General features: G+C 31.8%; 3 protein-coding genes, 1 long non-coding RNA gene and 1 pseudogene across 7 annotated transcripts; 3 read left to right on the plus strand and 2 right to left on the minus strand.

Annotated features, from left to right (window-relative positions):
- Positions 1-17,886: 17,886 nt before the first annotated feature.
- LOC123894521 lies at positions 17,887-24,261 on the plus strand (annotated as a pseudogene).
- A 4,592-nt stretch (positions 24,262-28,853) lies between these two features.
- LOC123894523 lies at positions 28,854-36,842 on the plus strand. 4 transcript variants are annotated; one of them, XR_006803836.1, is made up of 5 exons: positions 28,865-29,044; positions 30,536-30,860; positions 33,124-33,327; positions 34,033-34,078; positions 34,306-34,684. It is a non-coding gene; the product is annotated as an uncharacterized LOC123894523 (long non-coding RNA). The 4 variants fall into 4 exon arrangements; XR_006803837.1 differs by having other exon boundaries at positions 33,127-33,327; XR_006803834.1 differs by lacking the exon at positions 34,306-34,684 and adding an exon at positions 36,715-36,842 and having other exon boundaries at positions 28,854-29,044; positions 30,536-33,327.
- On the minus strand, positions 34,935-38,793 carry LOC123894522 (putative pectinesterase/pectinesterase inhibitor 24). Its single transcript, XM_045944542.1, has 3 exons — positions 38,198-38,793; positions 36,535-37,041; positions 34,935-35,645 (listed from the first exon to the last, which is right to left on the minus strand). The coding sequence occupies exons 1-3, from the start codon at positions 38,748-38,750 to the stop codon at positions 34,969-34,971; spliced, it is 1,737 nt and encodes a 578-aa protein (XP_045800498.1). The 5' UTR covers positions 38,751-38,793; the 3' UTR covers positions 34,935-34,968.
- Positions 38,794-39,966: 1,173 nt separating this feature from the next.
- On the minus strand, positions 39,967-44,729 carry LOC123894524. Its single transcript, XM_045944543.1, has 8 exons — positions 44,458-44,729; positions 43,565-43,913; positions 43,403-43,473; positions 43,201-43,283; positions 42,795-42,896; positions 41,221-42,648; positions 40,979-41,135; positions 39,967-40,711 (listed from the first exon to the last, which is right to left on the minus strand). The coding sequence occupies exons 1-8, from the start codon at positions 44,669-44,671 to the stop codon at positions 40,086-40,088; spliced, it is 3,030 nt and encodes a 1,009-aa protein (XP_045800499.1). The 5' UTR covers positions 44,672-44,729; the 3' UTR covers positions 39,967-40,085.
- A 2,567-nt stretch (positions 44,730-47,296) lies between these two features.
- On the plus strand, positions 47,297-58,539 carry LOC123894525 (protein ZINC INDUCED FACILITATOR 1-like). The gene is made up of 15 exons (XM_045944544.1): positions 47,297-47,452; positions 47,873-47,913; positions 55,393-55,453; positions 55,543-55,645; positions 55,737-55,839; positions 56,206-56,259; positions 56,344-56,406; positions 56,638-56,687; positions 56,772-56,847; positions 57,277-57,459; positions 57,731-57,818; positions 57,902-57,987; positions 58,093-58,200; positions 58,302-58,346; positions 58,447-58,539. The coding sequence occupies exons 1-15, from the start codon at positions 47,308-47,310 to the stop codon at positions 58,537-58,539; spliced, it is 1,299 nt and encodes a 432-aa protein (XP_045800500.1). The 5' UTR covers positions 47,297-47,307.
- The last annotated feature ends 13,550 nt before the right edge of the window (positions 58,540-72,089 follow it).

The raw sequence follows: 72,089 nt of genomic DNA on the forward strand, positions 1-72,089 counted from the left end.
AAAGATGGCTGTGATGGGAAAAGGAAATCTTAGATTGAACATTGGAGGAAGAATTATTGTCATAACTGATGTGTACTATCTTCCAGGCCTTGGTAACAACTTGCTGAGCATTGGGCAATTACAACAGAAAGGCCTCACCATTGTATTCAAAAACAATGTATGTCAACTCTTTCATGAAGAAAAATGCCTGATTTTAAGCACTGAAATGACTATGAATAGAATGTATATAGTACGAGCAACTGTGATAATACCAAATTGTCTGCAAGTTACAAAGACTGAGGAAACTGAACTATGGCACAAGAGATATGCTCACCTAAGCATCAAAGGCTTAAGGGTTCTGAACAAGAAACATATGGTTAAAGGCTTACCTGAGTTAAAAGACACTGAAGAGAAATGTATTGATTGTTTGTCTGGCAAGCAACATAGGGAAAACATCCCTAAGCAAGCCAACTGGAGAGCATCTGAAGTTCTTGAGCTTATACACTCTGATATCTGTGGCCCTATAACTCCCAAGTCTAATGGAGGGAACAGGTATTTTCTTACATTCACTGATGATTTCTCCAGAATAACATGGACTTACATCATACAAGAAAAATCATGTGCTTTCAGTATGTTTATGAAGTTTAAGTCACTAGTTGAAAATGAATCTAGCTGTCTAATCAAATGTCTTAGAACTGATAGAGGAGGAGAGTTTACATCATTGGAATTCAATAATTTTTGTAGCTAACAAGGAATCAAAAGGCAATTAACAGCTGCCTATACTCCACAGCAGAATGGAGTTGCTGAAAGAAAGAACAGGACCATATTGAACATGGTAAGGAGCATGATATCATGCAGAGGTGTGCCTAAAAGGTTTTGGCCTGAGGCAGTTAAATGGGCCACTTATGTGATGAATAGGTCACCTACATTGGCTGTGAAGGATGTCACACCAGAAGAGGCTTATAGTGGTGTAAAACCATCAGTTCATCATTTCATAATTTTTGGTTGTTTAGCACATGTTCATGTTCCTGATGCTCACAGGAAAAAATTGGATGGTAAAAGCATCAAGTGTATTCATCTGGGTGTTAGTGAGGAATCCAAAGCATATAAATTGTATGATCCCATTGCTAAGAAGATTATCATCAGTAGAGATGTGATATTTGAAGAAAGCAAAGGGTGGAATTGGAATAAGGCTAGCACCAGCAATGGTGGTGAACAAATCAGTGAAAATGAAGCAGATATAGAGGTTGAAAACAATGATACAGATGCTTTGAATGATGAAAACAATGAAGGGATATTGGAAAATGAGAATGAAGCAGGTTCTAGTGATATGGATCTTGAGGATAGTGAAGAAGAACAAGCCATTTCACCTAGGCCTAGAAGGCCACCAGGTTATCTAAGAGACTATTTGACTGGTAATGAGTTACCAGATGATGATGATCAGCTTCAGAATCTTGCTATAGCTATGTTTGGTACTAGTGAGGACCCTGCAACCTATGAGGAAGCAGTGAAATCAAAGATATGGAGAGATGCAATGGAAGCTGAAATCAAGTCTATTGAGGCAAATGGCACTTGGGAGCTGACAAAACTTCCAAAAGAAGCAAAAGCAATTGGTGTGAAATGGATATACAAAACTAAATTGAATGAGAAAGGAAAGATTGAGAAACATAAGGCCAGGTTAGTAGCAAAAGGGTATTCACAGAAACATGGAATTGACTATGGTGAAGTATTTGCACCAGTTGCCAGATGGGACACCATTAGAACAATTCTAAGCCTAGCTGCATTTGAGAAATGGCCTGTATACCAGCTTGATGTAAAGAGTGCTTTTTTGCATGGAGATCTAATGGAAGATGTATATGTGATACAGCCATTAGGGTATGAGCAAGAAGGCAGTGATTTAGTATATAAGCTGAAGAAGGCACTGTATGGTTTGAAGCAAGCCCCTAGAGCTTGGTATAGTAAGATAGAATCTTACTTTGTGTCTGAGCAATTTGAAAAATGCTCACATGAGCACACTTTGTTTGTGAAGTACAGCAGTAACAAAAAGGTTTTGATTGTTAGCATCTATGTAGATGATCTTATCTATACAGGAAATGATAGTCAAATGATGGATGAGTTCAAAGCATCAATGAAAGATAAGTTCTCTATGACTGATCTTGGAAAAATGAAGTATTTTTTGGGAGTTGAAGTAAATCAACGTGAGCAAGGGATTTTCATTCATCAGCAAAAATATGGGACTGAAATTTTGCAGAGGTTTGGTATGCAAGATTGCAATAAGGTTTGCAGTCCAATAGTGCCTGGATGTATGCTTGTAAAGGATGAAACTGCACTAGCTTGTGATGCCACTTTATACAAGCAAATGATTGGCTGTCTTATGTACCTTCTTGCAACAAGGCCTGACATGACTTATGCAGTGTGCTTGGCTGCAAGATACATGGAGAGACCTACTGAAATGCATGTAGCAGTAGTAAAGAGAATTCTGAGGTATCTAAAAGGAACTTTGACACTAGGGGTGCTGTACAAGTGCAGAAATGGCAATGACTTTGTGTTACAAGGATGGAGTGACTCTGACTATGCAGGAGATTATGATGATAGAAAGAGTACTTCAGGCTATGTATTCACATTAGGTGAGAGTGCCATCTGTTGGTCTTCCAAAAAGCAACCCATTGTTACACTTTCAACCACTGAGGCTGAGTTTGTGTCTGCAGCTTCATGTGCTTGTCAGTGCATATGGCTGAAAAACATACTAAGTCATTTACTTGTTGAGCATGCTGGGTGTGTCAGCATAAACTGTGACAATAGTTCCTCCATAAAGTTGTCAAAGAACCCTATTATGCATGGAAGATGCAAACACATTGATGTGAGATACCATTTCCTAAGAGACTTAAGCAGAGATGGAGTTATAGAGCTCAAGTATTGCAAATCTCAGGATCAGCTTGCAGATATCATGACTAAGCCTCTAAAACTTGAAAGCTTTTGTAGATTAAGGGAGGGACTTGGTATGAGTGTTGCTCAAGATGTGAACAAGTAGTTTGTCTCAACTACTTGTGATGTATGAATTGGTGTGAGTTGGCTTGGCTGCCAAGGCAAGATGAGAAATTGGCTTGACTGGCTTGACTGTGTTTGGCTTGACAGTATCTGCAGTGTTGCTTGAAATTGTTGTGACTGGCTTGACTGTGTTTGGCTTGACATTGTCTGCAGTATTGCCTGTATTGTTGTGCCTTGTGCCTGCCTAGTGTAGCTTGTTTTGTGTTGTGCCCGCCTGTATTGTTTTTCTGCAAGGATTGTTTGCTTGTTCTTTGTTTTTGCTTATTAGTTGTTTAAGTTGAACACTCTTAAGTTTGATAGTTCAACTTAAGGGAGGGTTTGTTGAGGGTTTGATTAGAAAGTTTTTGGTTTGTTGGTTTGTTGGGCTTTAGGAATGTTAGGCCCAACTAGCCCAATGTGTGTAAGCCTATATAAGGTCTTGCTTGAGAAGTAAAATGAATGCTGAACCATTTTGATCAACAATCCCTTCATGAACAATCCTAACCTGCAACAAAAAATCACCATTTCACTATCCCTAATTGATCTGGTTTTTTTTTTTTTCTTCCTGAAAATAGAATTCAAAACAAAATAGCAAACCTGATTGAGAATTTGATTCTCAGCTTGTTCAGAATTAAGTTCCAAAATTTCCCAATCATATCTTCAGTGTCTGGCTCTATAGAGACGGAAGAAGCATGAGGAACATTGGAAGCAACTTGAACTTGAACTGGAGAATGAATCGGTAAAGAAACGCATTCAGCAAATTGTTGAGAAATTTGTATGGTTGAAGAGGATGAAGAAGTGGCGCCGGACCAAGCGACGAACCAGGAGTGAAGAGCGAGAATTGGAGGAAGAGAAGATGAAGCTGTTGATTAAAGAGTTTGGATTAGAGGTAAGGGAAGGGATACGAAACAGTTGTCTATGCTTCCCACCGCCTCAACCGAAAACTCCATCTTCTATTTTGATTGTGAATTCGGTTCAGCCGATTGAACATACACACGACTGTGGAAGTGGCAATTGCTATACACATGACACAACACAGCTTCTTCCTCCTTTATGGTCTGTTTGGTAGGGGTGAAGTTGACAAGAGAGAAATTGGAGAGAGGGAATTTGAAGAGAGATGTTGTATTTCTCCTCTTGGTATGGAGAGAAATTGCAAAGAGAGACCAAAAATTCAAGTTTGAGTTTTCTCTCGGTTTATTTTCTATTTGGAGATAGATTAGTTAAACACATTAAAGATCGGTGGGACCCATTAAAAGTGGGTCTCACTAATTTGTGAGCCCACTAATCTTCATGGGTTTGAGTTTCTTTCATTTGTTATCCCTCCATTTATTCTCTATTTGGAGAGAGATAGTCACATTAAAAATTAGTGGACCCAAGGTTTTAAAGTGCGGTGGTCCGCATCCGCAATTGCAGCCGCAATATTGCTGATGCGGTAGTCACCACAACCGCATCGCACCGCAATTGCGGTGTGATATTCATTCACGTGTACGGCCGCATCGTAACCGCATCACAACCGCATTTGAAGCCGCATCAGATGTTTTTGGCGATGTTCGTTCAAATTTTCTTACCAAACAATAAAATTTATGAACTTCAAATCCTAATTTGTGTCAAATCTAATGAAAAATCTTACTTTTAACAATCTCTCAACCGTGTATTTTAAGTACATTCGAATTATTGTTTATGGAATAAACTAAGACTATGCAATGATGGATAAATAGTGTAGTTACATAGTAGTTTCATTTTATACAACTTTGTGAAATTTCAAAATGATTTCACGCCGCAACAACTGCATTGCGCGTTGCAGCAACCGCAATGACCGCATTCGCAACAACCGCGACCGCAACCGCAATTTAAAACCTTGAGTGGACCCATTAAAAGTGGGTTCCACTAATTTGTTGACCCTACTAATCTTCACTTGTATCTATCTTTTTCCAAATCGAAAATAAATTGAGGGATAACAAATGGAGGAAACTCAAACTCATCTTGCGGATCCAGGTACTTTTTCATTTCTTTGTTGGCTTGGGAATAAAGAGCAGATGGATGGACTCAACTTTTCATTTTCCATTTCTTCCCTTTTTGGTTCAACCATTAAACCTTCCTACGTTGCAAATTTGCTTCGGGGATTAATTGGAGGAAGCATACGAAGTGCACCATATTGCAACATTGAAACTATGAAGCAAGATTCATTTCTATAATATCCATCAATTTTTATTTCTTTCTTCTTCTTTTGTGAAGATAATGAAGCTTAATTTAAAATTATTTTTCAATTTTATTCCTTTAGATGGTGGTTGGATAATTTTTAAATTTTTTACTGGTAGTAATTGTTAAAGATTTACGCTCTACCGTGAAAAATAAAAACGATCTGTCATATCTATTATTAATATATTAAAATCGATTACTATCAAAGTTCCTAATTTATCCTTATTACTTTTAACCACGTTGCAAGTTTTATATACTTCATTGTAATTTCATTAAAATAAATATATAAAAAGACGATATGCTTAAAAATAGGAACAAAATAAATCATAAATTGGAACAAAACATAACAATCCATACATAAAAATAGAAAGAAAAAAAAATTAATAATAATATAATAAAGTTAATTAGTATCAAACTTACTAAATTCCCAATATATTCATAATAAAATTTCTAATTTTTGATTAAAAATATACACGGGACTATTATTTGTCACTGAAATATACAAAATTGAATAAATAAGTTTACAAGAAAAAACAGAAGTATTCCCCTTATATTTTAACAATATTATATAACAATTTTTTAAATATTTAATTCTAAATAAATTTTCAACCTTAATATAACGACAAACTTAAATATCGAATAAAAGTCAATGGACCCGTGCGAATGCACGCTTTACTTAAAAAAGAAAACTGTATAGTATAATTAATTTTTCAGTAATTGTATAGTATAATTAATAAACAATATAGAATGCCAAAAAAACCAGAGGTAGCAGAGGCGGAAGCACTGGGTGTTCTGGAAGCACTTCAATGGTTACAATATGCTAATATGTCAAATGTTCAAATTGAAACCGATTGCCTCCAAGTGGTACAAGCTTTAAATAAGAAGTATAGAAATAACACCGAGCTTGGTGTTATTATTGAGTCGTGTCATAGATTATTAAATATGAGTCAAAACTGTAAGGTCAGTTATGTTAGGAGACAAGTCAACCGAATAGCTCATGATTTTGCGCTGGCAACTCGTTTTAATGCTAGTCCCCAAATTTTTTATTATTGTTCACCTTGTATTAAAACTATTATTATAATTAAATGAAATGCACTTGCTTCAAAAAAAAAATATAATTTTGTATTAATATTTTTTTTGGAGGGTGTGTATTAATATTCTTCAAAGAAGTTTTATACAAATAAAATAAATTAATTTTTTACTATAAGAATATTTTTGTCTTTTTATAAATTAAACACATTTTTCTCCCTTCTATTTCTTCAAATCTATCATATTTCTCTCTTCTCAATTTCTTCTCACAACCAAACATACCATAATAATGAGGGAGGAAATAGTTTTTGGAAGGAAATGAAACAAATGGTATCTTCTCTTCCGTCAGATTAATCCATTGGCTTATAAACAAAAAGGTAAAAATAAATAAAAACAAATTATAAATACAAAAGTCGTTTACCTTTTTTTTTTATTAAAGTAGTCAGCTAGAAAATTCACCTTAAAGATATTTACCTATGTATTTTATTCTTAAAAATTAAGTAACTGTTTTTATCAAGAACTTCTAAAAAAACTGTTTGGTCTGAGGAAACAAGTTTGAAATAAGTTAGGTCAAACGACACCTTAATTAATAATGATTAGTTTAGAACGGTGGATTAATGAGACAATGAGAATGAGGCCTAAACACCTTTTATCACTAGTAATAAGTTCTAAAAAATATATTGTGAGCTTAGATCAGTTGACAGGAATATTGTATTATATATGTAGGGGACGGAATTCGAACCTTCAGTCATCACAAGTTGAATTTATAGTCACCAGTTATTGATAAAAAAAATTCTAAAACGATATAAAAGACTCACAACCATACTAACCAAACGTGAAAGAAAAAAAAATTATTTTCTAGTTATACAACCAAAAATTAAATAAATAAATATACTATACGCAAATACTGAAATATATAGTCTAATATCTTTTTTGCTAAATAAACAATAATAGTATTCCTTCCTTATATAAAAAAAGAAAATAAAATGCAAAACTAATAGAGTTGATGAAACATGATTAAGGGATCATTCATAAAACATATTTGATAAGGTAACATAGGGATTATTAGATGTTAGCAAGGTAAGATGGATTTTTTGCGGTGGCGATTTGAGATTTTTGAGACGTATATTAGGTTGAGATAACAAAGCTCTTCACAGATTTCTCTATTTCCATGTTCTCATCATAGATAATTTGTCGTTTACGACATCGCTCTGTGCAGTAACCATTGCTCCTGAAAAAGAAAAAAAAAATTAAAAAATTTCAATAGAAGGGCGTTTTAAATATTTTGGAATTAGATTTTAAGGTTACAAATTTAGTCCTTGAATGTGTGTATTTGTCAATATATATATAAAGAAATAATAGTTGAGCTCTAATTATTTTACATTATATTTTTAGCAATTGAACCTCTAATTATTTGAAAATATTATACTTTTATCAAATGAAGCACAAAAAATTCAAAACTTAGGCATCAAATTTTAACTAAATTATTAGGTCATGTGTTGGTTATTTCTTTTCACATCAAGTCATCAACAACATAATATTCACTCACCTTCGTAAATAAAATAAAGTAAATTGAACTCACACCAGTGTAGAATAAGAATTGAACTTTTACTGTACATTCATTAGATAATGTAATCACTAAATTAAAAAACATCGACTAGAATTGGGTAATAAAGTTCATAATAATTAATTTAACAAAAAAAAAAAAGAGGTCATAATAATTAAATTAAAAGGTGCCTAGATGGAATTGAAGAAAATAAAATTATAGGATGTTGCGAATTCAAATAAGAATAAAGAGAAGGAACAAATAACAATTGCAATCAACAAATAAATCGCTCAAAGAATATAATAGTTCTAACCAAATAGAAATCAATAAGTAGCTCGTACCTGTACATGTATATGGTTTTACCATGTATGTTACTTTTACATGCAAAACAAACACTTAAATCATGTGTACTCTCATTCAAACTATAAGTCAATTTCAATTCACCACTACCAACTCTTTGTTCAACCTTTGAGGTCATATTTGACGAACTTATTATTTCTTTTTCAGAATGACGAGGTCTCTTCCAAAACAAGAATTCTACTTGTGTTGTTTTGTCTTGCCTAGTGCCTACTTAATTGTCTTACCATATTATATATATTTTTGACAAACATCTTGCCATATTCATAAAGAAAATATTGTAAAAAGATTATGTTAAAAAATATTCAAATATATATATATATATATATATATATATATATATATATATATATATATATATATATATATATATATATATATATATATATATATATGGGGTTTTCTAACTTAGACCCTAGTTAGGTCTAAGTTAGCAAGGTGCACCTTTTGAGTTGGACCAAAATACCCATTCTTTTAATTTTTGAAAGAATAGAGCAACAGGGGCATTTCTGTAATTTTACATAAAAAAAAAAATAACACCACGCGCCCCACCTTCTTAAACAATTAATAGACGTGGATCCAGTGTCGCGCGCGTAAGGAAGGACCATGGTTACAGACCGTTGATTTCCATCAGACAGCCAAGATGTGATCTCATTAAGACTGTCTGATCAATCAGACAGCCCAGATCATCCTGATCTATCAGATCATCTTGTCTGCGCCACACTAGATTATATGCTGGAGAGAGAAAATTTTGCTTTTGAAAAAGGCAGCCACGTGTCAGCATATGAATGGGTCTGCGTGATTTTTTTCATTTTATACTTTAAACTCGATTATTTCGTCGTAAATTAATTTTTTATTTTTTATTTTTTATACCAAAATTCATAATTTTTTTTTCTCTACAAATAGAGACTTGGTTCGTTTGATTTGGACACCGAAAAAAAAACGCAATTTTTCACTACTTTAAACTCGATTATTTCGTCGTAAATTAATTTTTTATTTTTTATTTTTTATACCAAAATTCATAATTTTTTTTTCTCTACAAATAGAGACTTGGTTCGTTTGATTTGGACACCGAAAAAAAAACGCAATTTTTCACTACTTTAAACTCGATTATTTCGTCGTAAATTAATTTTTTATTTTTTATTTTTTATACCAAAATTCATAATTTTTTTTTTCCTACAAATAGAGACTTGGTTCGTTTGATTTGGACACCGAAATCCTTCTGAAACCATTTATATGGTAGAATGGTTTCAGAGAGTTGTAATCTGAAACCATTTTGCTGGTAGAATGGTTTCAGTAAGTTGATTACTAGTTATTTGCTTCTGAAACCATTTAGCTTGTAGAATGGTTGCACATAGTTGTATTCTGAAACCATTTTACTGGTAGAATGGTTTCAGTGAGTAATTTATTAATTGTGTTTGCTTCTGAAACCATTTATCTGGTAGAATGGTTTCAGAGAGTTGTAATCTGAAACCATTTTGCTGGTAGAATGGTTTCAGTAAGTTGATTATTAGTTATTTGCTTCTGAAACCATTTAGCTTGTAGAATGGTTGCACATAGTTGTATTCTGAAACCATTTTACTGGTAGAATGGTTTCAGCGAGTAATTTATTAATTGTGTTTGCTTCTGAAACCATTTATCTGGTACAATGGTTTCAGAGAGTTGTAATCTGAAACCATTTTGCTGGTAGAATGGTTTCAGTAAGTTGATTATTAGTTATTTGCTTCTGAAACCATTTAGCTTGTAGAATGGTTGCACATAGTTGTATTCTGAAACCATTTTACTGGTAGAATGGTTTCAGTGAGTAATTTATTAATTGTGTTTGCTTCTGAAACCATTTATCTGGTAGAATGGTTTCAGAGAGTTGTAATCTGAAACCATTTTCCTGGTAAAATGGTTTCAGTAAGTTGATTATTAGTTATTTGCTTCTGAAACCATTTAGCTTGTAGAATGGTTGCACATAGTTGTATTCTGAAACCATTTTACTGGTAGAATGGTTTCAGTGAGTAATTTATTAATTGTGTTTGCTTCTGAAACCATTTATCTGGTAGAATGGTTTCAGAGAGTTGTAATCTGAAACCATTTTCCTGGTAAAATGGTTTCAGTAAGTTGATTATTAGTTATTTGATGAGATTAAGGTAGTGAAAAATTGGGTTTTTTTTTTTCTGTGTCCAAATCAAACGAACCAAGTCTCTATTTGTAGAGAAAAAAAAATTATGAATTTTGGTATAAAAAATAAAAAATAAAAAATTAATTTACGACGAAATAATCGAGTTTAAAGTAGTGAAAAATTGCGTTTTTTTTTCGGTGTCCAAATCAAACAAACCAAGTCTCTATTTGTAGAGAAAAAAAAATTATGAATTTTGGTATAAAAATTAAAAAATAAAAAATTAATTTACGACGAAATAATCGAGTTTAAAGTATAAAATGAAAACAAATTAACGCAGCCAGTCAGATCATGACACGTGGCCTGCCTTTTTCAGAAATTTCTCTCTCCGCGTCATCAAGCAACTACCACGCGCGTCTGTCGGTGCGTGTGATGCACGCGCGCTGCTTTTGGCCACTAACACGCTGCCACGTGTCCTGGGGGGGGAAAAAGAAGTGGGGGGTGCGTGTACTGTTGCGTAAAATTACAGAAATGCCCCTATTGCTCTATTCTTCCAAAAAATTAAAAAATGGGTATTTTTGTCCAACTCAAAAGGTGCACCTTGCTAATTTAGACCCAACTGGGTCTAAATTAGCAGCCCCCTATATATATATATATATATATATATATATATATATATATATATATATATATATATATATATATATATATATATATATATATATATATATATCTAATAATAGAAGTAATATTTTATAGAGAATCTGAGGAATATTTTTCAAATCTCTATTATATACATTATGAAATTTCCACGGAGTTTTCGGGAATTCTCGATAGAATTTCTTAGGTGGCATATTCAATTGAATCTTATCTAACCTATTGAAAAAAAAAAACTTCAATTAGAGAGGTTGTTTATGTGGCATTCAATTGAATCTTCTCTAACCAGTCATTAAAAAAAAAATCTTCAATAAAGATATTTGAATTAATTAAACCAAATTTCATCATAGAATTTTAAACCAAATTTCTTTAAATCAAATTACTCAAATAATACTTAAAACAAAATACATAAATATTATTTTAAAAGAAAATTATTAGTGTTATATTCTTTAATAAAGATATTTAAATCAATTAATTAATTAATTATGTTTTGTGTTAATGGGAACGTATAAAGCCTATTTCGTAATCAATAATGCTAAATGGTACGACTAAAAATTTCGTGCAAATCACGCGAATGGCATATAAGTGCTTGTTGATTGTCCATCATGCCTGTTGCTAGATGAAGCAGGTTTAGATCAAAATAAATCATAAATAGGAACAAAACATAACAATCCATACATAAAAATAGAAAGAAAAAAATATTAATAATAATATAATAAAGTTAATTAGTATCAAACTTACTAAATTCCCAAAATATTCATAATAAATTTTTTAATTTTTGATTAAAAATATACACGGGACATTATTTGTCACTGAAATATACAAAATTGAATAAATAAGTTTACAAGAAAAAACACAAGAATTCCCCTTATATTTTAACAATATTATATAACAATTTTTTAAATATTTAATTCTAAATAAATTTTCAACCTTAATATAACGACAAACTTAAATATCGAATAAAATTTAATGGACCCTTGCGAATGCACGCTTTACTTAAAAAAGAAAACTGTATAGTATAATTAATTTTTCAGTAATTGTATAGTATAATTAATAAACAATATAGAATGCCAAAAAAACCGGAGATAGCAGAGGCGGAAGCACTGGGTGTTCTGGAAGCACTTCAATGGTTACAATATGATAATATGTCAAATGTTCAAATTGAAACCGATTGCCTCCAAGTGGTACAAGCTATAAATAAGAAGTATAGAAATAACACCGAGCTTGGTGTTATTATTGAGTCGTGTCGTAGATTATTAAATATGAGTCAAAACTGTAAGGTCAGTTATGTTAGGAGACAAGTCAACCGAATAGCTCATGATTTTGCGCTGGCAACTCTTTTTAATGCTAGTCCCCAAATTTTTTATTATTGTTCACCTTGTATTAAAACTATTATTATAATTAAATGAAATGCACTTGCTTCCAAAAAAATATAATTTTGTATTAATATTTTTTTTGGAGGGTGTGTATTAATATTCTTCAAAGAAGTTTTATACAAATAAAATAAATTAATTTTCAACTATAAGAATATTTTTGTCTTTTTATAAATTAAACACATTTCTCTCCCTTCTATTTCTCTCGTCTTTCTTTTAAACAAATCAACACTTCAAATCAATCATATTTCTCTCTTACCTCTTTCTCTCTTCTCAATTTCTTCTCACAACCAAACATACCATAATAATGACGGAGGAAATAGTTTTTGGAAGAAAATGAAACAAATGGTATCTTCTCTTCCGTCAGATTAATCCATCGGCTTATAAACAAAAAGGTAAAAATAAATAAAAAAAATATAAATACAAAAGTCATTTACCTTTTTTTTTTAAAGTAGTCAGCTAGAAAATTCTCCTTAAAGATATTTATCTATGTATTTTATTCATAAAAATTAAGTAATTTTTTTTTATCAAGAAGTTCTTAAAAAACTGTTTGGTCTGAGGAAAAAAGTTTGAAATAAGTTAGGTCAAACGGCACCTTAATTAATAATGATTAGTTTAGAACGGTGGATTAATTAGACAATGAGAATGAGGCCATAAACACCTTTTATCACTAGTAATAAGTTCTAAAAAATGTTTCGTCAGCTTAGATCAGTTGACATGAATATTGTATTATATATGTAAGGGACGGAATTCGAACCTTCAGTCATCACAAGTAGAATTTGTAGTCACCAGTTACTGATAAAAAGAAATTCTAAAAAGATATAAAAGACTCACAACCATAGTAACCAAACGTGAAAGAAAAAAATAAATTATTTTCTAGTTATACAACCAAAAATTAAATAAATAAATATACTATACGCAAATACTGAATTAAAGTTCCATTGGAAAATATATAGTCTAATACCTTTTTTGCTAAATAAACAATAATAGTATTCCTTCCTTATATAAAAAAAAAAATAAAATGCAAAACTAATAGATTTGATGAAGCATGATTAAGGGATCATTCATAAAACATATTTGATAAGGTAACATAGGGATTATTAGATGTTAGCAAGGTAAGATGGATTTTTTGCGATGGCGATTTGAGATTTTTGAGACGTATATTAGGTTGAGATAACTAAGCTCTTCATAAATTTCTCTATTTCCATGTTCTTATCATAGATCATTTGTCGTTTACGACATCGCTCTGTGCAGTAACCATTGCTCCTGAAAAAGAAAAAAATTTAAAAAATTCAATAGAAGGGCGTTTTAAATATTTTGGAATTAGATTCTAAGGTTAAAAATTTAGTCCTTGAATGTGTGTATTTGTCAATATATATATATATATATATATATATATATATATATATATATATATATATATATATATATATATATATATATATATATATATATATATATATATATATATAAAGAAATAATACAGGCTATGAAGATTGCTTTTTTGGCCCCTATAGTTTCCTCTAAGGCCCCCCAATGTGATCATTTTGGCCTTTAAATGCGTTTAGATTCTAGAATTCGAAACTTGTTTGTTATGGACCATACAATCCGAAACCAGTTTAAACAAGCAATTAACTGGCTATGGCTGGCTTGTACGTGATGTTTTGCCCAGGAAAACATGGATTTGGACTGTACAATCCAAAATTCCTTGTTTTTAATGTGTTTGGATTCTAGAATCCGAAACCAGTTTAAACAAGAAATTGGCTGGCTATGGCTGGCTTGTACGTGATGTTTTGCCCAGGAAAACATCGGTTTGGATTGTACAATCCGAAATGCCTTGCTTTTTTAATTTTTGCATTGTTTCGGATTGTACCAACCGGAAACGTTGACATTCGGTTTGTAGGATCCGAATACAGTTTATATAGCCTATGTGACAGAAGTTGTACTTTCATAACCACTTGGACACTAGGGCGATTTTTTGGCGTATCAGCGGCTTGAAAACAACGTTTATTCACTCAAAGAGGGTCGCAATGCTCAATCGGAGTCATACAAAAGGTAATATGCCCTTTAAACCGTTAATTTTTTCAATTTTCATGGTTTTATGATCACAGTCGCCTTTGGATCACACAATCTGAAACCATTTCGGATCCTACATGCCAAACTGTGCAGTTTTTTAAAATTTTGTAATTTGTTGTTATAGGTAGGGTTTGGGATGGGCGAACCTCCGTTTGAAATGAAACCGAACATTGATGAACCCGACATTGCACAACCTAATGTAGTTGAACCCGTCATAAGTTGTAATTTTCTTATAGGTTCGCTTGTATTGTTTTTAAGTTTGAAGTTGTAATTTACGTTTTAGGGTTTGAAGTTGTAATTTATTTGATTATGTTTGAAGTTATCGTATGTAAGGACAATATATATTTTTAACTTTTAATTTAGTGCAAAAGAGCAAATTCCGAACCTGCATAATGTTGACCTTTAACCTGTAAAAATTTCCTTCAAAAAACATGATTTTGGACTCTACAATCCAAACTTGTAATTTGCTTGTCCATTTCGGTTCGCAGGATCCAAACCTGTAATTTTCGTGACCATTTCGGTTCGCAGGATCCAAACCTAATTTGTTTCGGATGGTAGGATCCAAACCAACATCCACACACAATTTTTCCTTGCAAAAACCATGTTCCCATCTATATTTGGCTTGTTTTGGATCCCACGATCCACATCTAATGTATTTCGAATTCTAGAATCCATATCATCCTGAACCCCCCAAATTTAAGGTTATTTTGGGATTTTTGGGGGGTTTAAGAGGAACACAGGGGGCGAAAAAAGCAATCTTCGTATATATGTTTCTAAATGGGCTTGGCCCGTGTGTCATTTGGTGGTGAATATAAAAGGTGGTGTTTAGTAATTAAACAAATTAATAAGAGATATAAGTTTTCAAAAGATAAGGAAATTACAGTGGTAAATAATTTATTTTTTTATTTTAATAATTTATATACATGTAAAATTTATAACAAAATATTTTATCTTAAAAAAATATAATTTTCTCGACCCTATATTTGTCTATTAATTCATTCTTGTATTTTTACCACAAATAATCACTTATATTTATTTTTTTAATAAGAATCACTTATATTTTTGAAAACAACTATTACTACTAAAATCTCTACAAAAAAAATAAATCTATTCTGTAATCATTATTTAATTAAATAACATTGACAAAATTTCACCCAAAATATATCTATTTCTTGTGTGTGTATTTTGAAGAGTTCCCTATTAATAATGGAGCATATGGGCTACGCTAGCTCACATGCATATCTTCGTGTTATGTAGTCTAGAACCGTCCACAACAATTTATTTTGGCATTATTTGCATCATTTGATATTTGAGTTGTACATATAATAATTCATTATAACTCCAAGTGTGCAGGAATATTTAAATTTAAATCATTTACATAAAAAATTGTAGTAATCACATTTATATATAGTACTAGCTATGATGTTAGTAATTGTTATAAGGCTTTGACATTGGGAATAGATCTTCAAAACACGGTTACACTTACCATTACATTGACCGGGGAGAATACAGCTAATTAGTTGACTGTAAATTTAAATATGTTGTTTTAGCAAGTTGAGAGTATTATCTTCCATAATCTAGTGGCCATGCAAAAGGGTCTAACCATTGTGAAACGTGCATTGCTGTGCACATATGAAGCTTCCATGCAATTTAAATCTACATATGGAAGAAAATGAGTAGGATAGACTACACAATAGATTTGACTGGTTCTATTGTCCACTCTTCACAGTATGCTTCAAACCTCATTATCATCGTATTGTGACTAACTTTAGACATTGACTAATGTAAAAGTCATGTAATATATTAATTGTAGAGACACTTGCGTTATCCGAATTGGTGAAATGTCAAACTGACTAACAATTATCTTTCACAAGACAAATGCATCCTCTTCGAATCTGAGATATGAATGGTAAGATTGTATTGGATCATTGAATTTGGACCGTTGAATAGTAAACCACGTTGAAAGGGGGTGGTACATATACACATATATATGACGATAAAGTCTGTAAGCATTGAATGTAAGAGCTATTAGGGTTTAAATGTGATATATCTGGCCTAGACTAGAGTTCAACATTTACAGATAGAGAATTACGGTTTCAAGGACCTTGAACCTTCTCTTGGACACATGAATAGGCGGATTATTGCAACGGTGAAATTCGGCAGTTTTCGTGTCACTAATGGATACAATCCGGTGTGCTTCTAAGGTGCGTTCATGATATGGTCAGCAGAGTTTCACTTGGTTGGGGTGGGGTGATTCAGTCCAGTCCGGGAATGAGTTTTAGTCTAGTCCGAAACATAACCTTATTGAATTGTCCTGCAATTTATACATATGTTTATTGCATAACTTCAATTATTTGTCTTGGGAAGGATATAACTCTCTAGATGGTTTATTGGTGATGAAAGCTCTATTAACTTTTACTTTGATAATTGGTTAGAAGTTGTTCTTTCTTTTCTACTGATTCTAGTCTTATCCTGCATGATAAGGTGAGAGATTTCATTCTCGCATACGTATATGTTCTCTTATGGGGCACTTCTCACATGGATTACAAATGCAAATTGACATCCAAACTAGGGGTACACGGGTTGGGTGTTGGGTCGGGTTTGGCCTCATGTGTTACTCAACCCGTTCAATACTTATTGGATTTATCGTCAAACTCGTACTTTCACTATCAAATCCGAACTGAACAAACCCAAATATTTACGGGTTGAGTTGGCCAGGTTGGGCTCGCGAGTTGTTCATAAAATTTAAAATATTTTTTCACTAAAAAAAAACATTTTTTAAGAATTTCTCAAACACATATAATACAATTTAACACAATTGTGACACATTTCTAGCACTTAAATTGAATAAAACACACACATTTAACTTCAAATAAAAATTCATCCAAATCATAAAACTTAATAAACCAAGGGATTGTTTGGCCCTACTTATTTTCTTTCCTTCTCTTTAAAAGTATTAAAGAGGTAAAAAAACCCGTTTGACCAAACTTCTCCTTATTTTCTACTTCTTTACTTTATTTCTCTAATTAATTCTTTTAAGGAGAAATAGAGCCGAATAAAAATTTTTACTTCTCTATTTATTTTAAAGAGAAGTAGAAAAATAGAAAATAAGTAGGGTCAAACAGGACCTAAGTAAGACTAAAAAATTCTCATATTCTCATATATGGGCCAGTTCTCGCATAGATCTACTTACGGACACAAATTGACATCCTAATTCTAATTGTGAGAATTGGTTGTAATTACTAATTACTAATTAATTAGACCTATAAACCTTGAATAAATCTCCCATTAAGTGAGTTTGAATTTTACGGCACGTATGTGTATAGGCAACAATCACTTAGTTAGAATTAGGCCATTAAAAAAAAAAAACTTAGTTAGATTTAGAATTAGTTAATAAGTCACGTTCTTCCACCGTCTACAATGCATTATTTAACGTCATTTTCTGCATGCAAAAACCGACAGCTCCGCTTACTACGTGCTCTTATTCTTTTCCTTAATAATAATTCCACTTTCCCTTACGCTTCCTCTCTTAATCACTTCTTAGCTTCATCTTAATTTGTTCCTATAAATCCCTCTCATTCCAACATCATATTCCAAACCATAATCTAAATCCTCATTTAATCATTTTAATACATTCCCTAATATAATTTACAATGTCAACCTCATCAATATCCTTCATAGTTCCTTTTCTTTCATTTTTCCTTCTTTTACCCTTACTCCTCCTAGCTCAAGCACCTTCTCCATCTCCTTCTCCTTCTACTTCCGCCTCCAAAGCATGCAAATCAACACTATATCCAAAACTCTGCCGTTCGATTCTCTCCTCCATCCGATCGTCACCAACCGATCCATACCACTTAGGAAAATTCTCAATAAAACAAAGCCTGAAACAAGCCAAAAAACTATCCAAAGTATTCAAAGACTTTCTCAAAAAACACCACCAATCATCTCTTAACCAAGCCGAAATCGCAGCACTAGACGATTGTAACGAACTAAACCAACTTAATGTAGATTACTTAGAGTTAGTTAGAGATGTACTAAAATCAGCTGATTCATCATCTTTCAATAACACCGATGTGTTGGTTGAAAATGTTGAAACTTATCTTAGTGCTGTTGCTACTAATCATTATACTTGTTATGATGGATTGGTTGTGACTAAAAGTAACATTGCTAATGTACTTGCTGTTCCTTTGAGTAATGTTACAAAATTGTATAGTATTTCACTTGGTTTGGCTACACAAGCTTTGAATAAAAACATTAAGAAACGTAAGACTCGTAAACATGGTCTTCCTACTAAGACTTTTTAAGGTCAGACAGCCACTTAAAAAGCTCATTAAGGTAACTAACTATTTCCTTTGTCTATGAATTATCTTTGATTTTAGTTATTTTTTGTGTTGAATTATTTCTTTTTGTTTTTTTGTCAATTCAAGTAGTCTAGCGTTTAGAAATTTCACCCTTAAGGTGGATAAGTGGGATGACCGGAGTTTGAACCCCAGTCCCCTGCATATATAATGCAACGTCCTACCAATTGAGTTAAGCTCACGGGACTGTGTTGAATTATTTCTAATTTATGATTAATATTTATATACTAATCTTAGTTTTAAATAAGTTTTAAATTTACACATATATCAAATATTTAAAATCACGATTCTAACCTCATTTATGTCATCATAAGCTAATCATTATAACTCGAATTTGTATAATACAGTCATGCACTCCATAAAAATAATTTTTTTTATTATATTTAATTATCAACTTTAAACTCTAGAATAGATCAAAATCGGCTTCCAATTTGCAATTGTATGATTGCACAGGAAGTCTATGTGACGCACGGAAACCCTATAACTTAAGCTCAAAGTCAAGGCTGTATATGAGGTAGAGTGAAGTGGGCGACCTCTCTAGATCTCAAAAAACAAGCTTAAAATTTGTGTCCCAAAATAAATAAACTTAGAGGTCGATTAAAAGAAAAATTACCAAAGTTGTTATTTTTGTATGCCGCTTCTTATTTCCTCTGCATACGTATCGTTGTATCAAGTATCAAATTTTGAACAGATTTTATCAAGTATCAAATAGTAAGAACTTTGTTTCGGTAATACTTCATATGGTAGATATAATAGAACATAATGATATCGACACAATATTTAATGACTTTGCATTTAGAAATGCTTATAAAAATTATTTTGTACGAGTATTTGAATATTAATAGAAAATTAATTTATTTTTTTTTATAGAAATTCATATTTTATATACATTTTAAATTAATAAAATATTTGATATATCTGATCCATAATATATTAACTAGATGATACCTTCCGTCTCATTTTATAAGACGCACTTTGACTAAATACACTATTCATATGTTTTGTTTTAATAATATTTTTCTAAAAGTATATAAATATAAATATAATTATATAAGATCTTGACATACATGCAATGACAAATGAGTTCTTATATTTTGGGACGGGTGCGGAAGTACATCAATCAACTTTAGAAACTAAACTTTTTTTTATAGTAATAAGGACTCACAAATTAATAACGTGACAAAATGTCAATCTGAAATTCCAAGAATTGTTTAGTTTCTGGTCAACCTAGGTTTACGTTAAATTCTATGTAGTATCTAACAACTTGATCACCAGTCACGTGGATTCATGTTCGTTAAATATCGTTATTCCATAATGGAAAGACTCTGCACGTGCAACATCTCAAGTACCACCTCACCCCAGTCAGTCAGCAATTTCTGATACCACCTGTTGCCATTATTTAATTATAGAATGAAAATTGCTATTAAATGCCCTCTTGTACTCTTTCCACTTGACTAAAAAATTTATTTATATCTTAGTGTTTGATCATAAAATTGCTATGTTTTTGAGAGTCTAATCTAAATCTAAATCTAAATTCATACAATTAGGAAATCACATGATTAAGCTCAAAATAGAATAATCTACAATTTTATGCAGTCAAAAAAAAATCTACATTTTGACTTTAGTAAATAAAATTTAAAAATATAAAAACCAAAATGTAAATCTTTTAATTTATCAACAATTGCGTTGAGGTCTAGTACAAATGATTGATACGCAGAATGTGAGTATTGTACAAACATAAAAATATCGAGTTTGATTCCTACCAATAAAACAAAAGATCAAGATATGTGTGAACGCATTGAACAAATTGACTTCAAGGTTTTCATTATCAAGCCAAGAAGAATTAAAGTTTAGCACATACATATCAATGTACCACGGTTTATTTTTAAAGTTCTGCATAAAACGTATTTATTTTTAAATATCCGCAAAATTGCTATGTGATACCACGGTTTGATCTTCACAACTGCGATCGGGAGGAGGCTAAAATCACTTGATACTAGAACTAACTCTCAAACCAGATTAAACTGTGGTGAAAGCAAAAAATATATATATATATATATATATATATATATATATATATATATATATATATATATATATATATATATATATATATATATATATATATATATATATATATATTAAGGGTGTTAGTATTGTCTAATAGTATTGGTATATATGTTCCAAAAAATAAAATAAAAAAATCTGTGTCTTTCAATTTGTTTTATTTATTTAAGAAATTAATTTATACAAGAATGAATTAATTATAGGACAAAACTTACATGCATTTCTTATTTTTCCTCTCACAAAGAGGTAGTTTTTTATATTAAAAAATAATTTTCTTTTATTTTTTCAAAATGAAAAAACACAAATAACCACCTCTTTGTGAGTGGAAAAGTAAGAAATGCATGTATGAAAATGCATGTAAGTTTTGTCCTTAATTATATTATCATATAGGAATATGCATGCAAGTGTGATGGTTTAAGATATTTCATAAAAAAAAAATTAATTTATATCTTAGTGTTTGGTTTAGTATTGGTACTGTGTACAAAAAATTTAGGGTTTTTTTTTTTAATAATATTCTCTAATAATTTTTGGAGGTATTTTATCTGACAACTATTCTGATTAAACTATGGCCCTATTTGGATTAGCTTATTTTTGAGCTTATGCAAATAGCTTATGCAATATAAATTAGGTTTATGCTATTTTATAAGTTCATACTAATGAAAATTTTATTTTTATAAGCTATTTTATCATAAACTACCTTGACAAACTTATAATAATACATAAAAATTGCATAAGCAGTTTGCATAAGCTCAAAAATAACCTAATCCAAACATGGCCTATATATACGTGAAGGATGCAAATCTATTAATGTGACTTATTTTCATTGGTTATTAGATAAATACTCAAATTTTTAAAAATAGTATATGTCTCCCCAAAAATTTATTCGAGAGTTAGCCTGTCTCCCGAGAGGTCACTTGGTTGAGAAGTTAATCTTCAATCTAGAGGAACTCGGTTCGAGACCCGGGCAGCAAGAAAAAAAATTTATTTGAGATTTAAATTTATTTTAAAATAAATAAATATATCAATAACATGACCTTAAATGATTGAATGTATATGCAACCAAACTCCTAAGTAATAGTAAATTGTTGCACAAAAATTAAGCATGATATTTTTAGTATAACGCATGCAATTGAAAGTCTAAATAAAATTGCAACATTACTTTGCTGCAGCTTCTCCGAAAAAAATTCAGTTGCAATGAATCATCCAACTGTACAAGAACAGAAAGGATTCTTCAAGAAAGTGAAAACAAAGGAATTCTACTGAAAGAATTTGTTATTGTGAGTCTTGATGGAACAGAAAACTTCACTTCAATAGGAGAAGCGATTGATATTGTACCTGATAATTTAAAAGCAGAGGATGGTTATTTTCTTATCTATGTTAAAGAAGGATTATATGAGGAATATATCACCATTCCAAAACAAAAGAAGAATATTTTGCTTATTGGTGATGGAATTGATAAGACTTGTATCACAGGAAATCATAGTGTTGTTGATGGTTGGACAACTTTTAATTCTTCAACCTTTGGTAAGTAAATATTTCTCTCTGTTTTTTTGTTCTGTTTCAAAATTCAATGTAGTACTCTGTTTCAAAGAACATATGTGTATATAATTTTGGAGGAAAAATGATGATAAACTTACATAATTTTTTTTTAATAACAGTACAGAAAAATATGAGTGGGATATACTGATTTTAATTTTTCTAGAACTAATATATTTGGTCATATTTTATGAGATTTTCTTATTTATATTTATATCATCTATTTTCATTATGCATTTTTTTTTTTGGTAAAAAAAGTTAGAGAATGAAAATATTATTAGTAATTACCGATTGTTAATTAGTTCAGTAGCGATTGATGTTGGACTTGTTAGGGAAGAACACGATTCGATCCCCGCAACAACGATTGAAAGGCGGTTGGAACCACTTGATGCCATAACTTACCTCCTAATCAGATTAGATGGTCCAATAGATCGAATATTGCGGTCAAAACCAAAAAAAAATATATCAATTAAAGTAACTCTAATTTTCATTTTAAATTATGAAGGTATAGATTAGAAAAAAAAAAAAAAAAAAAAACCCTGATGTTCACATTATTAAGAGTTTTACTGGATAAGTAGATTTAGATATTATACCCACAACTAATTTCTAACCAATTTTTATTTCACACACATACATATAACTTGTTTTTATTAGTTGTTGGATAAATACCTTGAATTCAAAGGTATAGCTTAGAAAGAAAAAAAAACCTTGACATTCACATTATTAAGAGTTTTACGAGTTCAACATATATCAATAAACAATAGTTTAAAAATACACAAAGGGTTTAGTTAAAAAACTCCTTTTGAACTATACTAGATATTTTTCAATAAAAAGTTACCTCTCCTAAACATAAACTTCAATTTGTTAGCACTATACCTAACGAAGCCCTCACACATATATGAACACCGAAGACACGACACTAACACGTAGGCAACAGTAACAATTTTTTAAAAATGGTGATCGAATATTATATCACATGTTATTATTAGACACCGACACACATGTTGAACACTGAACATGAACATGACTTTAATTCAAAGTGTCCCTGCTACAAAGACTATACAATCATGTAAATTTTTGTATTGTTTTCCTTTCAATACTTATACCTTAGTTTATTTTATTTTCTTAATGCAGCTGTGTCCGGAGAAAGATTTATAGCAGTGGACATAACATTCAGAAACACAGCAGGACCTCAAAAGCACCAAGCAGTAGCAGTAAGAAACAATGCAGATCTTTCAATATTTTACCGTTGTAGTTTTGAAGGATACCAAGACACACTCTATGTTCACTCACTAAGACAATTCTATAAACAATGTGACATCTACGGCACAGTTGATTTCATTTTCGGTAACGCCGCCGCAATACTTCAAAGTTGTAACATCTATGCAAGAAAACCAATGGCAAATCAAAAAAATGCTATAACAGCACAAGGTAGAACTGATCCAAATCAAAACACAGGAATCTCAATACAAGATTGTAGGATTGAAGCTGCACAAGACTTAGCTGAAAATAAAAATTTAACTAAGAATTACTTAGGAAGGCCATGGAAAATTTATTCAAGAACTGTTTATTTACAATCATATATTGGTGATTTGATTCAACCTTCTGGATGGTTAGAGTGGAATGGAACTGTTGGATTAGATACTCTTTTTTATGGTGAGTTTGATAATTTTGGACCTGGTGCTATAACTAATAATAGGGTACAATGGCATGGTTATAATTTGTTGACACCTTCTCAAGCTTGGAATTTCACTGTCCTTAATTTTACTTTAGGGAATACTTGGATTCCTGATACAGATGTACCTTACACTGAAGGACTACATGATAATTAAAGCAGTAAATTTTATTCATTGTTTGGTAGATGTAATGTAACTGTTATTTCATTTTTAAGGGTCATGTAATAAATACTCTCTCCGTCCCACAATATAAGCAAAAATTGGTCAAAAGTTAATGTATCTGGCCTAAATTAAATCAAATACATCAACTTTTGTTGACCAATTTTTTCTTATATATTAGGACGGAGGGAGTATATGTTTGGACTAATTTTTTTTTGCAAAATAATATGTTTGGATTAAATTAAAAATTATATTAGAAAATAAAGTTATTCGATATATTTTTCATTCAATGATTTTTTTTGTCAAGTAGTCTAGTGGCTAGAAATTCTACCTTAAGATGGATAAGTGGAGATAATCGTGATTATATTTTATTAATTGTATTTACCTGCTAAATTACATCCACCTAAAAATATGAAGGTGTAAAACAACATGCACCTTTTCAATTTGACCAAAAAACCATCAATGTTTATAATTTTAAAGGGTGTTGTTAACCTGTGTTTAAGGGTACATGTTAAGCCACCTAAAAATAGAAAATATTTAATGTTAAAGAAGTTGAATGCACAAGTTCTAATAAAATATTACTCCTACATTTGTCATCTTAATATGTACCCTAAGGGAAGTTGAATTCACTAAATTCAACATAAAAGACACATAAAAAGTATCAAAACAAGTATATTTAAAAAGGGTTTTTCTAACCTGTGGAACATTGCACAGGATAAAAAGTAGTTAATCATTATTTTTTGGGTTTTTCCAAATCTTATTAATGAGTTTTTTTTTTTTTTGAAAATTGATTTTTTTTTCTCTCTCATTTATTAACTTTACGTAAATTTGGTACACCACAAAGGAAAGAAAAATCAAAAGTCACACTCTTTTTCAACTTTCTCTTGGTGTCACTTTCTCCTTCAACCATTGAAGTACACTAAAGTTTATAAAAAATATGTCAAGTAAAAAGAATTGTTGGGGTTGATTATCAAGTCACACATCGCCTAGTTTCTTAAATAAAGAAGAAGGTTAAAAAATAGCTATTGAAAGTCTCACATCGCTTAGAATTGTGAAGCAAGGAGGAAATCAAAGCTATATAATGGACCTAAGTTCTTTGTTTGTAATTGCACCAGTCAGTAGTACTTTAAACTTATATCTGACTCTTAGTTTAAATATTTGCTTTGTGAGAGTGTGGTTGTATTGGGGCATTCGGGTGAGAGTGAGAGAAGTCTATGTGTTGTAATAATTTTCACATAGTGATTTTTCTCTAGATGTCAGTTTAGACAACTGTTTGTGATTTTTTCTCCGGTTTGGAGTTTCCACATTATATTCTTGTGTTTTGATCGTGTTTATTTTTTTTTTCTTTAGTGTTGTTATTTCCTAACAAGAATCATCCATTATACTCAAGGTGGCATTTAGCATGCACAAATCTTAAATTTGTGCACCATGCACAACTTTAAGTTAACGGCTGGATTTGACAGTTCCATTATAACTTATCATGCTCCTCACACATTAAACAAACTTCAATTGCCTCCCTTACCGGTTAATTTTAATTACTATTTTTATAAAAAAAAACTTAAATAAATAATATTAACCCACCATTATCTTCTTCTATTTTAATCTGATCTTAACTCATTGAAAAAGGGTAGATAAGTAAAATTATAGGTATCTTTGTTGATTTATGTCAAAATATGCAAAGATTGAAAAATGGTAGATAAATAAAATTATAGGTATCTTTAATAAAGAATTATGATATCTCTTTCTCTCTTCTCCATCAAATTGTTTTCAGATCTGTCCATATTTTGAAGAACTAATGTTTTTTTGGAAGAGGTGAATATTTCAATATTCTGCCATTGCAAGTTCTAACTTCTGGATCCAGAACTGCTTCTCAAATATCTCTCCATGAATTTAAATGGTTGTTTAAATCCATTCTAATCAATTTCTTCTAGAAACAAGAGAAAGAAAAGAAAAGCACAGTGCATAGAGGAGGAGTGGGTGGGTGTGAGAAACAATCTAGTGTTGATAGACTACAGTAAAACTGTGTTCCTTATTAAATCTAACAGTCAGAAACAAATTTATAAAGTTGTGCATCCATGCACAAATTGTTAAATTTGTGAATTGTAAATGCCACCCCATTTTGTTATGTTTGGTTGTGTTTTGGTTTTACTTTTGTTGCTTAATTCTTCTTTTTTTTTTTTTTTTTTTGTGAATAGGGGAAGAAAGAGAGATAAAATTGGCATTAATTACTCTTTAATAAATTAGGAGAGAAAAAATAGGAGAAAGAGAGAGAGAAAAATAGGATTAAATAATTAATAAGATCAGGAAAAACCCAAAAAAACAAGGTATTAACTACTCTCTCCGGTCCTTTTTATAAGAAACACTTTGAAAAAATCACACAGACCAATGAAGCACATTTAACATAGTTATTTTCATTTAATACACTTATAAATTTAAATTTATTCCATGTATACCCTTATTTAATTACTCTTTATTCAACTAACTTACTTATTTTTAAATTATCTCTCATAATAAATAAGGGCATAAGTGAAATTGAACATTTAAAACATTTAAAAATTAGTCAAAGTTTCTTATAAAAAGGACCAAATTTTTTGCCCTAAATGTTCCTTATAAAAAGGACCGGAGGGAGTACTATTTATCTATGTTTCCCGGGTGCGGGGTACGTCATTTTTAGAAAAACTAAGGTACGAGTACGTCTCTATAATTTTTTTTAATATATAATTATACATATTAAATAATAGAATTACATTGTCAAAACAAATAATTAAACATAAAAAATATCACACCACACTTTTAAAGTAATTTAAATTGTTCGAAACATCAAAATATGAAATTAAAAAGCAATTAGCTTAAAAAGAGTCAATTGTTTCCCACTTCGTCATCACTAAAATGAGCGACCTCTAGTTAGGTTCATCGCGAGAAAGACTAGCAATTTCAAGAATATCAACTAAGTATTAAATAAATCTCATTCATCTCTACGAATATCCCACATTTTTGTTACACTTTCATTATAAATATTACTATTTCTCTTTCTCGAGAGAAGACGAAGATTGGTATGAATAACAATTAGATATTCATCTCTCTTTGAATTGAGCCTATTCATTTTCAATGAATAAGTGAATAATTTCGGCGACTACTTTGTTATTGTTTTTTTAGCAGTAGTTGCTACTTTAATATTATAAACAAATAAAAAACCTAAATCTTCCTATAAAAAAACTAACAAAAGAAAAAGGAGAAGAAAAAAAAACGTGTTTTTTTTTTTTGAATTGGTGTACCACGCGTGTACCACAAGTGTACCACGTGCGTACCCATTGCAAAAAAAAAAAAAAACTAGGTACGGCGTCAGTGCGTAGCGAAGGAGTTCCATACACGTACCGGTACTCAATTTAAAATGGAGTACCCATGCAACATAGTTATTTATCCTGTGCAATGTTGCACAAGTTAGAAAAACCCATTTAAAAATACGTATACAATAGTTTAACAATTGGAACTTAAACTAAGGACCAAATCATGACATTTTTTACAGGAAAAAAAATAAAATTCGGTAATTATAAGGAAAAATTAAATATCTAACCCTAACAATTTTTTTTTAAAAAAACAATACAATATAAAAATTAATTTAAAAAAAAATCAAACGGTCTATTAAACAAAGGCATTAAACATGTGTGTGTGTGGGTATTCTCATTATTTCTTTCTTTGATTTTTGGCTTAAATGCAGTTTTACCCCCCCTATTTTGGAAAATGCGGAATTTTACCCCCCCTATTTTAAAATGCGGAATTTTACCCCCCTATTTTATAATTTGTTGGATTTTGCCCCCACTAAAATTTTGCACAAAATCTGCTTCTGAGCCTCAAGTTCAAAGCTTCGCACAGAACTCAATTTAGATCAATAATTCACCAAACTGGTACCGAAACGACCGCAATCGAGTTAGTTTTCCACAGAATCAAACTCCACTAAATTTGGAGTTACAGAGAGAGATTAATTACCGTTTTAGTGAAGGTCTGTTCAAATTAATTATCGTATGAAACTACTACTAGTATTTTCGTCATTCCTCTCACCCTGTAGCTCATTTTTTAATACTATTTACATGTATGGAAATCTAACGAAATTACCCTTGTTGGCATTTCAATTTCGTCGATTTTGGAGTTACGATGGGTTCGGTAGACGATGTTGAATTTTAAGATCACAAGTAGATTTCTGCAGAATTAGTAATTGGACACACCTTCACTAAAACGGTAATTAATCTCTCTCTGTAACTCCAAATTTAGTGGGGTTTGATTCTGTGGAAAGCTAACTCGATTACGGTCATTTCGGTAGCCGTTTGGTGAATTATGGATCCAAATTGAGTTGTATGCGAAGCTTTGAAGTTGTGACTCGAAAGCAGATTTTTGCAAAATTTTGGGGGACATACCTTCACTAAAACGGTAATTAATCTCTCTTTGTAACTCCAAATTCAGTGGGGTTTGATTATGTGGAAAGATAACTCGATTACGGTCATTTCGATATCCTTTTGGTGAATTATTGATCAAAATTGAGTTGTGTGCGAAGCTTTAAAGTTGTGACTCGAAAGCAGAATTTTAGGGGGGGCAAAATCCAAAAAATTATAAAACAGGGGGGATAAAATTCCGATTTAATCAAAACAGGGGGGCAAAACTGCATTTAAGCCTTGATTTTTTTTACACATAAAAACCCATTCATTCATTCATTCATTCATTCATTCATTCATTCTTTCTTTCTTTCTTTCTTTCTTTCTTTCTTTCTTCAATCTTACCCTAATCTGTGAAAAGAATCAAATACGCACAGCACACATTGTGGAATTATGGTGTTGGAGTGGGTCGTCAAAGATCAAGAAACTGCCATGCTAGATTTGTGCTGATAATCTCTTCGCTTTGCTATGGTAATTTCTTCAACTTTCTTTCCACATATTTTGCATAGATATTCAGATACCCATTTTCTCATTCTTCATTATTACCACTACATTCAATCATCTGTTTGAAAAAAGGTATAACTTTACCCATTCTTGAACATTCAATCTTCTCCTTGAGAAAAACAAAACAACCCTAATTGTATGCAAAAGGTGTTCTATTCTGTTCCAAGATCCTTAATTGTGTACAAAAGGTATTCTATTTGGTCCCAATAGTTTAAAAGACAGATTTTGTTTATCACGATAATGGAGTTTCACAAGAACCTTAATTGTGCAAAAGATGTTCTATTATGTCCCAAAAGAACCTTAATTGTGCAAAAGGTGTTCTATTATGTCCCAAAAGAACCTTAACAGTTTTTTGTTTGTCACAATCAGGGAGTTTCACTTGTTTTTGGAATTTTCATTGTAACATGTTTGCCTCATCTGGTTTCCAATTTTAAAGGGTAGAAAAACCCTATAAGACTGTGAATCATTTTGTGACGGAATCTTTTTTCATTATCTGAAAATGGGGTGGAGTATATTGCCCTAGTAACCCTAAATTTGACTGTTGGAATCGATGAATATATTTTGCTTTATAAATTTTGTAACGGATGGATCATAGATGCCTCAATGACCATGGAGTAAAATGTTGGATGAACTTAATGACCCTAGTCCCTCAATGTGAAAACTAGTTGTTGCCTTAATTGCTACTCAAGCAATTGTCTCTATCGGTGTGTGATTTTCAATTAACAAATTTATGAATTTTTATTCATAATAATGCATGAATGGGTATATAGTCTACTTTGATTACCCTTAGTCCCTAGATTCAATTATGCAACTGCAATTAGAAGTGATTTTGCATTATGAACATAATGACCCTTGTCCCAAATGTTTCATTAGTTTTGTAAGGGATGGATGCCTCAATGACCTTTGAGAAAAATGCGTTATGAATTCTTTGTTCATAATGGAAAAGTTGGATGGTGGCTTTCAAAGGAAAGAAATTTAATATGAAATTTTATTGAAAACGTGGGTGGTGTCTATTGTCTTTTCATGACCCTAATTGTGAAACTGTCACCAGTGGTATGGTATACATGAGCTCACTAACTCCAAATTCGACAATAAGATGGATATACTTTGTTCCATGATTTTTGTAAGGAATTGTCTTGGTGGCCCAAAAATGCTAGATGATGTCATATTGTGAAACCTAGTTTTTGCCTTAAATGCAATTTTAATATAAAATTTCATTCATAATATAAGGAAAGGATAATATCTATTGTGCTTTGACGACCCTAGTTCCTAGATGCAATTTTCCAACTACAATATGAACTTATTTTGCAAATGCAAAAGGAAGTGCTTCCTTGTGTTTGATTAGCCTACTGATTAGGGTTTCAAATGAATTCTCAGGAAAAAAGTACAAAGAAACCAACTCTTTGGAGTATAAACTATTTCTTGTAATATCGATTTTGTATGTATGGCATTATGCAGACAACCTATGCCATATAAGGATGCTTGCATTGTGATCAATGGAGGAAACCATAATGAGGTTGTATCTGATAAAATTCAGTGGGTGTTGGGCATAGCAATGTTGTTGAACATAGTGAAGTTCAGGTTCAGCATGCTAATAAGGTGGTTAATTCCCAAAGTTCAACGGTGATTTGGAAACCAAAATCTCATGGAACTGTTCTTGTAGGACTGTAACTGAAGTTGAAAGCATGTTGTTGGGTAAAGGGAAGGTTGATGGTTGAGATTGAGATGCAGCTTCATGCACGAGTCAGAGCAACCTTTTGAAAATGAAAAGTCAGATCAAGAGGTATATATGATTCCTATCTCAGTTTCTTATGTTTTGATTTCATGAGTGGATGTATCAATTTTTCTAGTTTATGTATTTGTTTCTTGGTAATAATTGTTTGAGTTTCAATTTATTAGATAAATCAAACACATTTTTTTCAAAAACATTCAAAAGAAACTGATATGCCCTATTTGGTACCAATATTTTGAAGACAGAACTTTTTGGTTTGCTACGGTAATTTTGGAACTTTCAATCATTGTGTGACGGAATTTTTTTTCATTATCTGAAAAAGGGGTGGAGTATATTGTCCTAGTAACCCTAAATTTGACCATTGGAATCAATGAATATATTATGTTTAATAAATTTTGTAACGGATGGATCATAGATGCCTCAATGACTACAGAGTAAAATGTTGGATGAACTGTAATGACTCTAGTCCCTGAATGTGAAAGCTGGTTGTTGTCTTAATTGCTACTCAAGTAATTGACTCTATCTGTGTCTGCTTTTCTATTAAAAAAAATTATGAATTTTTATTCATAATAATGCATGAATGGGTATATATTCTGCTTTGATGACCCTTAGTTTTGAAATTCAATTCTGCAACTGCAATTAAAACTGATTTTGCATTATGAACTTAATCACCCTAGTTCCTAATGTTTCATAAGTTTTGTAAGGGATGAATGCTTCAATGACCTTAGAGTAAAATGCATTACAAGCTCTTTATTCGTAAAGGAAAAGTTGGATGGTGGCCTTTAAAGAAATTTGAATATGAACTTTTATTCAAAATGTGTATGGTCGCTATTGTCTTATTATGACCCTAATTATGAAAATGTCACTGAGATGATTTTTCTTTTTCATTTTCTTTTCATTATCTATAAAGGGTGGTATAGTATTCATAAACCCACTAACTCCAAATTCGATAATAAGATGGGATTGTCTTGTTAAACAAAAAATGATGGATGATGCCTTAATGCGAAAGCTAGTTGTTGCCTTAAATGCAGTTGTGCTTTGATGAAAAATATAAGGCACAAACGTTTGCTATTGTGATTTGATGACCCTAGTCCCTGAATTCAATTTTGCAAATGCAATTAGAAGTGATTTTGCATTATGAACTTAATGTCCCTAATGTTTCATAAGTTTTGTAAGGGCACTTGAAAGTTGGAATCGATGAATATACTATGTCTTATAGATTTTGTAATGGATGGATCATAGATGCCTTCATGACCATAGAGTAAAATATTGGATGAACTTGCTGACCCTAGTCCCTGAATATGAAAGCTAGTCCCTACTCAAGCCATTGTCTTTATCGGTGTCCGCTTTACTATTAAAAAAATTATGATTTTTTATTCATAATAATGCATGAATGGATATATATTCTGCTTTGATGACCCTTAGTCCCTAAATTCAATTCTGCAACTGCAACTAGAAGTGATTTTGCATTATGAACTTAATGACCCTTGTCCTTAATGTTGACTTATGCCTTAATGTGAAAGATAGTTGTTTCCTTAATTATGAAAAGCAATTTTAATATGAAATGACACTATATTATTGTCTTTTTAATATGAAATTTTATTCAAAACGTGGATGATGTCTATTGTCTTTTTATGACCCTAATTATGAAACTGTCACTAGTAGTATGGTATACATGAGATCACTAACTCCAAAATCGATGGATATACTACTTTGTTCCTTGACTTTTGTAAGGGATTGTCTTGGTGGCTCAAAAATGCTAGATGATGCCTTAATGTGAAAGCTAGTTGTTTCCTTAAATGCAATTTTAATATAAAATTTCATTCATAATATAAGGCATGGATATTATCTATTGTGCTTTAATGACTCTAAATGCAATTTTGCAACTACAATATGAACTGATTTTGCAAATGCAAAAGGCATTGCTTCCTTGTGTTTGATTAGCCTACTAATAAGGGTTTCAAAGGAATTCTCTAAGGAAGACACGAATCAACTGAAGTAAAGTACAAAGAAACCAACTCTTTGGAGTCTAAACTGTTACTTATAATATTTATCTGGTATATATGGCACTATGGCCATGAGGTTGTATCTGTTAGTCTTTTTTACCGCAGATCTATTGTGAAATCTGATAAAATTTGGTGTGTGTTGGTATAAGAATCAGATAGCACTATATTTGTGTTGATTATTATAAATGTAAGTCTTGGATTTAGTAACTAAAAAAGGTAGAACCTTACCCATTTTTCTCATTCTTGATCATTCAATATAATTCAATCTTCTGCTTGATAAATACAAAACCTTTTATTGGTGAGCATAGCAGTGTTCAGGTTCAGCATGCTAATAAGGTGGTTAATTCCCAAGGTTCAATGGTGATTTCGAAACCAAAATCTCATGGAACTGTTAGTGTTCAAACTTGAAAGCATGATGGTGGGCAAAGGAAAGGTTGATGGTTCAGATGTTGGTGTTGATGTGGCTTCATGCACGAACTAGAGCTACTTTCTATCCCAAATATGAAAATGAGGTATGTGATTCCTGTCTCAGTTTTTTATGTTTTGATTTCATGAGTGGAGGATTTATTGTTCAATTTTGTCATTATCAATTTTCCTAGTTTATATTTTTTTTTTGTTCATAATAATTGTTAGAATCTCAGCCTTATGGGATATTAGACAATCAAACAAAATGTTTTCAAGATCATTCAAAAGAAACTGATATGCTCTGTGCCGAGACCCTAATTTTGACCATTGGAATAGATGAATATACTATGTTTTATAAATTTTTTAACGGATGGATCATAGATGCCTAATGACTACAGAGTAAAATGTAGGATGAATTTAATGACCTTAGTCCCTAAATGTGAAAGCTAGTTGTTGCCTTAATTGCCACTCAAGCAATTGTCTCTATCTGTGTCCTTTTTTTTGTCAAAAAATATATATGAATTTGTATTCAAAATGCATGAATGGATATCTATTGTGATTTGGCGACCCTTAGTCCCTAAATTCAATTTTGCAGTTATCATGAATTATGAACATAATGACCCTATTACCTAATGTTTCATAAGTTTTGTAAGGAAATGGAAACCTCAAGTAGACAATGGCGTTAGAGTAAAATGCATTATGACCCGAAGATGAATTTTTCTTCATTATCTATAATGCATTGTGTGGTAAAGATGAGCCCACTAACTCAAAATTCAACAATAAGATGAATATACGTTGTTCCAAAAATGCAGGATGATGCCTTAATGTGAAAGCTAGTTGATGAGAAGTAATTATCAGGTGATGAGATATTCCATTTTTTTAATTTCATTGTGATTGTTTGTATTGGCTTTATGATTTCAAACATGGTTGAATTATTCATTTTATATTCATATAACAACATATTCTTATATATAGAACTTTGTTAAACAGTAGTACACTAGTGCAGTTATGAAATAGCCGTCTGTCATCCTTTTAGATTCATTATAAAACCAATGTCCCATAGATGATGGAAGCTTTGGTTGCAGGATAGAAACTAGGGAATAATTACAGGTGTTGGGAACTTTCTATTGAAACATAGCTTCCAAGGTTAATTTGTTAACTGGGTAAGCTTTTTATGTCGGAAGTAAATGTGGGAACAAGTTTTCTTAATACGGTATAATTCTATGATTTGAGCTGTCTTTTCCCCCTATATATGGTGTAGAATCATATATATAATATAATATAGCTGTAAGACCGCTTTGGAATGAAGGAAAACTAGGTGATTCAACCATTTTATATGTTTCTCATTTGGTACAATTACTGTACTTATGTGTTTTTCTTTATGCAATTAACACTTGCTGTCTAATTACCTATGCATTGTGCAATTTACGATGTTGCTATATGACTACAACTCTATAATTAGATTAACAAGAGGATCTTTTTTACTATGTTATCATGTTGTATTTGGGAGATTTGGTGCTGAATGCAGTCTATTTTTATTTTTGCTTTTACACAATGTTCAAAGTCCAAACCAATATAGGCTCAAATAATATAGTGTCATTTCAATAACAAAAAAGTAATAACATCATGGAATAAAAGAAAATAACATTACAATAAAAAGTTTGTATAGTATATATATATATATATATATATATATATATATATATATATATATATATATATATATATATATATATATATCAAAGTTATTAAAGAGATGATTTAAATGTAGCACCAGAAGTAGGAATCCATCTATCACCAGAAAGAAAAGCCTTAACTGTAAATTTCTTAGCTTCTTTACTTGTAATATTTTTCAAACCTTTCCACTTCACCCTATTCTTTGTTGAAGAACCTTTTCCAACATTTTGAAATTCAGCATAGAATATAGTATCTGGTGCAGAATCTCCAACCCAAGGTAACCAACCATTTGGACTAATAAAATCTCCCAATGTAGATTGCATAAACACCGTTGTCGAGTAATTCTTCCAAGGTCTTCCTAAATATGTTTTAACAGAACTTAAGTTTCCGAATGGCGAAACATTGCAATTTTGAATTGAAATTCCTGTGTTCATGTTAGGATCAGTTTTGCCTTGTGCTGTTATTGTGTTCTGTTGTCCTTGCATAGGTTGTTTTGGTAAAATATTGCAGTTTTGTATGACGGTTGCTGAGTTGCCAAAAATGAAATCGACTGTTCCATAGATGTTGCATTCGCGGTAGAATTGACGATTCGAGTGAGCGTAGAGTGTGTCTTGATATGCATCTATGGAACATTTGTAGTAAACTGCTTGATCTGCACTTGTCATTAGTGCTACTGCTTGGTGCTTTTGTGGACCAGCTGTGTTCTTAAAGCCTATGTCCCTAGCAATGAAATTCTTCCCAAATACAGCTGAAAATTTCACCAAACAAAAGAAAATAACAAATTAGTATAGTTAGCTTAACCTGTTTTACAAATCATGTTGGAAAATAATGAAAGAACAATTCTTTGTTGAAGAACATATGAAATCCTCCAATTGATTGGCAGAAAGGATAAAGATAAATCATATTTTGACTCAATTTTGACATAAGATTCGACAACAAATCAGATGGTAAACGTAATTTAAATAAACGACTTATGCAATTTAGGCTCTGTTTGGTAGCAAAAAATAGCATATAGCTGATAAGTTAGCTTATAGCGGATGAATTTATAGCGAATAGCTTATAAGCTAGTTTTAAGCTTATAGCGAATAAGTTAGATGATTGAATTTGTAGTGTTTGGTAAAAAATTAGTAGTATTTGTAGTGTTTGGTAAAATAAGCTATAAGCTCTTTTTGATTACCAAACAGGTTTTTTTGATCATATGAACTTATAAGCTATAAATTATAAGCTCAAAGCCTTAGTCGATAGTTAATAAAATAACAGAATGTATGTTGTAGTTCATTAACCATTCACTGGACATAGTTGTTAGCCACGATTTTGAACGTTAGTACAATGATCTTCAAGTGTATATTTGAACACAAATTATTATTCATGAATATCATGTATATTTGAAGTACCTGAAAACCATATTTATATTTGCACATAATTTGGATGATTAATAGATATGTGAATATTTGAACATTTTAAAATTGTAGGAAATAACATTTAAAATCAAGGTTAATTGTGTTCAGTGGATGGTTAAGAAGTTGCAACACCTTTGATATTCGTTAACTATCTACTGAACATAATTAATCACATATTTGAACTGTGTTAACCATCTAAAATGACTTAATTTCAACTTAATAGATAATTTAACATACCAAATGTTGCTGTTGAAAAGGTTGGTGTGCCATCCACAAAATTTAAACTTCCAGAAACACTAGTAACATTCATACCATCACCAATAATCATGACATTCCATTTAGTCTTTTCCACCCTAACATTTTCATAATAAGTTCCTTTTTTCACATAAATCACAGTCCTCTTGTCACTTTTATCAGGGACATGTTTCAATGCAGCTGAAATTGTTTTGTATTTTCCACTCCCGTCTTTCGCTACAACAATGTCGGCTTTCTTCTTTAAATCAGTGTCTTTTTGAAGTAATTTTCTGTCTTTATGATGAAGCCAATTTGGTTGTTCTTCATTTTGATGAGACAAACTTAGTAAGCGTCGAAAGTTTACTGAATTTGCAGCCTTGTTAAGCCATGTGATGATTGCAAGACTATTGCTTGTTAATTCTGTAGAGTTTTTGAGATTGGTTGTAATGCTGGACTTTAATAATTCTTCTGCCTCTTCTAAACCATCAATGCATGTTTGTTGGTAAGTACCTGTTTTTGTACATGAATGAACAATAATTTTCAAGATTGTTTGTGTTTTAGTTGTTTATGGTAATGGTAATGATATATGAAGAAGAATTATTAGTACTAATTTCAATCTAAGAGAGAATATAAATTGGCTTGAATTTCTACCAAAAGTAAATAAATTGGCTTGAATTGAGTATAAATTGGCTTGATCTGAGTACTAATTGGCTTGAATTGAGCATAAATTGTATTTAAGTAGTTCCCGAAGTGTAACTCATTAAATTGATGCGGGAACATTTGTTATGCTAGGATCTGAATTTCGCCACTAGGCTAGTTGACAAAAACAATATATATATTTTTTTTTGGTTACATGTTGACAAAAACAATTTACTCGAGTATATATGATCATTTTGATGAAAATTCAGGTGTGGTTAGTATATGTAAAAAAACATTGTTAAAGTTTTTTTTTTTTTTTAATTGGCTTGTTGAATAATCAAGGACCACATAGGTAAACTTAAAATTAAGTGATGTTTACTATATAAAAAAGGGAGGCTTGAGCCTATTGGTTTGGACATTTAGTGTAGTGGTTCTTTAAGCTCAACCACACTATTTGTAACTCACTATAATTGGTCTATGTCAAAATTCTTGGGAGATACTTTCCCCTCTATGTTCTAAAAACATTTTTATCTAAATATTGGGCTTTAGTAGATGAAGCTTAGGGGTTCAAAATCTAAGAAAAATTCTCTTTCCTCCAACACTCTCTCATCCCCCTGAAATTACATTTTTGCCCATGCGAATAAAGTTCAAAATGTACTATGTTCGAACTTTTTTTGCCATTAAAAATAATATTTAAACTAGAAAAGTTCAAAAAATATGTTCCAAACTATATTCACATGGGGAAAAATATAATTTCGGGAGATAAAAGAGTGTCGGAAAAGAGAATTTTTTAAAATCTAAAATATCTAAATATTCAATATGAAACTTTTGTCTTCAACAAATATTTTGAAAATGCATTTTCAAACGACATAAAAAAAATGGAGTATTAGGTTACTCGCCAAAAAAAAACCCGGCATCAATTAATATTAATTTGCACTCCATATACTATAAGCTGCCCTTCATTGAAACTTCTTGCATGTAAATAAAAAACATTATTGAAAACAAAAATTAAATTAGTTAAAGTTACCTGAAGCACTTAACCAAGTTTCAAGGTCCTCCAAAACATCAAGCAAAGAAGACTTCCCCCCATAAGACAAAGAGTTATTCAAATGATCAATAGCAAGGTCCAAAAGATCCTTACAATTCATCAATGCTTCCTTTGTTCTATTATCAACATTCAAATTCAACTCATCAAAAGTTCCATGCTCAGAGAAATATTGAACACCTTCCGAAACCGCATTTAATGCAACTTGAATTGACAACTTGAACAACTCCTCGGGTCGAATTTGACCCGAATGAACAAGAGGACTAAGGCTGCTTTCACATGAATCCTTGTACAATGTAACATCACAAATAGCCTTCACGGAACTCGAAAGAGATTGATCATTGTTGTCGTCATTGTTGCCGTCATTATGAGCATTGTTGTGAGCAATGGTTCCAAAAACCGCTGCAAATACAATACCGACAAGGAGAATTGTTGACAAACTTATGATTGTTATCCGCTTTCGAGATTTCCTTCGAACTTCGAATAGGACATGCTCGGATTCATCGACTTTACCATAGGCCTTAAATGAAGACATGGTTAAGGATGCTTATGATTATAGTATTTGTGAAAAGATTTTCGTGGTAATTAATGATGTTTTTGTAACACTAACGGTTGTAATCAAAGTAATTTATATATTTGTGTATGTGTTTGTTGGTAGAGCGTAACGCGGTTTTACGTGCGAGGCACTAATCAATTTGGAGTGGCTAACATGTTACACGAATGTGTCATTTTCATGATTTCTATATAGTAGACAAAAGAAATTCAAATATTATTTAAATGTTGAAGGTGTGGAAATGCAAGTAGTAGAGTGTTATTTTTTTTTTTTTGACTAATAGTAGAGTAAGTGTTATGTTATTGCAGTATATGCGAATTATCAATTTTTTTTGCCAAGTACTAGTGGCTAGAAATTCCACCTTAAAAGTGAATAAGTGGAATGTCCGGGATTCGAACATCAGCTTCTACACATATAGTGCGACGTCTTTACTAACTTAGGTTTCCCAACATATTTCTCTTGCAAAATTTACAGAGACCAAATTATCAATATTTTAAATAAGCGTGAACGAAGGTTTCCCAACATATTTCTCCTGCATATCAGTTTTGCAAAGCTCGTGGTTTTTGCTAAAATATCGGGTTGTATTTTCAAGTAATTTGGTTAGCTATAATTTGGACTATTTAAAAAGAAAGAAATAACGGAGTCGGAGTCCTTCAAAAAAAAAATAGCGGAGTCGGAGTCTTTGGTCAAAAGGAATCACCACACCCGACAAGATAATTTAATGAATTTTGTAACAAGTGTGACTCCAACATGTAGAAACCCGCAGGCAAAAATCCTTTGTAAAATTTTAATTTTAACTACCTTGAATCCTATGATCATATACCTATATATGTTACCACATTGAAGAGCGGTTCATGTTGTAAATTTTATCACTGTTTTCACACTTTTGATCAAGGACCGTCTAATTTTAAATGTGTGGCTGACATCGTTTTAAGTAACTTTTAAACTTGATTAGTCTGAACCGTTCCATCAATAATTAACAGCCGAGATTGAAAACTATGTAAAAACTTTGTGCTTTTAAAACTTTGTGCATTGAAGAGGATCCACAATGAATAAAAGCATGAAAACAAAGAAAGAAGAAAACTTGGAGGTAGGAACTGTGGTTACTGAAGAAGGAAAAAGTGGGTGCAAGCAATTTCAGGTCCAAAAACAAGGTAAATTCTTAGGTTGTCTAGTAGCGGTACTCTCTCAAAATTCATTTCAAATCGAAATTTATTTGAATATAAATTAATATAAAATATATGATATGACAATAAATTTTGTTCGCTAATCAACTAAACATTGGTTACCGGAAATTTTAGGCCCAAACACAATTGTCTATTTCCTATTAGGATTCATGTGCATATCCTTGAAAGATAGAGTATGAGTATCGGGGGACAACCCTACGTTCTCTTTCCCATGCCCCCTATGAGTACCAACCTTAGAGATAGCCGTTGGCAGCGAAATTGGTTTGGCAAGCCACTGAGATAATGATGATGAGAAAGAACTTGCAGGAGAAGTACTTGGTGCTGCAGAGCAACTTGTCAGACCATATGGAACTCCACCGCCAGCTTGATGATTTCTTGAGGCTGAAGCAATGGAGTTGATACGAGATTGTGTTGCATGGTGACTTGGCATACCATGCAGAATTCCACTGACATATGAAGCCGGTAGAAATGTGGAGGAGCCATAAGGTGGGAGATGCGATGCCTCCCCACCAGTGTGAAGATTTCTTGAGGCTGAAGAAATGGGTAGTCTTGCAGAAAAATCCCTGAAAACTTCCGATGTATTGTAAGAGGTATGTAAAGCTGGTGATAGTACCATATTATGAGAGCTAGCTGAAGCATATGAATTCTGCGAAGTGGCTGCAGCACGTTCACGGGAAGATGAACTAGTATCAAGAGAGGGACGAGTAGCATTTTGCTGTATTGGAAGATTATGTACCATTGTGTTAAAACCTGCATCTGACATTAATTAGTATAGTAATTTTGTTAGAAAAAAGAGCGGAAATGGTCGTAAATGATGAGAATATGAAAAAGAAGAGATAAATATACAAGTTCCATACTTAATTATTGTCCCCTAAATATATCTCCACAAATATCTAATTAGTAATTAATATACGTTTCCAAAAGCAAATATACTATTTACTTTGGTAAAATATTTATAGTCGATAGAATAGTAGATGTCATAGTCATTTCAACGATTTCTGCAATTAGCATAAGGAAGTATACCTTGCAGGTGCAGCATTTGCGATGCACCAGGAATCTCGAGATTAGGCTTGGCATCGACCAACATCATTTTTAAGTAAGCTGTTTTCTGACGCTCTTCCTGAAATTTAGCCTGAATCTTGTTCTTGCCCTTCTCAAATTTATATTTCATATGTAATTCCTGCTCCATCAAATACAAAGAAAGGAAGGTAAGATATAAAATCTAAATAAGTATTTTCATAACAATGAGTAGAGCAGAAAATAACCATTTGTTCACGGATTTTCGCATTTTGCTCAACATGATTCCTTATTGTTTCCAATTGATTACGAAATGGATCATTGCACAAAGGTGGAACATTCCTCGAAGCTGATTGTACAGCAGTTTGAATAGGATGATTATTGATAAGTCTTTGAGTGCACGAATTTCTTGTGTTTGAGGACTGAGCTCTGACTACACTAGACACATGGGATTCAATGACCATGTTCGAGATTGGAGGCACTAATTGATGCGTACGTGAACCTACTTCCAAATTTGAGGCAGGTTTCTTAGAGGCTTGATTTTGAAACCCAGTTGATGCCACACAAATCTTGCTGGAGAGAGCATCTTGACTAGAGAAATCCTGGTTGGAAGAAAGGAACCTTGAAGAAGAAGGTAACTGCTGCATCTTCTCTATAGGCTCCATGACCATTGGAACATGATTGGATTGATTAGAAGATAAAATAATAACACGACTAGGAGGTAACTCTACAGATGATAATGGCTTCAAGTTCACTTTTTCTTGAGGTTCAATGAGATTAAGTGGTCTAGATACTGAAGTCACCGGGGACAAAGTAGTGTTTTCTGTCATGGATTTATGTACTACTTCCTCATGGTCTGATGTAGTACTCTTATTCACTACCACATTGTCTATTATTTGACAATCGGACTCTTCATCGCTAGAAGAGATAGAGATACAAGGTCTTGATGATACAACCCTATCGAAACCTGCATTAGATTTTTGATCTGTTGACGAAGAATTCAGAGTTGTTGCCTTCTCTTGAAGATTATCAGTACTTTTGACTATGTTGGGCAACCTCACGGCTTCCTCCCTACTCAATTCACCGGAAGTTTCTAACACTTCATCTAGTGTCCACGACTCTCGGAATTTCTGCCTTGCTTCTAACTTCTTGGTCTTGAAATCCTTGAGACGTTCATCATGATGTCTCTTCAATTCTGCAAGTCTTTTATAATATTCCGCTTTGTAATCCTCGAGCTTCGCTTTTGTCATCACATAATATTTTTGATAAGCTGCCAACTCTATTTTGTACCTTTTTCCAAAATCAATCTCTTTGGTCTCAAAATCTTTTTTCAAATTATATTCATTTTCCAGTTGCATATCAAGTAGCTTTCTCCATTGGTTTTTGCGCTTCTGACTTTCATTAATAATTCTTGAAACATACGTTTCGGTTGATTCAACATATGGCATTATTAATGTGTTCGAGTGAACCCTATTTGATGATTCAAAAGCCTCTGGAGAGCCAATGACATTAGAGTTTTCTTTGAGTAATAAAAACTTTTCCCTTAGATGCCACAACATTTCATTAATTTGATCAACTGCATATTTCTTACAGTCAAAATTTAAGTGCTTCTTTGCAAGAATGAGGGAAGCTTCAATGTCAAGTTTCTGCTTTAACAAAGAAGCAGCAATCGAACACTGAAAATTGCAAGAAAAAGCTTGCATCAGTTAAATGTACTAAAAGCAATCAAGTGAACAATATGCATCAGTTAGGAAAAAACTGAATACGAAAACTGAATAAGAAAAACAAAGGATGAAGCAGAAGAAAAATCAAATATTCTGACCAGAGATAATTGAAAAGCCTGTAACATTGTTACTGGTTCTGCACAGATCCGATTGTTAATGATATATTCAAGAATCTTTCCGACCATACTCTTGACATTATCCTGCAATGTCACAAAGATGTTAATAAAACACCGTCAAAATCTGTGAATGTGTGCAAAGTGAAACACCATCCTGATAATAGAGCTTAGATTACCATACTAAATCAACCATCACAAAATCTGTGAATGTGTGCAAAGTCAAAGGCATTCAAATATCTATGAAATTTAAAAACGGCTTTGAAAGATATTATTGCTTAAAACAAGTAAAACTGGTATTATTGCTTAAAACAACAAAACTACTCCATCAACGAGTAATGCATGAACGCTCTCCAATTAAAACCAAATGAAGTAAAAGTAAGTTGCATACCGGGAGAAGAAGAATTTCACAAAGTTTAGCTATATCTGACTTCAGTGAAAGATGTAAGCTCTTCTGTTGAGATCTACCCGAGTCTGACATTCGATTGAACAAACAGATTGAGTAAAAGACATAATTCAAATGGAATAAATTACCAATCTCGTCGAACTCTAAAATTCCATAAACAAAACTTAAAATGATGGAGATCACTGACCTTCCATATTTCTGGCACATGACTTTTCATCAGTCGATTTTGAAGTAGGTTGATCAACACTACTGCTCCACCTAAGAAAACCAACCAGATCAAAGAAGCTAGAAAAATAAGCTTATGTGACAAAATAATCGCCCTATAGTTTGCTAGCAAAAAAAAAATTACCTTATTCTTTTGGAAGACGTAGACGTACTGGTTTCGACAACATTGTAGCGAGACCTTTCTATCAAGTAGTCATCATCAACCAATGTAGCAGTATCCATTGCTGTGTTTTTTCTTTTAGGTGTGTAATTTTCACCCTTGTCATTCTCAACACGTTTTGGTGATGTCTCGCCGTGAGTAGTGGAAGTATACTCCACGCTCACATTGGCATCTTCAGATGGCAGAATACAATCTTTGGAAACTGCATTACAATCTAAACTATTCCTTTTAAGGCCCTCATCAACCTTGCTTCCATCCATGATGCTATCTCCTCGGGTCAACCTATCCGTACTATTTGAGTCGTCGTTGCAATCTGACAAAATAATAAAATATCCATATAAACACCAATATACTAATCCAGCCTATGTTGTTGTCAATCTCAGATAGCGGCGCCCTAAAAATGCTATACCGGTATAGCCTATGTTTCCTACATAGTAGAAAACAAAATACCAATCTATCCTTCATGTGATGACTAACAATGATTACAGTATAGCCTATTTTCTTATACTGTGTGATTCACACTGACTTTAACAAACTCTAACTAATTGAACGGTAAGAAACTATTGTTCCAACTTATGGAGCACGGACATGCATTGACACCGGAACCAAACACGTACACTTGTATGTCAACACTGATAATGATTTGGAGAAAATGACATAATTCAATGTAATCATAGGTGTCAGTGTCCAACATAGACACGTGACACGCCTAATCCAAGGAGTGTTCATATAAAAACTAGTTCATGCATGAACACCTTTCAATTTCAAAACCAAGCTTATATTACTACATATAAAATTCCCAAACTTAGAAACATAGTAAAGGACAACAAAATTAAATTAAGATGAAAAAACTTTACCTTTAGCCTCCATTTTAGAAACGAGGGTTCTCCTTTTTTTAGCACCCCATAGGTTTTCTCCACCAGCCATAATCATATTCGAGACGTGTCGGATACTCTCCTTAGAAGTAGAAGATGAATGATTCCAACTAATTGTCTTTTTTTCCAATTCCTTGAGATTATCATCATTAGAAAATGAAAGGTTCCACCTAAATCTCTTTTTTACTGGAAGCATATTGTTTAGAATACAAATCTTGCGTGTGAAGTTTTGATTTTAATTTCAAATGAAAGTTAGTTGACAAATAATAGCTCTTAGTCTTATATATGCAAGTTTTTAATTTCAAATGAAATCTAAGATTCTTAATATTTTACAACATGATTTGTTGCGGTGTGTCTAATCACTAAGCTATGTGGCAAACAAAATACACTAATTTTTTATTTAGTTCTTAAATTAAATTATAATGTAATAATATTTTGCATATAAAAATAGCAACTTTTGATGCAGACATGATTTGCTACCTTTTTTTGTTTTGGTGAAAGATTTGTTACCAATTATGTGTTAAGGAAAATACTCAATTATCATGAAAAAACATGGTTGGCTAAAAAAAATTATTATAGTTATAGAATATATCATGAATCATGGTAATTCCACTAACTTTTTTTTTTAACGAAGAGAATAACATGATTTTGATTATGATTACAGAGTTGCAATATGTCACGCACGCGGCACGACAGCTTGCTCACGATATTACCACGAATGCCATTAATTATATATTTTAATTCCTTAAGAAGATTTGTCATATTTTTTTTTTTTTTTTGGTAGAATAGATTTGTCATATTTTTAACTAAACTAAAAAAGGATGTTTATTGGGTAGTATTACCGTTTGCCAGCACACTAAGGCGTATTTAAGTCTTATAGCTAAAGTTGTCTTGTAGCTTACGGTGTAAGTTAAAAAGATCTATTTCGTAATAGTGATTAATTCAAATAATTTATGCGATTATAGCTTATAATTTTTCTTTCACTATTATTTTTATTAATTTAATTAAATATCACTTTCACCCATGGAATACAAAATATCTTTCCGTTAAAAAAAAATACAAACCATTTTTTTTAATGTAAAATACAAACTATCTTTTTTTTTGTTTGTTTACAATGAGCTGGGGATCGAACCCATGACCTATTATCTTTAACCAACTCAATGTTTGGGCAAAAGCCTTCTTCATTTCCAAAAAAAAAAAAAAATCTAGGCTTAAATGCAATTTTGACACCTAAAGTTTGACAATTGTGTGACTTTAGCCCCCTAGATTTATCCCCTTTTGCATTTGCTCCCCACATTGATTTTTTTGACTAAAAATTTCTTATGTGGTATTTCAAAATTAAAATTACTTTTAAAATAAAAAAATGTATTAATTTTTAAAAGGTTTAATCATTATTGTTTAAAAAAAACAATTTATAAAATTTTTAAAATAATTTTATAAAAAAAATATTTTTGAAACAAATTAAAATATAAAATTAATTTAAAAATTAAAAAACAGTTTATAAAGTTTTTTTTTTTGACTAAAACAGTTTAAACAGTTTATAAAGTTTTAAAAATAATTTAAATGGAAATTGGTGGAGCCGTGGAGGTTCAAACCGTAAACCTCAAGAAACACAAGTTGAAGAAATAAATTTTGAAGAAAATGAAAGAAACATTGGCATTGGTTGTTGGGCCACCCCCGAAAAAAATGTGAAATTACTCTTATACCCTTGGTATTTTTCAATTAAAACTATATATATTGTGTTGCACACAAGAAATAACAAAACGCGCGCATAGCCTATTGGTTCTGATCAGAGTTCATGTCGTGCCCATACACAATAGGGTCACGAGTTCAAATCCTGCTTACCCTAAAAATTTGACTACACAAATAAAATAATTTTACCATATTTAGTTGGACACATTTTTCTTAGTAAAATCTTTTAAGCAATGTAGTCGCATATAATTAAGTGAGATAACCATATTTTTAAACTAAGTCAAATATTAATAAAGTTTAGTTAAATCAAGTCTCTTCTCTCTCGTTGTTCATCTTTTAAAGATGGGTGATTTAGGGTCAATTTTGATCCAAAATCACCCCCCATTATCGTTTTATATTTCTTTTTATTTAAATTTGTTTGATTTTCCGTCTTTGTGCGGTGTTCGTTTGCTTTCCTATTTTTTGTGGCGTTCGTGTGATTGACAGATCAACTTTGACCAACTACCAATTCAATTAAAATCAAGGTCATCAACGATGAAGATCCGAAGACATGAGTATTTCGGTTACTTTTATTTTGTCAAATTATTTGTAGGCTTGAGTATGTCATTTTATGCTATTAACTTGAATGTTGTGAGTTTGTTCGCAGATTCATCTTTTACATTTTTAGCGACATTGAATTTGTGTTTGTATCTGATATATCTATCAATTTGAATGAATGAAATGAATATTGAATATTTTATTTTAGTAAAAAAAAAAAAAATCTCTTCTCTCGTGCCCACGTTTATAAATGTTGGATGTGAATCATCCATATAGATCTTTCTCTCGTGCCCACTTTATGTCAATATGTCTCTAATCATTTTCCTATCTCATTATCATCTCTTCATTTTTTATTATGAAGCATTTATACGACTGACCCATATAAGGTGGGAGAGTAGCCCTAGTGTGGTTCATTTTCATTTCATTGAGCTGTAAGTTCATTTATTTGCTCATGTTACTTTCTTTAATATATTAAGATTAAGATAAGATTAAGAGTACTGTAGTTGATATATTACTTTCTGATTAATTTTTTTTTTTTTGTTTTCATGTTTCATATATAAAGTGATATAGAAAAAAGGTAAGAAGTGAAATTCTGTTACAAACATGGATCATATGAACGTGCCTTTGTTGGAGAAGAAGCAATATTATAAGGACTGTCCTGGTTGTAAGGTGGAACAAGAAAATGAGCTTAATCAAGGGTTATCCATCCTAAAGCTTTTCATTATTTGGATGGTGGTGTTATCTTCTTGTAAGCATTATTCAACTTCTTGTTTTTCATTTCATGAGAAATTCAATGTTACAATTATTTTTCTTTTTATTTATTAAACTGGTAATTCAAAGTTCAGCAAATAAATAAAGTCTGACTAAGAATTATTTGAAATTGTTAGATTTTTTGAAACACATTAACCACTTGAGACAATACTTGGTTTCAATGTTACAATTCTGTTGATTGAGACTTTTTGTTTATATGTGATTGTTGTGAGTACCAAGTTTTTAAATTATGCTAAGTTCTTAATATATATATATATTGTTTGAATTTTTGTTTTTTAAATTTGTGATGTCAAAAGGGACTTTCCTTTTGAATAAGTCATTTGAGGATCATTTAACTTTTTGCTTTTTTTTGCTTTTGTCTTTCTCTTTCTCTTATGTAACTGTTTTGTTGTTTCAGCACTGCCTATAACATCACTCTTTCCATTCCTTTATTTTGTGGTGAGTTTATCTATCTACTACCACATTTTAGTGTGACATTTTTTTTGGGAAGTCTCCTGAATTAACTTATAAAAATAAGACTTATTTACATCAATTTTCGAAAGGAACTTCCAGTTGCTTCACTATGGAACTTATGTTAATTGCAAAGTGGAATCTCTCATCTTATTCATCATAGGCAATGCCTTATATAGGCTTATTTACAACTCAATTGTTTAGACTAGCAAATTGGCCAAGCCAAGCCTAAGCCCAACAGCAGGCCAGGCCAGCCTTGCGCGCGCGCCTGCAACATGCTGCTTGCGGCACAAGCCAAGCCACACAACACTAAGCCTAAGCACATAAGCCTATTCCTAACATACCCTCCCTTAAATTGAATCCCCAACAGATACAATTTACTTTACAAAATCATTCAGATCACAAATTCCAAGTCCCTCCCTTAATTTGCAAAAACTGTCAAACTTCAAAGGCTTGGTGAGGATGTCTGCCAATTGTTCTTCTGACCTGCAATGCACCAGCTCAATAACATTGTCCTTAGTGAGATCTCTAAGGAAATGATACCTGACATCAATATGTTTACTTCTACCATGCATAATAGGATTCTTAGAAATCTTAATGGAAGAACTATTATCACAGTAGATCATAGTGCATTCAGGTTGCTTCACTCTCAAGTAACTCAGAATATTCCTAAGCCATATTCCTTGACAAGCACATGATGCTGCTGATACAAACTCTGCTTCAGTTGTGGAAAGAGTCACTATAGGTTGTTTCTTAGAGGACCAGGAGATGGCACCTGAACCAAGCATAAACACAAACCCACTAGTACTTTTCCTGTCATCTAGATCACCAGCATAGTCTGAATCACTCCAGCCAATGAGCTTCAGATCCTCACTTGAACCAACTCTGTACAAAATTCCTAATCCCAGTGTTCCTTTTAGATACCTTATGATCCTTTTTACAGCAATCACATGCATCTCAGTAGGCCTGTCCATGAATCTAGCTACCAAACATACAGAATAAGCAATGTCAGGTCTTGAAGCCAGCAAATACATCAAACACCCTACCATTTGCTTATATGTAGTACCATCAACTATTCTTTCATTTGCATCTTTGACAAGCTTACACCCAGGCACTATTGGATTAGTAACTTTGTTGCAGCTCTCCATTCCAAATCTAACCAAAATCTCAGCAATGTATCTCTGTTGATGCATAAAAATACCATCACTGCTTTGAATTACTTCAACTCCAAGAAAATATCTCATCTTGCCCAAATCTGTCATAGCAAATCTACCTTTCATGGAGCTTTTGAAGTCTTCTATTAGATTGACATCATTTCCAGTGAAAATTAAGTCATCTACATAGAGACTAACAATGAGTATCTCATCCTTCTTTCCATATTTAACAAACAAAGTGTGCTCATAGGGACATTTCACAAATTTTTCAGAACTGAAATAAGCTTCAATCTTACTATACCAAGCTCTAGGGGCTTGCTTCAATCCATACAGAGCCTTTTTCAATTTGTACACCATGTTCTTGTTGCCATTACTATACCCCTCAGGTTGAACCACATATATGTCCTCAGTCAAATCTCCATGCAAAAAAGCACTCTTCACATCTAACTGAAACACATTCCATCTGTTGTTAGCTGCAAGAGCCAGTATAGCTCTGATTGTATCCCATCTAGCCACAGGTGCAAACACCTCATTGTAGTCAATGCCTTGTTTCTGAGTGTAGCCTTTAGCCACCAACCTTGCTTTGTACTTTTCAATCTCACCCTTTTCATTAAATTTTGTTTTAAAGATCCATTTCACACCAATGGCATTGCATCCATCTGGTAACAAAGTGAGCTCCCAGGTGTTGTTTCTTTTGATTGAATCCATCTCAGCATCCATAGCAGCCCTCCAAACATCAAGTTTCATTGCTTCATCATAAGTGTTGGGATCTTTACCAGTGCTATAGATGGCTAGATTATGAAGTTCTCTTTCTTCTTCTGCTTCTCTTCCAGTTACATATATGTCAAGACTCCTTGGTGGCTTTCTGATTCTAGGAGGAAGCTGTGTTACTCCATCACTATTAATTACCTTCACTATCACTGGTGTTATTACTTATAATCATGTCATCATCTTCACTGTTGCCTGCTGCATTTACATCACCTTCATTGACTGGCTCAATTGGAATATCTTCATGAACTGAATCATCTTCTGCTTCATCATTGGACCAGTCATCATTATCTGTACTTTGTGTCTGTGATAGCTTGTTCCATTCCCATCCTTTTGACTCTTCAAACACAACATCTCTGCTAGTGATTATTTTCTTGTCAATTGGATCATAGAGTTTATAGGCCTTGGATACATCACTTACTCCCAGCAAAACACATTTCTTGCTTTTGCTGTCAAGCTTCTTTCTCTGACTGTCAGGTATGTGAACATGAGCTAGACAACCAAACACTCTAAAGTGATTTACTGATGGTTTTCTACCACTCCAAGCCTCTTCAGGTGTCATGTCTTTAACACTAAAAGTAGGGCTCCTGTTCATAAGATATGTTGCCCAGTTGACTGCTTCAGGCCAAAATGACTTAGGTACCTTTCTAGCACTGATCATACTTCTTACAATATTCAGAATGGTCCTATTCTTTCTTTCAGACACACCATTTTGCTGTGGTGTGTATGCAGCAGTCAATTGCCTCTTTATCCCTTCATTGCTGCAGAAATCATTGAATTCATTAGAGGTGTATTCTCCTCCTCTATCAGATCTAAGGCATAAGATAGGACAACCAGCTTCTTTTTCTACCAATGCTTTAAAACTTTTGAAAACTTCAAATGCAGCAGATTTCTCTTTTAACATGTAACACCAAGTCTTTCTACTAAAGTCATCTGTGAATGTCATAAAATACCTGCATCCACCATTGGATTGAGGTGATATAGGCCCACAGATGTCAGAGTGAATGAGCTCAAGCTTCACACTAGCTCTCCAATTGGCTTGTTTAGGGATGATGTCTCTGTGTTGCTTACCAGTCAAGCAATCACTACAATTCTCATCAGAGTCTTCTAACTCAGGTAGACCTCTCACCATTTGCTTCTTAGACAAGGTATTGAGCCCTTTAAAACTCAAGTGGCCATATCTATCATGCCATAGCTGGGTGCTTTCTTGCTTGGCAGTTTGCAGACACATAGGCATTATAACAGGTGCAGAGATCACATACATTCTATTCTTAGACATGTGTGAAGTGAACAATAAGCCTCTATCATCATGATATACCTTACATTCATCATTCTTAAACACCACTGAAACTTGTTTTTGCTGTATCTGACCAATACTCAGAAGATTGGTCTTCAAACCAGGCACATAATATACATTGCTAATCACATGAACAATGTTATTAATGCTGAGTTTGATGTTGCCTTTCCCTTTCACAGGCATCTTTGAATCATCCCCCAACTTCACAGAGTCACTATAACTATCATCAAAATTAAACAGCCATTCTTTGTGTCCTATCATATGATTACTACAACCAGAATCTAGAAACCAATTTTCATATTTTCCAATTGTATCAGAGAATTGCTGTTCAGTTTTAGCCATAAGCAATAATTCTTCATTACCATCATAAAATTCAGCATAGTTGGCATTACCTTCCCAATCTGGACATTCAGATTGATAGTGACCTAGCTTGTGACAGTTGTAGCATTCAACCATCTCTTTGCTTTGTCTACCTCTTCCTCGACCTCTATTGGAATTTCTTCCTCTCCCTCTACCAGATCCAGATCCTCTTCCTTGTGAAACTTTCAAAGCTTGTTCTTCTGTGTTCACTTGTGATTTTGCTGAAGGTTTCTTCATCCTTCCTTCATGCACAATTAGACTACTCTGCAATTCATCAATTGACATTGTAGTTACATCATTGGATTCCACAATTGAACACACCCCATAATCAAACTTTGTCACCATGGATCTCAGGATCTTTTCAACAATTGCAACTTCTTGCAATCTTTCACCTTGTGCAGACATTCTATTTGCAATAGCTAGGGTTCTTGAAAAGTAATCTTCAGCAGATTCTCCTTCCTTCATTTCAAGAACCTCAAACTCTCTCTTCAGAGCTTGCAGCTGAGCTCTCTTTACCTTTGTAGAACCTTGATACTTTCTTCTCATCGCATCCCAAATACTTTTGGAGGAATTACGATCAAGAATCGTATCAAGAATGGAACGATCGATCGATTGAAACAAGTAATTCTTCACCTTCAAATCCTTCAGCTTGCTAGCATTAGCAGCTTGAATTTCTTCAGCTGTGGCGTTTGCAGGTGCCACCGTGACTCCATCTTCAATGGAGGACCAAAGTTCTTTGGAACGAATGAGATTCTCCATGAGCATTGACCAATGGTCATAATGTCCATCAAACTTTGGAACACGAGACTGTGAGTGTTTGGATTCATCCATTAATGGATCAAGGAAGAAGCTTGAAGAAGAAGCTTGAAGATGAAGAAGAAGCTTCGCGCGAAAAAAAAACGGTTATAACGGTTTTGTTCTTGAGAAAACTGCAGTTTTCTCTCTTTCCTCAGGTTTAGATCTTTTAGGCTCTAGATACCACTTGTTAATTGCAAAGTGGAATCTCTCATCTTATTCATCATAGGCAATGCCTTATATAGGCTTATTTACAACTCAATTGTTTAGACTAGCAAATTGGCCAAGCCAAGCCTAAGCCCAACAGCAGTCCAGGCCAGCCTTGCGCGCGCGCCTGCAACATGCTGCTTGCTGCACAAGCCAAGCCACACAACACTAAGCCTAAGCACATAAGCCTATTCCTAACAACTTAATCTAATAAAATGACTCTAATGGCCTTTTATAACCTTCTTTGAAGAGATTTGAACTTCGTCTCTTAAAGTTATAAGATCAAATTCTTAGTAACTGATAATAATGCCTGATAGAAAAATAGTTTTGATTAATCACTTTTCTTGTCTTTTCTGGCATTTCAAGAAATGAATGAATATTTATTTTGAGTAAAAAAAAAATAAAAAATAACGATCACAGTTCTTCATAAAAAAAGAAATAAATGAGTATCAATTCGCTATTTAATCATCTTTTTAGTATTCAATTTTATGGGTCCGTGTGTGAGATTTTTTTTAAGAAAAAAACTATTTTAAAAAAATATCTATTTGAACAGTTTGTAAAAAAAAAGTAATTAACAGTGTTTTTTTTATAGATTTTTTAAAAATTATTTTTAACCTCAAAATGAAAAGTAAAGGATAGGGGTTCAGTGCAGTCAGGAATTCACTGACTGCAGTGCAGTCGGTCACATCTAGACTGTCTGATCAAGATCAGACGGTCCAGATTTTAAGATCAGATTTTATAATTAAAATCTGATCTTAAAGTATGAACCATCTAATCTTGATCAGACGGTCCAGATTTACTGACTGCATGCAGTCGACTTCACTGAATAAAGTAAATCCTATTTTTCAATCCACTATTTTTTTTCTTTTCTTTATTGATAAAAAACTGATCTTTCTTTCTTCCTTATATAAATAAACGTATTCCATATACTTTTAAAACTAGGTTTTCTTGCTTTTGAATCAAGTGGAATATATTTGTGTTTTATGAAAGAAAAATGTGTTCAAAACACGCACAACGGATAAAATTGGATCTATTCTTTTTGTTTAAATTATATGACAAACTAATATAACAGTAAACATGTACCTGTTGATTAGTTCTTGAATCATGAAAAATTTCTTCAATAGTGTGAAGTCTCTACACTATCCACACCGAGCTCAATCCTTACTAGCAACTCTTGCGTTTGTGAAACAAGAAAACTAAGCAAATGCATACATGATGAAAAGTAGTATATCTTGAACAAGTTATATGGTATCTATTTATAGGCATGTGAACGTTTATCAAAATTAAAGAAATCAATTCCCACTCAATAGAAAAACTTTTTCATTTCATATTCCACTAATATGAAAATCAATTAACATGTTAATTGCCTCCACTATGGATATGCTTACTTGTTCATATACCAATTCACCATATATATATATATATATATATATATATATATATATATATATATATATATATATATATATATATAATAAATATGCTCAATTTATACTTATATTATTTGTATTCTTTGTACTAGCAAAAAATAAAATAATATTCCACTTAGGATTATAGTTTTATATTAATTAAATTCACTAATTTAATTTGTCAAATAAAATAATTCCTTAGTAAGAATTAGAACACTCGTTTGTGTGTGACTTTGTAGGTTCAATACTAAGTCGGTAATATATTAATCAAATAAATATATTAATCAAGGTAGGCGTCTAGTAACACTCCTTAACGTCCGGATAGTATGAAGTACTATTTTACTTTCAAGAACCATTAGAAAAATAATATATTTATTTTTCCTCTGTCGTTACAACTCTGGTTAACTCTAGAGCATGGTACTATTGTCAAACTCTATTAAGTTAACATATATGACTCAAGAAACTCTTTTCTATTTCAATTCACCTGGCCAGGTTTTTCATTTTATCATAGAGTTCAAACTCATTACCATGAGTTGACAGATCCCATCTTGGTTAATCATTAATTATACAAGTATTTAATTGTACCCAATATTTTTTCAACTAGTACCCTGAGATACTAGGTGTCTAGAATTAGAGTACAATAAATAACATGTTAATTACTATATTAATCTCAGGTCAAAGAAAAATTATTATATTTCTTCTTTAGAATTTCTATTGACAGTTTAAGGTAATATCGACCATTAGAAATTCTAAGCTTAGTCAGTTCAATGATCATATCACTATATGCATCATCTATATATGCAATTTAATAAATGAGATGTATTAATTTTTATCCAATAAAAGACCATCACATATATATTGATCTATCCTAATTATTGATATCCTATTCTCAATAATCATACGATCAAGAACTATTTAGATTTAAAATAATAAAAGACTTGTTTCTCATTATCATAATCTCTATCACGATAACACGTCTATTTTAAATCAAGGACATTATCAAATCAACTATTTCACTAAATAGTGAAGTATAATGAAAACTGATACTTTATTATATTTGAAAATAGATTACAATTGTTGATTGGCTTTTTGTGCACCTTATTATTTTCCAACATTTTAATGTGTGTTTGTTTTCCGTTTAAGGTGTTATAATTAAGTTGTTTTGTTTATGTTGTTGAAGAATATGACATTGCCATTAAAACTTGTTTAAGTTCTATCAAGCGTTGTTGTAAATTATGTAATAAATCAAACTATAAAAAAGAAAAAAAACAAAAGTGTTTGGCGGGCCGGCCAGCCTACTCGCCAATAAACAGGGTGGCCTTGAGTTTTGAGCTCGGACACCTAAGTTGGTCCGCCCCACCCCGCTATTTGGCGGGCTAAAGCGGGGCGAGCCGGCCACTTTGCCACTCCTGCCCTCTATATTGATTGATTCACATGATACAATACAATGGTCAATAATTCAACATTTATTTTTCAGGTAAGGGATTTCAATGTTGCAAAAGAAGAGGCTGATATTAGTTATTATGCCGGTTATCTGGGTAAGATTATCACTTTTACTATTTCTTAGTAGCACATTATCATTCTTATAAGTTGTTAATTAATGATGATTGAAATGTAAATGTTGTAGGATCTTCATACATGCTTGCAAGATCTTTAACAGCTGTAATTTTGGGAATGGTTTCTGATCGATATGGTCGAAAACCTGTTATAATTCTTGGGATCATCTCAGTGTAAGTAGTATCTAACAATGGTTACTAACACTTTCTGTAAGTTATGTTATGTGATTTCTCTCGTAGTTTATTAATGTATTCTTGATTTCAGTGTCATCTTCAACACATTATTTGGCCTTAGTACGAGTTATTGGATGGCTATTATCACCAGATTTCTTCTTGGAAGTTTAAACGGTGTACTTGGACCAGTGAAGGTATATGTGTAGTGTTGGACTGTTGTACTTTAGATTCTATTGCATTAATATTTTGGTTAGTTAAGTTAGTTAGGCTTTCGGTTTTCTGTTAAAACAGATTAACTAACTCGTAACTGTAGTAGTTCATGAAGCACAGACACGGACACGTCGACACCAATAATAATTTGAGAGAATGACATAATTCAGTGTGATCATAAGTGTCGGTGTCGTGTCGGTGTCACATGTCCGACACCGGATACGCCTAATCTGAGTAGTGTCTGTGCATCATATTTCGCTACATGGATGTCATAACTTGTACACATAAATTACTAATTTCATTCGAATTTCGATTTATGTATGTATTTGACAAACTTGTGCATCCAACAGGCATATGCTAGTGAACTTTTTAGAGAAGAGCACCAAGCTATAGGTCTTTCTACTGTAAGTCTCAACAATTCTTGTGTCTAATATCAGTTGTTATTTCTTAATCCTGCATTTCCATCATAGTGTGCGAAATGATTTCAGTGTAGTGCCGCTTGGGGCATTGGTTTAATTATTGGCCCAGCATTAGGAGGCTATTTGGCTCAGGTAAAATCTTTAAAATACATAGTGAAAAAATCTTTAGATTTTGTACATGCACATAAGTTGCCTTTGAGAAGGGTAAAGCCTGAAAATTTGTTGCCATGTCGAAATAAATGGTCTTGCAAGTGTTTTGAATATTTTGCAACTTCTTATTTTCTTTAGATTCTGTGTGCTCTGTGCCTATGTTGTGTATGTATGAAGGTTTCCTCTTTCATTTGTGAAATTTCTTTTGAACAGCCAGCAGAAAAATACCCACAAATATTTACAAAGGATTCATTTTGGGATAAGTAAGGAAACTTTTCTCGCTTTTTAATTTTATAAAACCAATGGATTAAACTTTTGCTTCCATCTTAAAACAAATCATTATGCAGGTTTCCATACTTCTTGCCCTGCTTTATAATATCAGGACTTGCCTTGATAGTAGCAATTGCCTGCATTTGGATTCCGGTATGTATCTTAGAATTTAGCATCTTCATAAAATACTATAGTTTATGAGTAAATGTCCCTCCACATTATCAATATTTCATCTAGAACTGTAAAATGTTAATCTGGTTCGTTCGTATATATCGATATGTTATCTGTTGGGTTTCAAGTGTAAGTGGTTAAGTCTCATATTGACTATGAATGGGAAGAATGTTGGATTTATAAGAGACGTGGCTCATTAACCTAATGCCTTAAGGTTTTGGGTTGAGATGTGGCGTCTCCCTCTCTTGTGATCCTGGAGCATTTGACCAGATGTTTCTCCCTAGCTCCCTGGACTCCCTAACATCGACATTATTCACTTAGTTTCAAATGTATCTCCAAAATTACAAAGTGAATGTCATTATAGTCCTTGTGAAGATTGTTAATTTAGGGGACTATCTTGTTAATTTGCAGGAAACAGTTCACAATTTTGATAGTAATGAGTCTACAGATGCTGATGTTTTAGAAAATGGAAGCAAAATAGTAGAAAAGGAAAAGAATGTTCAAAAGAATGAAAACCTCTTCAAGAATTGGCCTTTGATGTCATCTATCATTGCTTATTGTGTCTTCTCACTTCATGATGTTGCTTATCAAGAGGTAAATTTGTAACTATTCAACAATGTTGTTAAATAGCTCAACAAAGTAGTAGAATTTCAACAAACGGACAAATTGCTATTGTTCCTCGATACACTATTTAGTTTAAAATGTTGTCAAATGGCGGCTGTAACACACTAGAGCAATGTTGTGTAGCAGAACGTGAACAATTAATTTTCACCATGCGCGATTGCCAACACTGTTAGTGAGGTTAAAAATGATACATATATAATTGTAAATCAAATTTAATATGTACTCATCTTGATTTCTTTAGGTTTTCTCATTATGGGCTGTTAGTCCTCCGAGGCTAGGGGGTTTGAGCTTTACAACAGACGATGTTGGTAATGTTCTTTCAATTTCAGGTACGTCTTTCGAACCTGTGAAACTTCTATAAAATAGATATTTTCTCTTTGTATAAATACTAACTAACCTGTGAAACTATTAGGACTTGCACTTGTGATCTACCAACTTTTCATATACCCATCCGTAGAAAAAGCATGTGGACCTATCGCCTTTGCTCGCATCACAGGGGTCAGTTTTCATCTAATTGTAGCAGCAGGAAGCAGCTATTGAAATTTCTGAATTTCATTGCTTGTTATTTGGAATATGTCATTCTACTTTTGGTTTCATATGCAGATATTTTCCATACCAATTTTGCAAAGTTACCCTTTCATCGCAATGTTGTCGGGCATAAGCTTATACATAGTCATCAGTATTGCTTCCATCCTCAAGAATGTTATGTCTGTAAGTGCATCAGTAACAGAAGTTCAGTCTAATTAGTTGAGAAAAGGTTCTTCGAATTAACAATTTGACAGAGATTGTATTCTATTTTATGGACTAATCAGGTGACAATTATAACGGGTTTATTCCTAATACAAAACCGAGTAGTGGTAAGTGTATTATTATATTGTGTTTCCTCACAAACAAAGTTTAGTACGTATTAGTTTTTTTATGAAAAATTGTGGCATATAATATTGATTTGGGAAACAGGAACAACACCAAAGGGGTGCAGCTAATGGAATTTCTTTGACAGCTATGTCTCTATTTAATGCTATTGGTCCTGCTGCAGGTGGTACAATGTGAGTGTTCCTTAATTTTCCTCAGCTTTTGTTTGACTTATCTATTTCATCTGTGCCTGAAACTACATAGTAGCTAGTTTCCTCTCAATATATATACATTGTTCCTTGTCTCGACACCAATAATAATTTGAGAAAATGACACAATTGAGTGTAATTATAAGTGTCGGTGTCGGTGCCTTACACTGACGGAGGTTAGACACCTGGACACGCCTAATCCGACGAGTGTCCGTGCTTCAGAGGTTTTGATGCACATGTTTTTTTACGACAATTATATAGTATTAAAATTCATTCTCAATTTTCTTCTTTTCAATATGTTCGTCGATGCAGATTAACATGGTCACAAAAACGCATGGATGCTTCGTTCCTCCCCGGTATGATGCTCAACTATAAACAGTTAACATTCATCTAGATGTATTACATGGGAACTGACTATTGCACATTTTAACTGCAGGCACTCAAATGGTCTTTCTCTTCTTGAATTTAGTTGAAGGACTTGGAATACTTATGCTGTTTAAACCATTCCTTGGTCAAAAGAACATAACACACTCAGATCTGATAGATTGATACCAAAGTATGTCCTAATTGAGGACAGTAATAGATGCATTATTAGTCTTGTCTTAATTTACTAAATTTATATAGTGACAAAAAAAGCAAATGAGAAACCAATAACTAATAACAATTATCAACTCGTATGTAATTTTTTTCAACTAGCGGTTAGAAATTCTACCTTCGATGAATAAGTGGGATGTCTAGGGTTCAAACCTCGGCCCCTATATATATATATATATATATATATATATATATATATATATATATATATATATAATGTAATGTTCCTATCAACTGAGTCAAGATCACAATAACAATGTATGTCATTTTTATATATTAAATTTTGAATTAATTTTGTCTACGAGGTATCACCAGTAGGGAACAAAACTATGACCAAAATATGGTAGAGACAGGATATAAAAAATACGATAAATATCAATTGAAAGCAAGGAAAGTAACAATGATTTTATATATAAAAAAAGAGAATTAAAAGCAATAATATCATGTATTACTTTATTTTTATTCTCCATACATCACCGTAAAATAAACAAATAAAAATAAAACAAATAGATACATTTTTAAAAATTTGCACATTAACAAATGAGATATGCTTAAAACAATGATATAAATTTTTTTTGTGTCAACCAAATGACAAACAATTCTACCGTCCATTACTTTTAAATAAATAATATTAACATTAAAATCACCCCATTTTGCTTCTCAAATGTGAAATTTTTTCACACGGGGACATGAGATAAAATACTCCAGAAGAAAACAAATGTCTAAAGTAGAGAGGTGACAATTAAGAACAAATATATTAACCGTTAGATTAGTTTTTTCTTAATGACCTTCTTTTTTTTTATGAAAATAAAAGAACAAATATATGAACATGTGGATTGCGAACGGGGAGTGGAGTATTACTCTCCATTCTGCCATTTCTCCTTAAAATCTCCAAAATTTGGATCTTTTATCATATTTAAATAAATTATTACATTAAATATAAAATTAACTTTACAAATAATTAAAAAAATCACAAAATATTAAAATTTTAATAATCCATATTTTTCACGTGTGAAAAAAAAAAGATCTATATTTTTCATAGAAGGTAAGTTATACTAGTAACTAATAACAATTATCAAATCATTTGATGTATGTCAGTTTTTTTTTCAACTAGCGGTTAGAAATTCTACCTTCGATGAATAAGTGGGATGTATGGGGTTCAAACCTCGGCCCCTGCATATATATATAATTTAATGTTGCTATCAACTGAGTCAAGATCACAAGAACAATGTATGTCATTTTTATATATTAAATTTTGAATTAATTTTGTCTACGAGGTATCACTAGTATCGAACAAAACTATGACCAGAATATGGTAGAGACGGGATAAAACATAAAACATGATAAGAATAAACATTATAGCGTTCTCCTATCATGTATTTGGTGTGTACATGATAGCATGATAACATACCACGCTTCGCCATCTGACCACCTTTGTCAGGAAGACTTTCGATACAAGGAGCCGATCGAACCCTTCGTCAAACAATTGCTACCACTGTTGGGTCATCACGAGGGGGCAGCCGGGGGGATCATCCACATTAGGTTCAAGAACAACTTCACAAGTGGGTTCGTGTTATCCCATATTTTAGTCGAGCTAAAATATGCATTAAAACTCTTGTTTAAAGTAGTGTTGACTACATTCAAAGATAAATTGACTTTGACTTTCATAAAGTAAAGAATAAATGTCTTCAAGAACAAGAGAAATCTTGTTTGAGTTATCTTAATTATGAAAGTTAAGAGTAATGTGTTTAAGAGTAAGAGAATTCTAATGGAAAAATATTTATAAGTGTGAACCTTGCATCATACTTTAAGTCAAAAGGGCGAAAGAGAAAGAAATAACTTAGTTTATTTTCTCATATAATGTAACTGTGCCTTTCAATCTTTCTTTCTTTCGATCACGCCGGTTAGATCGAAATAGAATTGGTTGCGAACTTAGAATATTTTCCTTATTTCAGCTTTAAGTTCAGTTTGATTTCGACGGATGCAACGTTCCAAGTGAAGGTTTATTTCAAATGCAAAGGGATACGTGGCAGGAGATTAGTATTAGAACGTTAGATAGAAGTTATCATCCTTGTAACTATAAATACTAGTTTTTAAGTTGAAATCTTGGTCACAATTCACATACAAAAAATCTCATAAACTCAAAGTACCCATGCTAAAGCGAGAAACGAGTGCAAAGAAAAACATGTATGAATTTGTGAACCATTTACATTTCTTGTAATCATTTACAATTCAATGCAAAGTTAGATTTCTGCAAATTCTTTACTTTCAAACTTACTTTTCTGCATTTTAAATGGTTCTCTCATTCGAGTGAATTTTCGCTCATTTTACATTCAAACTTGCAATTTACATTTTCTTTGCAACTTTTACTTTTTGAAACCTTTTATCATTATTTGCATTTAAACCTTTTTGCGGTTAATATTTCTAAACGTAATAAATGTTTATTTCAATGATGAACATTCAAAACTTCATTGAATTCAATGCACGAAACTTGTCCCGAGATTTACTAGTTGATTTCTCAAGTAATTAAAATTAAACTAGCGCTTGTTTACCAAAAATCAGTGTAAACAGTTGGACACCACATTTTAACCGAAAACCTTAAGGTGTTAGGTTTATGGGTCCTCTCACTTATTAACCATACCAACACTGGCTGATCGCAGAATACACAAACTCAGTTTCAAAAGCCTTAGATTGCTCTTCTTCTTCCAAAACTGTGATCGTGAAATCGACATCGCTGCAACATGTAACGCCCCAACTTTTAGAAATAGTTGATTAATATTTTTTTTAATTATTAGAAATTGTTTGTGCTGATTGTTGTGTAGTTATTTAATTATTTTGATGTGTTAAATAATTAATTATTGGGAAAATAAATGAGTACAATAATGTTGGTGAATTAAAATAAAAATGAGAAAAAAAATGGAGCATGGGGTGCAAATACTAAATGGTGCATGAAAAGGGGTATGAGTTTGTAAAACAGTAGAGAAACAAATAAAAATAAAAACAGATTTTTATTATCTCACTTGGGAGAAAAGTGACCGACTTAGTTGTCTTCTATAAATAGGCATAATGTTAATGTTAGAATAGAAAATATTAGGCTTAACTATACATTTGGTCCCTTACGTTTATTTTAGGTTTCAATTTGGTCCCTTACGTTTGAAAAGTATCAATTTGGTCCCTTACGTTTATTTTAGGTTTCAAATTAGTCCTTTCCGTCAATTTTGTCATATGTGGCAGTCAATTTGCATATGTGGACTGACACGTGGCACTTGGACACGCTGACACGTGTACTGTTCAAACGGTGTTAGTGACAAAACTAACGGAAAGGACTAACTTGAAACCTAAAATAAACGTAAGGGACCAAATTGATACTTTTTAAACGTAAGGGACCAAATTGAAACCTAAAATAAACGTAAGGGACCAAATGTGTAGTTAAACCAAAATATTATAATATTATTTGTTGAGAAAATATCTCGATTTGGTTTGTTTATTCTTAGCCCTATAATAAATTGATTTAGTTTAGATTTAAATTTATTCACTTGGTTATAAATACCAAGGTAGTATCATACTATTTGATAATGCAAATAATGTAAATAATGTAATTAGGGTTATTGACATCATTATCAATAATATGTTATTGTTCTTTATTATTTTCTCCTATTCTTTCATCTAAATTCCCCAAATTTCAACATGGTATCAGAGCCATGGTATCCACCTTGAAACATAATTCCGCTGCAATTTTCCCCGAGATTTAACTCTCGATTATTCTTCGTTTTACTTACCTTTTTGTTCATATATGCTTTACTTAACCTTTTTTTCATATAAACCCTAGCCGTCATTGAAATTTCTTTTTATTTTGTTACCCGTTTGTGATTCTTTAATCCGCGGGTCCCAGTTACTTTTAATCCCGTTACCCGTTTGTGATTCTTTAATCCGCGGGTCCCAGTTACCTTTAATCCTGTTACCCGTTTGTGATTCTTTAATCCGCGGGTCCCAGTTACCTTTAATCCTGTTACCCGTTTGTGATTCTTTAATCCGCGGGTCCCCGTTACCTTTAATCTCGTTACTCGTATGTGATTCTGTAATCCGCGGGTCCCGTTACCTTTAACCACAGTTACCCGTTTGTGATTCTTTAATCCGCGGGCCCCCGTTTGTGATATTTCAATCCGCGGGTATTTTTACTTAATTTGATATGGATTCATCTCTTCAGCCGCTCCTCTACTGATTCTTTGGTTGCTGCTCTTCGTTGGCTTGCTATCAATGGATTTAATTTATTTTCAGGGTTAATTTTGTAACAAGCTTAAAGCTTACTTTAGCTTGAGGGGGAGTGTTAGAATAGAAAATATTATAATATTATTTGTTGAGAAAATATCTCGATTTGGTTTGTTTATTCTTAGCCCTATAATAAAGGGATTTAGTTTAGATTTAAATTTATTCACTTGGTTATAAATACCAAGGTAGTATCATACTATTTGATAATGCAAATAATGTAAATAATGTAATTTGTTATGAATATTATTAGTGGATGTCCTGGCCCATGTAATTGACCCAATATGTTTACCTATATATAGATACTATGTATCACTATATTGTAACCCTAATCCTAGTGGTGAATAACATACACTATTCTTTCTCCCTTTTCTCTCTTCTCCATCTATACTATTGCTCCTATTTATATTAGTTTATAACACGTTATCAGCACGAGCTTACCAACTGAGGTACGCAATTCTTATTCTATTTTTATGAAATCATAAGTAGTTTTTATTTTTGATTATTATATGATTATGAATCGTTTGAACGTTGTATACTTATAAAGATCAAATAATAATAATTAAAATTAAATAAATAAATAAACATCACTCCTTTATGTATTTAATTGATTCAATGTTGTTTACGTTTCGTGATATCCGACATTTGTATGGTGAAGCATAACACTTTGATCATTAATATTACATAAAATGTTGATCAATTATTTATTTATTTATTTATAATATGTATTTTGGATGTTTGATATTGTTTGAGTTTCGTGACCGACAATAGTCTGGTGAAGCATCATTATGCTTCGTGACCGACACCTGTATGGTGAAACATCGACACTTCGATCATCCAAAAGAACATAAACATGTTTAAGAATTCATAATCTTGGTTCCTGAAGAACCTAGAAAGTTAATACATGAATTCCCGAAGAATTCATAATCTTGGTTCCTAAAGAACCTATTCTTAGTTCCTGAAGAACTTAGACATTTAATACATGAATTCCTGATGAATTCATAATCTTAGTTCCCGAAGAACTTAGAAAAAAAAATTAATTTTGTTCCTGAAGAACTTACGAAATATCACCATTTATCACCATGCATCCCTAATGGATTGCACACCAAAATACTTTTATGTGTTATATAGTTCCTGAAGAACTAATAAAACAACTTATTTTTCTCTTCAATGAATTCTAGATGAATTCAATATTCATACATCCTTGAAGGATTGTAAATTGATAGTGATTTATTATATAGTTCCTGAAGAACTCAATGGATAAAATTGTAAAATTCAATTGCTAAGTAAATTTCACAAAAGCATGTAGCATGAATCGCACCGTTTTTACGGCCTTACAGATTTAATTTATGAATTCCCGAAGAATTCAAAAGCATAGTTCTTGAAGAACCCAACATTATTTTATGTCACTTCCTGAAGAATTCAAAAGCATAGTTCCTGAAGAACTCATATTATTCTCTATGAATTCCTAAGAATTCAAAAGGGTAGTTCATGAAGAACTCAAGATTATTCCGTGTGAATTCCAGAAGAATTCAATAATTTAGTACAATCAAAAAAAAAATTGAATGATTTGTTCAAAGTCATTCATATGTACCGTCAAAAAAAAAAATGTCATTCATAAGTTAATTTGGTCAATCAATCTCATTGAAAACAATTGAATGTCTTTTATTTCTTTCTTTTATTGTTTTCAATTTATTACATTATCGGTTAATGAAGTATTATGATTGATTCATTTGAAATTAAATGATTTGTTTTGAAAATAAAACTAGTTGATTTGACAAATTTTCAAATATCAATTGAAATATCATATCGTTTAATTTCTTTTGTGATTTCTATTAGCCAAATTTTTGATACTACCTATTAATATTAACCTTTTTAAATCATGAATTAATGGATTATTTATTTACATTATATTTGACAATTATGATGTTTCCTGTTACTTTCGTATACTAAGTTTGAAAGTTACTAAAATAAAAGGTGTGCATGACTTAATACTTTATTCATTTTATTTTATACGATAACTTTGTACTATGTGTTATTATGAATTAATTCAGCTACTACAATGCTTAAGGTATGAATTGTGTCTTATTAAGAAAATATTTTTCTTCCATAATAAATCAATTTAATTGATATTTTTTTCTTTTGGAAATAAAATTATAATTCATACCTTAATCATATCTTTTTTCTTTTGGAAATAAATTTAATTATAATTTATACCTGGAATATTTTTTATATATATATTCAATTCAAGAATATTTGTTTAATATTAATATCATATCCTTGGTTTATGGGATTTTAATTTATTTTGTGAATTTTTTAAATATTTGGTATTGATTGAATGTGAGAATTGAGAATCATATATAATTTTAAACTATATAATCTCACGATTTGAGCCTAAAATATTATATGAGAAACTCTCTTTTACTTTAAAAGGTGTAACACTAATGTTAATTATTTTGTTAAAGTGTTCTATTTGGAAATTTATTTTAGGCTCAATTTTGTTAATTATTACACCAAATGTTTTTTTTACGATAATTATTACACCAAATGTTATTTATATGAATATTTGTAAATATTTTGTAAATTTTATATTGTCTTGTTATTTGAATATTCACTTGCAAATTGTTATTGAAATTATTATTTTGAGTAACTATTAAGACAATTGAGTATTAAATTATCCTTGCATTGATTTATTATTAGAGTTTTTTTTATTATTATTATATATTGGTTTGCCGTTGATTTGTGGCTATTTGAGATGACTTGTAAAGTCATCAAAGTTTATTGGCTCCATTTGCAAGGAAGAATTCGAGTGGCAACCTGAAGTTTGCTTGGATCTCATTTATATAAATGTAAAAATGATTGGTAAGGGCATTCACTCGCTAATATGATGAAACGTTTTTAAACGGACATAAATGACAATAGTAATAATTCAGCCCAATAATAAGGGAGATGTTGATTTGCAGAACAATTGATTGCATAAGTATTAATCTTCTTATCATTCATATATGAATATCAATATGGAAACAAGAAATGAAGAGATGTTGAATATCTCTATATATTACTACACATATTTTGGATAAATTAAGTGTAATGAAAAAGTTATAAACCAGAAGTTTATACTACACTTTTATATATAATAATGCAATTGAAGCACAAATTATTGTAAACCAGAAGTTTACATATCATATTAAATTTATTGTTGGCAATACCGGTTGGGTCATCCCGGATTTATTATGATGCGGAAAAAAATACTATAAATATATATTGAAGGGCCCGAAGTTCCTTCATTCTAGTAATTTTTATCGGTTACTAATTCCCAAAAGAAATTTATAATTTGAGATTTTTGACCATTTAGATATTTTGTGACTTGAATTGATGCATCAACTAAATTGGTCACATGCATATTTACTCACAACCAGAAGTTTGTGACATTATTTTCTCAAATAGTTAATTCTTAGAAAATATGTGATAAGTATCGTATGTCAATTGAAATTACTATGAAACATCCGGTAGTATGTTCATACAAAAAAATGGACTTAAGATCCATTCTTTAGACGTCTAAAGTAATTACATGACTGATACTTATGAGATCATAACTTCTAATTTATATTTTGGGAACATTCAAACATGTATATTGAGATACTAATTCGCATCAAGCCAACTAGTTATTATAAGTTCTCCCCTAATTTACAATTTGAACTTTGTTTATAAACATGATTCCCATATAAGCATTTTTGGATGTGTTGTGTATGTGCAATTGCTCCAATAGAATGCATTTAAACGGTTCTTAAAGAATATTGGGAAAATGTATTTGATATGAATCTCCATCTATTATAAATCATCTTGAGCCAAAAAAAAAATTGGAGAATTATTTACAGCCATGTAGGCTGATTTTCAAGTGATGAATTAATTTTCCCAATATTAGGGGGGAGAATAAGCAGCTGAAAAATATGAACTAGAAGTTCAAATGAATCACTTGAAATAAATTAATGTTACTATCTCACATTGATCCTCATATAAAATAGTTTGAACAAGAAGTTCAAAAGATAAATCATTTGCAAAGTTTATGAAATCAACTATCAGCTGCTAATGCTCCGATCAAAATGGATGTCCCTGATGGACAATCTTATATTGCAAATGAATTTTAACCACCCTGAAGCGTGGTAGATCAATCGGTTCCAATGAAAGAAAAAAAATCCTCAAATAAGAAAATGAGCTAAAAAGAAAGATGACCCAAGTGAGGATATGAATCTGTCAAAAGAGTATTTGACATAATTGAGTTATAAGTTCCAGAAGAACTTCTCAGGTACCTGAAATTTATGATAATAAAGAGATCTCGACGAATTATGTCATGAATGAAAATTATGTCACAAATGGAATATGATGGAACCGAAAGAAAGTCAACGTTGACGATATTTTATATATAATATAGCGCTATTTGTGAAAGGAGTTAATGAGGATCATGAAATAAATTCTATTGAGAATTATAGACAATGATTGTCTAAATGAAAACGCAATTGCTATGTAATTAAAGTCACTTTGCAAAGTGAAGATTTTTGGACCAGCAGTCCATACACCTGAAGATGTAAAACATGATAGATACGAATTAATTTTCTTGTGAATAGAAAATGTTGCAATACAAACATTAAAAACTTGATTTTTTTTATTCAAGCATATTGGTAAAAGTTTGCTATTGATTGTGAAGAGAAATATTCACCTGAAGTGAAATCAAAATTCTTCTCTTTCTTGATTAAGGTTGTTAACACATGGAAGATTCAATTTATTTGAAAAATGTGTTACGCTATGTTTATATGTCACTTGTTAGCGTGGATTATATAAAACTCCATGAAGAATTTAATTTCCACGAGACATACATTTCAAACTATCGAAGAGATGACTTAATGAAATGAATAAGTCACTTTGAAAATGAATTTGTTATATGATGACATAAACTCTCGAAGAGTTCTTGAAATCTATTGATTAAATAAAAGTTTGAAATGAAATATATTTGATATTAACAAATATAATTTATTGTCACTTGATGTGAACAAAGATCATTTCATGTCTCAAGAAAATGATCACTTACATTAATTGGTCTTGAAGGACCATATTTTAGTTCAATTGAGAACACTATTGCATTTTGCTAATTATGTATGTGATGGTATCAATAAACTCAAAGATATTGGAGCAAAGTCAAGTATATAATTTGTATCATAGAGATACAACAATATCATCCGATTATGTGGAAGTTTTAACACTACATTCAGAAAGTTCAGAGTGTGGTTTTGTTGAAGTTTGTGATTCTACACATACAAGAAATTTGAAGAAGATAATACTGCATCAACAGCTAATTCAGAGAAGATTATATTAAAGAAGAAGAATCAAATCTTTCTACAAAGTCATCATCAAGTAAAGCTTCTGATCAACTATATTGAAGATTAATTGCTCTTATTCGTCTCAGATATAATTGTCTTCATGAGGGGGAGATATAATTGTGTTCTGCACCCTTTTTCCCTTAACCATGGTTTTGTCCCACTGGGTTTTTCCTGGTAAGGTTTTTAATGAGGCAGTTCAAACACAAAGGATGTTGTACTCTTTTTCCTTCACTAGAATTTTTTTCCCACCGGGTTTTTTTAGTAAAGGTTTTAATGAGGCATATCCTCGATGGACATCCAAGGGGGAGTGTTATGAATATTATTAGTGGATGTCCTGGCCCATGTAATTGGCCCAATATGTTTACCTATATATAGATACTATGTATCACTATATTGTAACCCTAATCCTAGTGGTGAATAACATACACTATTCTTTCTCCCTTTTCTCTCTTCTCCATCTATACTATTGCTCCTATTTATATTAGTTTATAACATAATTAGGGTTATTGACATCATTATCAATAATATTTTATTGTTCTTTATTATTTTCTCCTATTCTTTTCACCTAAATTCCCCAAATTTTAACAGTTAAGAAATTAGACCTTAGAGAGAGAGGAAGCGCGAGGGAGAAAGAGAAGGGAGAGGAGAATCAAGAACAAAAGTAATCAACCTTAGGAGAGTAATTTTGCTATGAGGAAATGAGGTAAAGGGTTTAATCTTTCATCTAAGTTTCTAAATTTTTGATAGTATGAGTTGTTTGTTTCTTCCCTTTCTTCCGTTTCTACACGTGTTGTTGTTGTTGTTCATGCTTTGTTAAAGTGTGAATTCTTGTGCTCTTCTATGTTGATTGGATTCGTGTGATATACAATATTATGAAAGAAAGAGAGAAGTTAGGGCAATTTACTGCATAAAGAGATTATGATGTAGTTGGATTTAATTGGGCATAACTTGAGTTAGGAAACATATTTTTGAGTGAACCCAATTGGGTCTGAAAGCTAAGAAGTAGTAGTATATTACTGGAAGGTTTGGTGGTTTAATATAACTTTTGCATGGTTTTGTGATACTATGAAAATGACAGTTCTGTTTTATAATCTCCTATGAGTCAGTTAGCTTCGAAAATTGATATCTTAAGTTAGGGAACTCCTTTTCGAGTGGGGCCAGTTGCGTTTGAAAGAGGACATATAGTAGTTTATGTATGTCGAATTTCATAATTTTAGCACTTACCTACATATCTCAGTAGCTCTGTGAACCCAACTGGTCTGTCACAGGAATTTTACAGCAAGTTAGTTAACTTAAGGAAAAGTACAATGTTCCTGGTTTTGTATCGAGATCGACAATTAAACCTTTTCCTTGATTTCCAGAGATTAATAAATAACTTCCGGGGATTTGTTTAGGTCTGGATGTGACAAAAATTTAATAATCGAGTAATCCTTCTTTTATTAACTCAGCATAATTTTCCTAGCAAATTCAGTGATAAATTTAAATTCATTAGGTTTCGTGTCAGGGCTGTTTTGAGTATAGGTCAGTCGCTACCCAGTAGAGTTAATAAATCACTCTAATTAATTTTGACAGTAGTTGGAGAGGGTTGAAATTCTATAAATAATAGTTATTAATTAAACCGATGATTTTAAGCCGTTGACTTATGATGTGGGCTGTAGCCGTTGTCAATGATGTTGAACCATGTTGACGTAGTGATGTTGAAATCACGATGTCTCTATTTGTGTTGAATTTGTATCGTTGCAATTGATGTTGTTTATTGATGCCGAACTATTGGTGGTGATCCTCCATGATATAAAACTGGAATTGGTGTTGATCCTACATGATGTAAAATTGGAATGAATGTTGATATTGTTGACTTATTTGTTTTTATAATTGTGCTCATTTGTGTTTGATATTCTTTGTGATTGTATTACTGACCCCTTGATGCTTTTTTTTTTCTGGCTTAGCCCTACGATGTGCAACCGTAGATTTTCAGGTAGGTGATGAGTCATAGTTGCCGAGTCTGGGGAGCTTGTCCCTTGCTGTTTCAATAATTGAGTCGCTCTGATAGGATGTCTTGGGGAATTCACGTATATATTCCATTAGTATTTCTTCGAAATGACTTAAACAGTGTCAATTGTCTTTTTGGGAATGATTCCATTGTTCTATTTAATTTTTGACTTCAAATTTTAGAACTTATGTTTATTGGTTTTAATTTTATTTCTGTTAGCTTAATCTTTATTTAATTAAGTATTCGATTCAAAAGTAGGTGCGACACCTTTAATAAAATAAACTAAATTGAATTCTTCACAAATAAAATCAAGGGAGAATTAAAGGGTGTTACACAACAAAAATCACCAAGAAACAAGTTACCTCCCCAATCTTGATGGAGAATCCATCAGAATAAGGTGCAATTGAAGTGGTAGAAACGAGAACAATTGGACTTGTGAAGCTGCCAAATAGAATTGAATTTTGTGAAGTTGAATCAGATTCATCTTCTTCACCGTTTTCAGAACCATAAGCGGAAGTACAATCTTCATCTTCATCCCTCGGGTATCGTTCTGATACCATGTTGAGAATCATGGAATCAAAGGGATGGAGATCCAGGGTCGTATCCGAGTTTTAGGAGGCTCCGTGCAAAATATAAAAGTGGCCCCTTGATAAAAAATATAATTTTTTAAAAACAAATTGTCGATTTAAATTGCATATAATATTAAAAAAAATCATTCTTATAAACATATAAATTATTAATATTAAATCAATTGCATTAAAATTAAATGGAACAAGAAATACAAAATAATTATCTTTGTATATAATGTCATAAAGGAATATCATAATCTAAGATTAAAATGGACTAGAACTATATTTACGAGTATATATAACTAATCTATTCATACTCATATGATATTTTATGAACATTAACAATATATAACTATTATTTTAGAGCCTAAAAATTAATCTATTAATATACATTTGATATTTTATTGGTATAAATAATATATAAGTAATATTATTATAGGATCTCAAAATTTTGAGTTGATGCCTTCAAAATTTTGAGGCCCGATGCCGTCGCACGCCCGACACATGTGTGCAAGACGCCTCTGTGGAGATCATACTCATGTTGTAAGAAATTGGACCTAATCACAATATTCATAATAATAAACAACATATTAATTTATGTAATTAAACAAATATGAATGATAATAAAATAAAATAGAGATTATAGAACTTATCTATGATTGTTGTATATCGTTGTCGGCACTACCGCATAGTAAGCAACCACCGAGTCTCAAAATAGGGAGAATAGTAAACCATGAAATAATAC

The sequence above is a fragment of the Trifolium pratense genome, linkage group LG7, assembly GCF_020283565.1.
Source record: "Trifolium pratense cultivar HEN17-A07 linkage group LG7, ARS_RC_1.1, whole genome shotgun sequence".
NCBI lineage: Eukaryota > Viridiplantae > Streptophyta > Magnoliopsida > Fabales > Fabaceae > Trifolium > Trifolium pratense.

Coding starts and splice junctions, on each gene's coding strand:
- LOC123894522 (XM_045944542.1), bottom strand. CDS start 38,750: ATGTCTTCATTTAAGGCCTATGGTAAAGTCGATGAATCCGAGCATGTC. Junction 37,042..38,197: donor AACTTGGTTAAGTGCTTCAG/GTAACTTTAACT, acceptor GTACAAAAACAG/GTACTTACCAACAAACATGC. Junction 35,646..36,534: donor CTTTTCAACAGCAACATTTG/GTATGTTAAATT, acceptor TGAAATTTTCAG/CTGTATTTGGGAAGAATTTC.
- LOC123894525 (XM_045944544.1), top strand. CDS start 47,308: ATGGATCATATGAACGTGCCTTTGTTGGAGAAGAAGCAATATTATAAG. Junction 57,460..57,730: donor ATGATGTTGCTTATCAAGAG/GTAAATTTGTAA, acceptor TGATTTCTTTAG/GTTTTCTCATTATGGGCTGT. Junction 58,201..58,301: donor TCCTCAAGAATGTTATGTCT/GTAAGTGCATCA, acceptor TGGACTAATCAG/GTGACAATTATAACGGGTTT.
- LOC123894524 (XM_045944543.1), bottom strand. CDS start 44,671: ATGCTTCCAGTAAAAAAGAGATTTAGGTGGAACCTTTCATTTTCTAAT. Junction 43,474..43,564: donor ACGTCTTCCAAAAGAATAAG/GTAATTTTTTTT, acceptor TGGTTTTCTTAG/GTGGAGCAGTAGTGTTGATC. Junction 42,897..43,200: donor GTGAAATTCTTCTTCTCCCG/GTATGCAACTTA, acceptor GTGACATTGCAG/GATAATGTCAAGAGTATGGT.